Source organism: Myotis yumanensis, unplaced genomic scaffold (assembly GCF_028538775.1).
Source record: "Myotis yumanensis isolate MYYU_CA2020_CCGP unplaced genomic scaffold, mMyoYum1.0.hap1 SCAF_10, whole genome shotgun sequence".
NCBI classification, from domain to species: Eukaryota; Metazoa; Chordata; class Mammalia; order Chiroptera; family Vespertilionidae; genus Myotis; species Myotis yumanensis.
Window position 1 is genome coordinate 19,985,907 of NW_027223761.1, and position 72,089 is coordinate 20,057,995.

Sequence of the window (72,089 nt, forward strand, 5' to 3'; positions counted from 1 at the left end):
AGGAATCCAAAGAGGACCACACCAAGACACATCATAATTAAAATGCCAAGGGCTAAAGACAAAGAGAGAATCTTAAAAGCAGCAAGAGAAAAACAGTTAGTTACCTACCAGGGAGTACCCATACGAATGCCACCTGATTTCTCAACAGAAACCATGCAGGCCAGAAGGGAGTGGCAAGAAATATTCAAAGTGATGAATAGCAAGAACCTACAACCAAGATTACTCTACCCAGCAAAGCTATCATGTAGAATTGAAGATCAGATAAAGAGCTTCACAGACAAGAAAAAGCTAAAGGAGTTCATCAAACCAGGATTATATGAAATGCTAAAGGATATTCTTTAAGAAGAGGAAGAAGAAGAAAATGGTAAAGATAAAAATTATGAACTACAAAGTGACAACAAATAAATATCTATCAACAAGTGAATCTAAAAATTAAGTCAGAATAAACTGGTGAATATAATAGAAGCAGGGGCATAGAAAGGGAGTGGGCTGACAATTCTCGGGGGGAAGGGAGTGTGAGGAGTGTGGGAAGAGATTGGACAAAAATCTTACACCTATAGATGAAGACAGTGGTGGGGGGGGGCGGGGTAAGGGCATGGGGTGGGGTAGGAACCAGGTAGAGGGGAGATATGGGGGGAAAAAAGAGGAACATCTGTAATAATCTGAACAATAAAGATTTATTTTAAAAAAAACAACAAAAAAAATAAAAATAAAAGTGTGTTCCTCACACCATTCCTATCAAGATCTTCTGGGCTGACTTGTTAGAAATACAGGAACTTCTCCAAATCACCTGAATCAGGGTGTTCCAGAATGCTTGGGAATCTGTATTTTACAAAAAGCTACCTAAAAGTATCAGATCTACATTAACATTTTGGAGATGTTATGACAGAGAAAAGAGAAAAGAAGCTATAAAAATTTTACCCACTTTCTAAAATAGTGTAGCGCAACATCACAAATTTTAATCATTCATGAAATTATAAAGCAAGAGTTATTTTCACACAAATAAGAAAAACAATGTTGAAAGAGAATTAGTCTTCCCAGTTTCACAAAACTAGCCAGCAGCAGTCCTTCAATCAAACGCCAAAGACCAGGTTCTTTTAATGACACTATGATTCTTCAGTGAGTGGTCCCCTATCCATGGCCATTATATCTTCTTACAAACCTGCTTCATTCACTTCAAATGACATATTTAAAACCACCTATGATGATGTAGTACTACGTATGTGCTTGTTAGGTAAGGCATTGGGTCTACAATCTTAGTAATTCCATCTTTTTGAACCAAAAATAGTTCACACTGTGGGGAAACATGGGACTTGGTTGGAAAGTCTATAAGGAGGGTTCTCCAAAAGGTCAGGGTCCTCTAGGGAGGCCTCAGCTACAAGTGATGACAGCCCCTGCTTTGACTTTTCCAAACAAGTCTGAGGCCCCCGGGTGTTTACTTAGACATGTCCTTGCTTAAAGGACACTACAGACACATGTGTCTTCTGAAGTATGCTTACCCTGCTGATAGTATCTAATAGTTCATTTTAGCTCAAGCTGTTGCTACAATGAAAGCCTAAGGAGGCAGGCAAATAGGGCTGTTTGCTCCTATAGCCAAGCAGTCCCTTAGCCTCTCTTTCACAGAAACATGTGTCAGAGTAATCCATTCATCCATCACTCAGGGTCTGCCTGTCAGTCCCAGCATCACACAATCTATCAAAGAAATTTTACAGATTGGTAATTTTATGTGATTAATTTGTTCACAAAATTGTATGTAGTTATATTACCTGTTATTTCATCCTCCTTTTTTTAAAAAATGTTGGTCTATTCCTTCCAGTAAGTACATAGTTTTTACACAGTTGAGATCATACTGTGCATAGTTAAGATGATGCAATTTTGTATCCCACAATAAGTATTACATAAGTAATTTCTCAAGCCATCAAAAAATTTTATAAAGACAGTTCATAATGGTTGTACAATTGAGTTGCACATCTCACTCCATGAAATTTGGACTTTCCTAGAAACTCCAGATACCTAGGAGACATAATTACTAAGGTAAGTTTCCTTAACACACCCTCTTACTTCTATAGAACTGTATGAATGATCACATTTTTTTCTAATCACTTATTGCACCAAATATTCCTACCCCCAAGTGAAATCACTTTTATGACTCATGCCTTTATGTAACTTGGACATTTTCCTATTTTCACATGCAAATTGTCAGTCTTTTGTAGAAAAAAAGATTGAAAATAGAAAAAGGAGGGAAGCTGGATGGTAAAGTAGTATCCTAAAAGATCTTGTCTTTGAGACATTGCAAGGACAATTATATTAGTCAGAGTAGATACCGCGACATTTCAGTGACTTAGTACAATAAAACTTTAATCTTGCCTATATCACTCTCCACAGTCCTATCAGGATGCAAGCTTTTCCCATATTGTAGTTCTATCCTCCTCTGAGACCTCAGAGTTCTCTCCAATTCAGCTCATGGTAACAGAGAGCAAGGGCCAGTCACTGAAATGGGGTTATCATTTCACTAAAAATCCACTAGCCACAATTCAGTGGGCCATACTTAACTGCAAATGAGACTGGGCAATGGGGTCTAACTGTGGTCTAAAGAAAAAAAGAGAGAGAATGCATATATTGGTGACCACAAACAGAACCTGCTATAATGAGGGAAAAGGAGGAAATCTGAAAGTGAAGAAGGAAGCCTGATGGAGGTGGCGACCAACATCTTCCAAATCCTAATATCAGAAATGAATTGGTAGAGAGAGACCACCAAGATGGCGGCATAGGTAAACACCGGAGACTGCTGCCGCAAGCAACCACTTCAAAAATACAACTAAAAGACGGAACGGACATCACCAAGAACCACAGGAATGCTGGCTGAGGAGAGACTCTTCAACTAGAAGGAAAGAGAACAGCATTTCGAGGCTCAGAGGAGGCGCAGTGTGGAAAATTTAAAGGTACGGTGGTGCGCGTGCAAAGCGGGCTGGTGGCTGAGGGCGCAGTTGTCATTTTCAATCAGGAGGGAGTCTCAGACTCTGAGCTCCAGATCTGGGCGAGTCTCTAGGGACCCAGACTCAAACGAGAGAAGCAGGACTGTCTGGCTACGGTCCCTCCGAGGTTTGCAGTGGTTGCTGGGACAGAGAGGCAGAGCCCCTGGGGACGGACTGAGAGCAGCCATAACTGCTCCTTCCGCCCGCCCTGTTGATCCCGCCCCGCCCAAGCCCTGCACAGAGCCATTTGCCGGATCGCCTCAGGCAAAGGCTAGATTAGCACCTCTCCAGAGGACAGAAGTTTTCCCACAGCTGATTCTCACAGCCAGTCGGCCTGGTGGTCAAATCCCTCTAGTATTAACTACAACAATCAAGGCTTAACTAGAACAAGACTGCGCACAAAGACCACAAGGGGGTGCACCAAGAAAGCATAAAAAATGCGGAGACAAAAAAACATGACAGAAATGGAGGATATAGAGCTAAAAAATGCAATTTTGAGGGCTTGCAATAATGTGCTAGAAGCTGCCAATAAACTTGATGAGAGCCTCGTGAAAACTAATGAGACCCTCGATGCTATGATAAAGAACCAACTAGAAATTAAGCATACACGGACTGAAATAAAGAATATTATACCCAATAGCAGACCAGAGGAGCACAAGAATCAAGCCAAAGATTTGAAATGCGAAGAAGCAAAAAACACCCAATTGGAAAAGCAAAATGAAAAATGAATCCGAAAGTGTGAAGATAGTGTAAGGAGCCTCTGGGACAGCTTCAAGCGCACTAATATCAGAATTATAGGAGTGCCAGAAGATGAGAGACAGCAAGATATTGAAAACCTATTTGAAAAAATAATGGCAGAAAACTTCCCCCACCTGGTGAAAGAAATGGACTTACAGGTCCAGGAAGCGCAGAGAACCCCAAACAAAAGGAATCCAAAGAGGACCACACCAAGACACATCATCATTAAAATGCCAAGAGCAAAAGACAAAGAGAGAATCTTAAAAGCAGCAAGAGAAAAACAGTCAGTTATCTACAAGGGAGTACCCATATGACTGTCAGCTGATTTCTCAGCAGAAACTTTGCAGGCCAGAAGGGAATAGCAAGAAATATTCAAAGTGATGAATACCAAGAACCTACAACCAAGATTACTTTATCCAGCAAAGCTATCATTCAGAAGTGAAGGTCAGATAAAGAGCTTCACAGATAAGGAAAAGCTAAAGGAGTTCATCACCACTAAACCAGTATTATACGAAATGCTGAAAGGTATCCTTTAAGAAGAGGAAGAAGAAAAAGGTAAAGATACAAATTGTGAACAACAAACATGCATCTATCAACAAGTGAATCTAAGAATCAAGTGAATAAATAATCTGATGTACAGAATGAACTGGTGATTATAATGAGTCAGGGACATAGAAAGGGAATGGACTGACTATTCTTGGGGGGGAAAGGGGAATGGGAGATGCGGGAAGAGACTGGACAAAAATCGTGCACCTATGGATGAGGATAGTGGGTGGGGAGTGAGGGCGGAGGGTGGGGCGGGAACTGGAAGGAGGGGAGTTATGGGGGCGGGGGAAGAGGAACAAATGTAATCTGAACAATAAAGATTTAATAAAAAGAAAAAAAAAGAAGAAATGAATTGGTATATGGATGGAAAACCAAACTCTCTCTCTCTCTCTCTCTCTCTCTCTCTCTCTCTCTCTCACACACACACACACACACACACACACACACACACACACACAACGTGTTCTCTACAACACACTTCAATTAACCTATCTTAGGAAACTGTAAAGAAAAAACTACAATTGACCCTTGAACAACACAGATTCGAATTGCACCGGTCCACTTATATGAAAATTTTTTTCAATATATGGTGACAGAAGATGGTTTGACTTTAAGTGGTAGGCACATGATACAATATACAGATCATATATCATGGAAATGTACACTTGAAAACTATATGATCCTGTTACCTAATGTCACCCCCATAAATTTAATAAAAAATAAACATATTGGAAAATTGGGGGGAGATTTATAACAATTTGAAAAAATGCGCAGATAAACTGTGTAGCCTACAAATATTGAAAAAAATTAAGAAAAAGGTATATCATGAGTGCATAAAATGTATGTAGACACTAGTCTATTTTATCATTTACTACCATAAAATATACACAAATCTATTATAAAAAAGTTAAAATTTATAAAAACATATGAACACACAGACACAGAATGGTGTCATTTGCAGTCACAAGAAATGTAAACAAACATTAAGATGCAGTATAAAAGCATAAAATTAATTGTAGTAAATACTGTTTTTCATTGTGTTTGGTGTGAAACCAAGACCCATGCAAGTGTCGCTGGCGATGCTGGAACTGCCCCCAAGAAGCAAACAAAAACCATGACATTCCAAACAAAGTTGAATTGCTTGATATCAACCAAGCAATTGGAGTCTGCAGCTGTGGTTGCCCACCATTTCAAGATAAACAAATCCAGTGCAGGGACCATTATAAAAAAAGAAAAGGAAAATCATGAAACTTCCACTGCAGCTATGCCAGCAGGCATGAAAACCTTGCACTTTTTGTGAAATACCTTTTTATCTCTTATTGAAAATGCAGCTCTTGTGTGTGTACAAGATTGCTCTAAGAAATGCATACCTGTAAACTCTAATGTGATTCAAGAAAAAGCGAAGCCATCATATAACAACTTAAAGCAAAAGGAAGGCAAAGGATCTAAAACTGGAGAATTTAATGACCAAGAAAGAGGGTTTGATAATTTTAGAAAGAGGTTTTGCTCTAAAAACAAAAACAAAAACCAAAAAAGTCAACAAACGGGAGCAGCTGCTTCTGCAGACCTAGAGGAAGGTGAATTCCCAGAATTCATTGAGAAAATCCTGAAGGAGGAAAAATACCTACCTGAAAAGATATTTAATGCTGACAAAAGTCCCCTTTTGTGGGGGGAGAGGGAGCCATAGAGAACATTATCAGTAAGGAAGAAAAGCAAGCACTGGGATTTAAGGCAGAAAGAGATAGGCTAACTCTACTTTTCTGTGCAAATACAGTCAGGTTTATGATCAGGACCGCCCTTATCTATAAAGCTCTTCACCCCAAGCCTTGACGGGCAAAGATAAACACCAGCTGCCAGTCTTTTGGTTGTATGACAAGAGGGCCTAGACAATGAGAACTCTTTTCCTGTCTTAGTTCTATTGATGTTTTTCCCTTCAGTCAGGAAGTACCTAGCCAGCAAGTGACTGCCTTTTAAAGTTCTTTTTATATTGGACAATCCCCTGGCCACTCAGAACCCCAGGAGTTCAACACCAAAGGCATTGAAGTGGTCTACTCGCCCCTAGACATGATGTCTCTGACTCAACCTCTAGATAAGGAGGTCATAAGGACCTTTAAGAATCATCACTAAACAAGGTAATATGGAACTCTGCGGAGATGATTGTCAATGCTATGGAAGAGATCCCCGATGAAGAGAGCATCATGAAAGTCTGTTACACCATTAAATATGCCACTGTTGTTACAGTAAAAGCCATGAAGAGAGCCATAGATTCCTGCTGGAGAAAATGCTTCTAGATGCATGATTTCCAGGATTATGACAGAAACAATGAAGGACATCATGAAAGAGATTTTAGATATACCGAAAAGTGGGGTGAAGAATGTCAAGATATGGATCATAGAGAAATTCAAGAGCCAATAGACACCACACCAGAGAAATTAACATAAGACAACTTGACAGAGATGAATGCTTCCAAACTAGTGCCAGAGGAAGATGTAGAAGAAACAGTGACAAAAAATAAATTGACATTAGACAGTCTGGCAGAAGGGTTCCAGTTATTCAAGGCTGCTTTTGACTTCTTTTATGACATGTACCCTTCTATGATATGGACACTGAAACTAAAGCAAATGGTGGAAGAATTGGTACCATAGGGAAATATTTTCAGAGGAATGAAAAGGCGAAGGGTCAGACAGAAATTGGGATTTCTTTAACTGAGTGTGTCTGCCTCTCCTGCCTTCCACTTCACCTCCTCCACCTCTGCGGTGGCAAGACCAGCTTCTCCTCCTCTTTTTCCCTCTTTCCCTCCTCTTCCTCCTCGGCCTACTCAACATGGAAAATGATGAGAATGAAGACTTTTATGATGGTCCACTTTTACTTAATGAATAGTAAACAATCATCATGTCATACAGTTAATAAACTTGCCTGCTGGGTTTGTATGGGAGTGTTTTCATGTAAAAATTTTATGGCTGTACACCAAGAATTGGATGAGATGTTTTTGTGTCATCATATTCATCATCATCATCGTCTAAGTGTTCATTGTGTAGAACATCATGTTCAAAACTGGTATTGAAGTGGATAGCCTATCCTTACATAGGTGAGGATAGGCATAGGCATAAGTGAGTGCTAATATAGAATTAATAGTGTGCTAGTTTTCTTACAGTTTTACAACTCTGCTTAAAAGAATTATCTTACCGTACAATATGCCTCTCTCTTTCATAATTGGAGAAACTGCATATCAGCCTATCATCACAGAAAAGTGGTTTCTTTAAAAAATGTAACAATTTCCAGTACTGTGTTATGAATATGACTATATGCCATAAAGATTATATATTTATTTATTCATTAGTGTAGAGGCCAGGCTACTGTGAAGCAATCCTATCATACTGCTGCTTCTTCAATATCAATGCATGAATGCATACCTATAAATAAATATGGTTTTCTTTTTTAGATTACCTTTTCACTTTTGATGTCTAGTATTAGTACTGTATATAATGTCTACAGTGTTTTGTATCACAAAGGACAGTATTAATGAGGTACTGACAGACAGATGATTCATCTTGTAAATAGATGACTTAAACTTATGGTGTTGATACAGTACAGTACTATAGATGTATTTTCTCTTCTTTATGATTTTTTTAACAACATTTTCTCTCTAGTTTACTTTATTGTGAGAATATAGCACATAATACATATAGCAAACAAAATATGTATTACTCAACTGTTTATGTTACTGGTGAGGCTTCTAGTCAACAGTAAGCTATAAGCAGTTCAGTTTTGGGGGAGAGAAAAGGAATATGTGAATTTTCAACTGTGAATTGGTTTGGCACTGCTAACCTCCATGTTCAAGAATCAACTGTATTGATTTTTGTTCAGAGAAAGACAAATAGAAATAATTGCCTAAAGTTCTTTATTGAACATGGCTAGATAAAATAAACCACTTATTTTCCATTCCTTTTTTTATCTAACAAATACTGGTTGAGTGTCCACTCTGTCCGACACTGTCCTAGACTGGAAAATATGATAATTAAGCTAAATCTCCTGGAAGATGAATTAGAGCCAGCCAAATGAAGAAGAATTGAGATGTTAGAGTTGGTTTTGAGGACCATGCTCCCAACAGAGGAACAATGTATGTGACTTCTCAGAGCAAGAGAGAATATAGTACTTTAGAGGATCTAATTGAAGAACTCAAGTATGACTGAAGTATAGATGGGAGGGTGCCAGGTGGGAAGAGATTTACCAGCCTTTTAAGGAGTTTCTAATTTATCTTAAGGATGATGGAAAGCCATTGGAATGTTAGGACTGGAGGAACATGCCCAGGAGGCAGATGTCTGCTGGAAGGATACACACAAGAGATGATGGTCACCTGAGCAAGTGCAGTAGCCACTGTGTGATGGAAAGAGGTGGATGAATCTAAGATTTCAAAGGTACAATTGGCAGAATTTAGTGACTGAGAGAAGTAAAAGATATTATCTTTTAATGTTTTTTCCCTCAACCCTATTCTTTCCATGAGATGATATGTTCTGTTGTTTTGTTTTGTTTAATCCTCATCTGAGGATATTTTTTCCATGATTTTTAGAGAGAGTAGAAGAGAGAGGGAGAGACAGAGAGAAACACTGATGTGAGAGAGATACATCGATTGGTTATCTCCTACATGCACCCAGACCAGGGCCCGGTGAGAGAGGACCCTGTAACCAAGTACGTACCCTTGACCAGAATCTATCCCAAGACCCTTCAGTCTGCAGGCTGATGCTTTATCCACTGAGCCAAACCAGCTAGGGCTGATATATTTTTTAAAACCAGCCCTATCTCCACTCTCCCCTCATACTTCCTGAAGAAGAATTTGCTATTTTCCAGGGAAGCCTTTTAAATCTGCTTATGGGAGAGAACCAAGATGGCGGCATAGGTAAACATAGGAGTTTGCTGCCTCGAACAACCACTTCAAGAATACAACTAAAAGACGGAACGGACATCATCCAGAACCACAGGAAGGCTGGCTGAGTGGAAATCCTACAACTAGAAGGAAAGAGAAAACCATACCAAGTCTCAGAGGAGGCGCAGTGCAGAAGTAAAATACTAAGGTACAGAGGCTCACGCAGAGTGGGCTAGCGGCTGAGGGCGCGGTTGTCGTTTTCAATCGGGAGGGAGTCTCAGGCTCTGAGATCCAGCTTCAGGCGAGTCTCTAGGGACCCAGACTCATACGGGAGATGCGGGACTGTCTGGCATCGGTCGGAACTCGAGGGCAGCTTTCTCTCCGAGGGGCTTGCAGCGATTACCGGGACACTGAGAAGCAAACCTCTGAGGGCAGGACTCAGAGGGGCCATAACTGCTAGCCCCGCCCTGTTGATCCCTTGGGACCCGCCCCGCCCAGGCCCTGCAGGGAGGCTTTTGCTGAATAGCTGCAGGCAAAGGCTAGATTAGCACCTCCCTAGAGATCCAGGAGCCAGGAAGCCCAGAGGTCAGAGTGGGACCATCCAGTTTGCAGCTCTGTGGAAACATAAAGGACACACTCAGGGGGCAGACTCAGTGAGCACCAAAGCCCCATTGAAGCAAGTCTTGCCCCAGAGGGGTGTCTCCAGCACAGAAGTTCTCCCACTGCAGACACAGCTGATTCTCTCAGCCAATTGGCTTGGAGTTCAATTCCTCCTAGTGATAACTACAACAATCAAGGCGTAACTATAACAAGACTGTGCACAAAGCCCACAAGGGGGTGCACCAAGAGTGTCTACCTCAGGTAATTGGAACACTTAGCACAGAAAGGCACTCTATCAACACAGCGAAGCATAAAAAAATGCGGAGACAAAGAAACAGGACAGAAATGAAGGAAAGCAAAATGCTGGATATAGAGTTCAAAACCACACTTTTAAGGTCTTTAAAGAACTGTTTAGAAGCCGCCGATAAATTGAGTAAGGCCCTCGAAAAGACTGGTGAGACCGCCAATAAATGTAGTGAGATCCTCGAAAAGACTGGTAAGACCGCTGATAAATGTAGTGAGAGCCTCAGGAAATCTAGTGAGACCCTTGATGTTGTGATAAAGGACCAACTAGAAATTAAGCATACACTGACTGAAATAAAGAATATTATACAGACTCCCAACAGCAGACCAGAGGAGCCCAAGAATCAAGTCAAAGATTTGAAATATGAAGAAGCAAAAAACACCCAACTGGAAAGGCAAAATGAAAAAAGAATCCAAAAATATGAAGATAGTGTAAGGAGCCTCTGGGACAGCTTCAAGCGTACCAACATCAGAATTATAGGGGTGCCAGAAGAAGAGAGAGAGCAAGATATTGAAAACCTATTTGAAGAAATAATGACAGAAAACTTCCCCTACCTGATGAAAGAAATAGACTTACAAGTCCAGGAAGCGCATAGAACCCCAAACAAAAGGAATCCAAAGAGGACCACACCAAGACACATCATAATTAAAATGCCAAGAGCAAAAGACAAAGAGAGTGTCCTAAAAGCAGCAAGAGAAAGAAAGTCAGTTACCTTCAAGGGAGTACCCATACGACTGTCAGCTGATTTCTCAACAGAAACTTTGCAGGCCAGAAGGGAGTGGCAAGAAATACTCAAAGTGATGAATGCCAAGAACCTACAACCAAGATTACTTTATCCAGCAAAGCTATCATTCAGAAGTGAAGGTCAGATAAAGAGCTTCACAGATAAGAAAAATCTAAAGGAATTCATCGCCACCAAACCAGTATTATATGAAATGCTGAAAGGTATCCTTTAAGAAGAGGAGGAAGAAGAAAAAGGTAAAGATACAAACTATGAACAACAAATACACATCTATCAACAAGTGAATCTAAAAATCAAGTGAATAAATAATCTGATGAACAGTATGAACTGGTGATTGCAATAGAATCAGCGACATAGAAAGGGAATGGACTGACTATTCTTGGGGGGGGGAAGGGGTGTGGGGGGTGCGGGAAGAGATTGGACAATAATCGTGCACCTATGGATGAGGACAGTGGGTGGGGAGTGAGGGCTGAGGGTGGGGTGGGAACTGGGTGGGAGTTATGGTGGGAAAAAAGAGGAACAACTGTAATAATCTGAACAATAAAGATTTAATTTAAATAAATAAATAAATAAATAAATAAATAAAATCTGCTTATGAACATTCAATTAGAGGACAGTGAGAATGTAACTAACAGAAATTCAAAGATGCCCCAAGTTGCCTGACTATAGGTTTTCAATAATAATCACTAGTATTTATTAAGTAGCAATAAACCAGGCACAATCTAACTATTAACATACTGTTTTATTCGATCCTCACAACCACACTGTGAGGTAAACATGACTATATTTACATGTTATATATGAGGAAATTAAGATTCAGCGAGATTAAGTAGCTTGCTCAAGATCACTTAGGATGGAAATAGCTGAGCCAGGACTCAAAACTTATGTAATCTGGTTACATAGGTTTTAAGGCTCCAAAATCTTTGCCTAAAGCCTCCAAGCTAGATAAGAAGACAAACACCATTTGGCTCCAGATGGCCATCAGCTATTTGAGACCATATTATCTGCCAGTTTCCTCATTTATGTGGTGGCCTGAATTTTCAGAAAGACCACCAAAGGTAGAGTCGGGTAAATAAATACTTAGAGATAGTTTGTTCAACTTGTTCCTATTGAAAACAAATTCTGAAAGGTATAAAACACTATTTGATTCAAAAGGTGAGAAAAAATTTTTAAATTGTTTTAAATCAAGCTAGTTTAGAATAAATGTCCACAATGCTCTGGGTTCAGTATCTCTGGGAGATGAGCAAATAAACTGAAAGGAACTTGGACGACAGGCTGCTGCATCCACCCTTCTCCTGCAAGTTTCCTCTGCTTGTCATTGGTAGAAAGACAATAAAATAATTGTTAAAACCGGGAGCATTAGGGGATTGGACCTGGGTTCCAGTCTAGGTTCTGCAACTTAGAATCTATGTATTATTGAATGACCAATTTAACCTCCCATAGCCTCAGTTGACAAAACTACCACATTTAAATAATACTGTCTAACTCATAGAGTTGTTGCCAGCATGAAACAAGATAACATATGAGATGCACCAAGTACACTCTCTGGAGCCTATTGCATGTTTTGAAAGTCTTATTTTTTATGATTCTGTCTCTATTTTGCTTGGTAGTTCAGTTTGTTTATTAAATTCAACATATAAGTGAAATCATATGGTACTTGTCTTTCTCTGACTGGTTTATTTCACTTTGATAGAGAGCAGTAAGACACCTCTAGTGGTAGGGGTGTAGGATGGTAGAGGGATTGAGCAAAAAAAAGAGAGAGAGAGAAAGAGAACTCATGGGACATGGACAATAGTATGGTGATTGCAGGGGGTGTAAGAGAATGAAGAGGGCATAGAGGGGATAAATGGTGATGGAAAAAATAAAATAAGCTTATTGTTCATACCAAAAAGAAAAAGAAAAAGAAAAAGAAAAAAGAAAGTATTATTTCTCTGCCATGATGTCAGTGTTCTGGTACTTATTGTTTTATATGGAGTCCCAGCATCCATCCCCTTTTCCTAATAATGTCACATTCTTATTCAAGAACATGATTTATTCCTCTGAGTCCCTGGTATCAAGGGAAGATCAGCCAACCAGACACTTTCACTGGGGATGTTGAATCCTGAGTGGGTTATGCCAGGCCAATAGGGTGCAGATGATCAAAGGGTTGCTTCTAGGACACTGCTGGTCCACTTTTTGCTGCTTGGACCTCCAGAACTTCCCATAGTCACTCTCTGTTTCCAAAGTTAGTTTTGTCTCTTCCACCACAATGCATTCCTTTTAACTTTAATCAGCCAGGGAGTTGCTTGCAACCAATAATCCTAACCGATACAGTGTCTTTATATGATGGCAGTAGGTTTGATAGTCATTCATTTGTTATTCCTTTTTTTTATTCACGTACCCAAGGATTCCATTCACTTAGTCATTTATTGAAACCCAGTTTTCTGCCTTTTAACTAGCTATATGACTTTAGGAAAAGTAACTTAGGACTCAGCCTCTTTAGCTGTAAAATGTGGACAATTATACCAACCATGCAAAGTTGTTGGCAGGATTTCAGGTCATATAGCTGTATGTAGTTATACTGCTTTGACAAATAGTATTAACCTGGAGCATACACGTGTGGGAGAGATATGGCTTTCATTAGAAAAGTAATGCAATTTTTAAAAAATGAATGATTAGTTTCTGGTTCTCCAAAATAAGACAATAAAGTAAAGTATTTTCCTCCTCTCTATCTTATCAGAAATCAAACCTGGAAAGACTGTCTTCCCTTTTGCTTATGTCATTGAGGCCATGTGAGTTGTTGTTCTAATGAATAAAAGGGGATATGACAAGGAGGACACCCTTCCAGTGGTCTAGTACAGTAAGAGAGAAGAGGGAGAGGAAAGAGTCTAGTTGTAAGATCTGTTTGTTCCCCTAAATGTTTCTGCTTTAGAGAAGGAACAGGAGGTGCGGGAAGGGGAAGGGTGATACTACGGTGAGAGATTCCTGACTCCTCTATTCCACTTGGTAACTTGGAGAAGGTCTCATTGTGGAATTCCTTTTACAGCCTTGGGGTGCAGACCATCAAAATGTACTTGGTGCATCATAATCGGAGGGAGAACTTGAAGTTAATTATATCCGGGCAAAAGAGGCCTCTGACCTCTGACCTGGGCACCATATTTCAGAGGGACCAGTATATGACAAACATTCACAAAAACACATTTATTCAATAACACACAAGCTCCTCCACCACTGGGGATCCAGTTCTCTGTGCTAACATGGTATAACCTATCACCTTAAACAACTGCCCTTGTGACTCACATTGTTCAGGCTTCAGGGAAATGCTGCTCCACATTTTAAAATGAAAGCCTACCATCAAAATACCATGAAGGTTTGTAGGTGGCGCCATCACTGACACATTGTAAGAAAAAAGAGAAATTACCTAACTTGCCAAATCCGCGCAGGTAGCCTGAATGCAATGCATTATTGCATAAGCGTCATGTGTCTATTTTCTTCGTGTTCCAAGTCATAGATCTGGAGGTTCCAATAATAAAGTAAATAAGAACCATTTTACGATATTACATAATTAATATTGCAACAGTCACATACAAGAAATAAGGAACATTTGGTGATGTTTAGTAATTAATATTGCTCTGTAATTGTATCCATGTAGGTGTAGAAAGAACATGCTTAAAATGTGACATCAATTATTTACATCCTTTTAAGGATCTATAGTAGTTGTTACTTTAAAAGATCATAAAATAGCAAGATATGTGATTGTGATTTAAGTACTTTGTAATATCTCTACAATACTAATTTTATCTTACATAACCCACCTTATTACAATGTCTGATATATATATATATATATATATATATATATATATATATATATGGTTTATTTCTAAATTTATATGTTACTTTAAGAAATTTAATATCAGTTGTTACTGTCTCAGCAGAGTGAAGTTTCTCCAAATTTAAATTAATCAAACTCAATCTAAGAACTAAAATGATTCAAGAAAGTCTATTTTATTTATCAATAATGTCAAAAGGATGCAAATTATGTGAAAATTGTTTATAAAAGCATATTTTTTAATTATTATCAAGTGAAAGCAAGGAAAATGAATTTTATTAAATAAATACATTAACAATTTATAAATTACATAGATCTTTATTTTATCATTTTTTAAAATATCACTAGTCCATCACACAGAACACCCAAATATATTCAATATAACTAAATCCAGGCAGTTTTGATACATGGCCAGCTTTTAATCACATTGAAACCCTAGGGTTTCCTTAGTTGTGTGGTTATACAAACATATTTGTCAAGATAAGAGCATAAAAATTACATATAGTTTCATAACTAATTTTAGCCTATAAATATTTAAGTCTGAATCTGTACCCTTGCACTGGTTCCTGCCAATGTGGAGACAGACCTGCTTGAAGCTCTTACCCTCCCCAGCAGTTTTCAGTTTTCATGTGGTGAGGATACTGAGTTGACTGGGACAGGAGTAGTATAGTCTCCTAGGTGAGGGGGGCAAGGAAGGAAACAACAGAAACTACAGGATCTGCCACTAGGGGGGCGGCTTAGGGTACATCATGTCCTTAAAAGGAAGGTAGCCAATATTCCCAAGGAGTATTGGGTGATTCAAATGATAACGCTCCAGTACTCCATCTATTAATGCCAGGAGGGCAAGAAGCTATCAGGTACATGGGGTCTCAAAAAGCCATAGGACTTCCAGCCAAAATAAACTCTGAGTCTCATCTCCTGCCATAAAGTTGAATAAGCTACTCTCTTCCTCTTACACACTCAGAGGATGTCCTGTAAAATTTGAGGAAGAGGTAAAAAAAAATCTTGGAAAGTGAATATCACCTACAGGATCTATTTAAATAGAATAAAGATAAATAGAGCATTTTTAACTCACATAGTGGGTAGTTGTTGGAAGCTACCTATTGTCTTCACTATCAGAAAAGCGTAAACAAGTAGCCCAGAATGCTGATGAACCTTGAGCTCTGTCAAGGGCCAAAGCTATGCACCAATTGTTTAGTCGAGACAATGGTGGTTCAAGCAATTTCTTGACCAAATAGTCTCAAAGTAAATCTTTACTAATATTTACTGACCTTTAAGATAGTCTGTCTGTTACCAGAATTGCCTGCCTGACTAAGGGCAATATGTGTATCCAAAATTGAATAAAAGGTTGGCAGGGCCTGGGCACCAGTGAAATCCCCCTAACATTGGACTCTCTACCTGGCCACCAATTTCCAAATTATTATTTCTTGTCTTGTCTCGTCATTTTCCCCCGGCCCTTCTCCAGATCCCAAACCCTAAGCCACATGGGACATGGCATCTCACAGGTAGTCAAGAAGAAGAAAAGAAAAATCATATAGAAAATAAAGAAGCCACAAAATATTATGTAGGAATCAGAAAAAAAAATACTTGAAAAGGCTATACTACCTGAAGAAAGCCTTTTATTACCATGATATATTCAAAGAGATATTTCAACCTGCATATAAACTATGTCCTCAATCATAACAAAAAAATATAAAAACTCAAAAAAGTCTGGAGGAAACACAAAATTTTTCAGCAGTAACTTAGGGCTTAGAAATTTTGCACATGTATTAAGATTTCTTGGGTTAAGGCAGCCAAAACTTTTTTTTTCCATGTAAAGAAAAGGGAAATATTTTAGAAGGAATCTCTGAGTTTGAAAGGAAATTCAGAACATAAGGACAGCCAGCCCAATCAATTGTGCAATTCCAGCCTGTAAAATCTGCCATGATAAACCCAAGGTATGCTTTCCTTGGATCTCCTCTCAACCTCATCCTCCATGACTTTATTTCCCCTTTCTAGACTCTCTTTCTCTACTAGTCTAGAAACTTCCATCTCCCATCCTCACACAGGTACACCCAGAATGCTACTTTAAATCCCTCAGATCTAGCATCTATTTGGCCTAGCTCAGACTAAGTGTTCATCCTCTGTCCAGGTAATAGCAGCCAGAGTAGCAGGGAAATGTGGTACAAAGCACCGTTGCTACCAGGCTGAGCACAGTTGTGGCTGAAAGTGGTCACTGCAGGAGGAGAGTGTGGAAAGCCCATAAATACCCCAAGTCCCCCAAAAGTTATACCCTATTCTACAATGCATGCTTTCTCCTGCTTTCTGTTTCTATGCTCTTCTGTATAGTTTGGTGACTAAGCCCATGGAATTAGAGCCGGATTTTCAGGTTTCACTTCTGGCTTGTTTACTGATTGGACTGTAATTTTGGGCAAGGAACATAATCCCTTTGTGTCATGATGATCTGATTCACTCTAAGTAAAGAGCCGGCAGCATTAGTAGCCATTTCCTTATTTGTAGGTGATAAAAATACCTACCACATAGGGTTGATTTAGGGACTAAGATTTAAAATATGAAAAACAATTTACAACAGTGTCTGCCATACTGTCAGTGCATGATAAACATTAGCTGTCATTTTTATGGATTATCTCTAATGGGTAAGTATGTCGATTAAATTAATAGCTTAAAATATTACTTTGTCTCTCACCATAGACTGCATCAAGCATGAAGCATAAAGCATTTATTAAACTAAATTCAAGACTGCCCAGATATAGTAAGGTATAGAACATAGCCTAACTATAAAGAAAATTAAAATTTTTAGATAAAAGACTACAGTCTTCTATATTAAATTAAATAAAGTTCATCAGAGACAGATAAGTATCACATGATCTCACTCATATGTGGAATCTAATGAACATAATAAACTGAAGAACAAAATAGATCCAGAGACATAGAAGCATGGAACAGACTGTTGAATCTCAGAGGGAAGGTGAGGATAGGTGGGTGAATGGAAGAGATCAACCAAAGACCTCTCATGGACACAGACAATAGTGTGGTGAAGGCCTGGGGTCGGGGGTGGGAGGCAGGGGCCTGCTAGAAGGGGTCAAGGGGGGGAAAGGGGTGATTTATTTAATATTTCAAACAACAAAGATTTTTTAAAATGAAGTTTAAAAAGTAAAAGTGCTATCTTCCGAAGGCGTTAGCCAACATAAAGACACTTTGAATTCTGTGGGAAGAATAGAACTGGGTGTGAGGGAAAAGAAGATAATGAGTGACCAGTCCTTCCTACAAGGAAGATAACTTTAGAGAAATATGCCTAGGACAAAGTTCAGGGGGCTCTGTGGAAATCAGTCTGGGCTTTGCCTCAAGAAAAGCAATCGATGGGGAGAGTGAATGTTTGAGTAAGAGGATTTATATGTTATGCCACCAATGACATAATTGTAAACATGCAATCACTTCCCTGCTCTATTTCCTCATATCCTTGTGTGTTGGAATCCTTCAATGTTCTAATCCAATCTTACTGTTTTACAGCTGAGCAAGCTAAGGAGAAATGGTGAGAAGGCATCTTACACAAAGGGTCCTGCCAGTGTGAGTCACTGGGCTCATTGCCCATGGCCATGTCACCTGCCAGTGGTTGAGTTCAGAGGCACAGCCAAGAGTGAATGTCTGAAGGTGTGAGCACAGGGTTGTAACCAGGCAGGGGTGGTAGGGCAAAGGAAATGAGTCAGCAGAATTGGCTGGTTGAGAGATCAGCAAATTAAAAAAAAAAAAAAAAGCCACTCTGTCTACCTTTTCTGCATGTGCCAACGCCTTGTTTTCACACCATATTCCCTAATACTTTGATGACATTTCAACATAGTTTTATTACCTGTCAGGGCATCACAAAATTTAAAAATATTGGTAAAACTATAAGCCAATATCCTATGAATATAGATGCAGAAATCCTCAATAAAACACTAGCAAGTTGGTCCAGCAACATATTAAACAAGTTATATATCATAACCAAATGTAAGTTATCCCAGGAACACAGGGGTGTTTTAATGTACAAAAATCAATCAATGTAATACTCCACCTTAACAGAATGAAGAAAAAAATGATCATCTAAATTGATGCAGAAAATGTATTTAACAAATCTAACACTGTTTCATGATTTTTAAAAAAAGCATTCAACAAATTAGAAATAGAAGGGAACTTCTTCAAAACAATAAGAGGCTTTTTTTTAAAAAACCTATAGTTTACAACATACTCAATGGTGAAAAAAAAATGAAAGTTTCCCCCTAAGATCAGTAACAAGATAAAAATGCCTCTTTACACACTGTACTAGAATCCCAGTCAGAGCATTAGGGAAGATAAAAAATAAAAGGCATTTGCCCTGGCTGATTTGGCTCGGTGGATGGAGTGTCGGCCTGCGGACTGAAGGGTCCCAGGTTCAATTCCGGTCAGGGGCATGTACCTTGGTTGTGGGCGCATTCCCAGTGGGGGGTGTGCAGGAGGCAGCTGATCGATGTTTCTCTCTCATCGATGTTTCTAACTATCTCTCTCCCTTCCTCTCTGTAAAAAACCAATGGAATATATTTTAAAAATAAAATAAAAGGCATTTAAATTGGGAAGAAAGAAGTAAAACTATTTCTATTTGCAGGTAACATGATTCTACATACAGAAAATCTCAAAGAATCCACAAAAAAAGATACTAAAGCTATAAAGTAAGTCCAGCAAAGTTGCAGGATATAAGAGTAATGCACACACACACACAATTACAGTTCTATACACTAGCAATGAATTATCCAGAAAGGAAATTAAGAAAACCTTTCATTTACAATAGCATCAAAAGAAATAAAATATTTAGAAATAGATTTAACCAAGTAGATGCAAGTCTTGTACAGTGAAAACTACAAAACATTACTGAAAGAAAATTTAACAAACATATATAAATGAAAAGACAACCTTTTTTTCATGGATTGCAAGACCAATATTGGTAAATGGTGATACTACTCAAAATGATTTATAGATTCAATGTAATCCGTATCAAAAGCTCAATGACAGTTTTTATTAGAAATGGAAAAGCTGATCTTAAAATCCATGTGGAATTGCAACAGTCTCCAAATAGCCAAAACAATATTTAAAAAGAAGAATCAAGTAGGAGGACTTACACTTTTATTTCAAAGTTTATTATAAAGCAGTTTACTATAATCAATATGATATGCTATTGCAGTGATGGCGAACCTTTTGGGCTCGGCGTGTCAGCATTTTGAAAAACCCTAACTTAACTCTGGTGCCGTGTCACATAGAGAAATTTTTTGATATTTGTAACCATAGTAAAACAAAGATTTATATTTTTGATATTTATTTTATATATTTAAATGCCATTTAACAAAGAAAAATCAACCAAAAAAATGAGTTCGCGTGTCACCTCTGACACTCGTGTCATAGATTCGCCATCACTGCTTTTGTCATAATGATGGACATTTAGGTAAAAGAAATAGAATTGAGAATTAAGAAATGAATCCATATATCTATGGTCTACTGATTTTCAACAAGGCTGCCAAAATCATTTAATGGGGGAAAGAATTGTGTTTTCAACAAAGGTTGCTGGGAAACTGGATAGTCATTTTCAAAAGAATGAAGCTGAACCCTTACCTCACACTATATAAGGAAAACTAACTTAGAGATTTTAAATATTCAAACTGCTGTTGCCAATCTTTTTGAGCCAGAGGAACCTGCATGCCTTGCCACCAGCCACACTGGTCAGCTAGAACAGCGTTCTTTGGGCACTAAGATTTACAACCACATTGAAAGCCACCAGAAGTCCACGGTCCTCTGTCTGGCTGAACAGTCCCTCCCTGAGTGTTCAGAGGTGCATAATCTACTCACACCTCCAGGTTCTTGAATTGAGAGTCAGGTTGCTCCATTGCACTGTCAAGGGGAACCTCATTAGGAATTCTGAGACAGAGAAGATATATCAGCAGCCAGCAAAGAAGATCCTGGACCCAGAAAGACTCCGTGAAAAACACCCCCCAGGTTTGACAGTAAAAGGATCACTTGGTGAACGCCAGTTGAACTAAAACCAGGAATTCATTACCAATCAGTAGAGATGTGAAAGTGTCCAGCCAATGTCTCAAGGTAAAATTTAAGACATCAATTTTAACCTAGGTCAAAGATAGAATGACCCCTTGACCTTCAGGTCCATCCAAAGTCCTCCAAAAAATCTTGCAAGATCAGGTTGCCTCAGAATCCCTAAAGATTTAATAGGTGAGTGCTAACTGCCATCAGTTGGGCAGGCTTCTCCCTAAAGCAGCTGTTGTGTCCCAGTTTTCCCGCTAAGGATTAATGAAGAACATTGATATGAAAAGAGCATCCCAGAGACCACTGACACATTGTGAAGGAATGCAGAGGGTGAGGCTGCACTAGCTTCCTGGACTCCCAATCCTGTGATCCCAAAGCTGTAAGAGCCCACGGAGGTTCAGAGGTGGCTGGTTCATAGGCATTCTTTGTGGTACTAGATATATTAAAAAATAAACACAGACCAAACGTGGTTAAAAATCATAGTAGCCTTAATATGTGGTTTTAAAATGTGTATAATTTTATAAAGTTATGCCTATAACAACAAAAATGCCATGTGTTATATCATGAGGAAGGAGGTATAGGGACTGAGCTCCAGAGAGACTCCAGAGGTGACCATAAAGGATTTGCAAAGGAGACTGGTTTGGCCAAGTTGTCAAAAGAACTGGCAAGCTCAGCAGCCCTAAAAATTGGAGGGGAGCCCACAAGGAAACTTCTCTCCTGGCCACGATCCTGAGATGGTGTATGCAAGAAATCTAAGCGGCCTTGAGGCAGATTGAACTAACACTAGAACTGGAATTTGATAAAGTGGTGCATATCTTGTGTCTGCCACTGTCTTAGCTGAATGGCCTTACACAAATCACCTTTTGAATCTTGGTTTCCTCATCTAAACAATGATAATAACTTGAGCTACTGAACATATTACATAAGATACTGTATGTGAAGGTACTAACACATAGCAGTATAAAAGGTCCAAAACAAAATTTTTAAAAACAACTACAAGTTTTGTTAACTTCCTTGCAACTTTGGAGCAGTATCCAGCAAGAATAGAACTAACATTGGGCTAGTCCTGTATCTAATTTGGCCACTTACGAGTTGACCTTGGAAAGGCACAATCTTTCTTGCACTTCAGTTCTCTTGTACAAAAAAATAGGAGGTTCACTCTGCAATGAAGTCAGTGGGATGATCATTTAAGCTACAGGTGTAAAGTCTTACCCAGATATAATGAATAGGATTCTTTGGGGGCAGGGATGTCAACAAAGTTTAAATTTTTTCTTTGTTAACTTTTGATCACCTAGGTAATATATGCTGCTATATAAGTGAAAAAAACCCAATGTTATTTTAAGACGTTAATAATCACTCACTTCCCCTTTCCCACACCTTGCTCATACTAACAAATATAAAGCTATTTGTTATCTGTTCTTTCATAACTTGTTTTAAAGTGGCTTTATTAAGCAATTCATGAATTGGGCAGCATCTTATCTAGTAAGTAGAAGAAAATTCCCTTTCTTTATAACTTTTTAATTTGCCTTTAGCACAGCATAGACATCCCTTTAAGTCAATCAATATAGCACTAATTCATTCTTTTTAATAACAGTATAATACTCCATGGACAGAATGCACTGTAGTTTAGTCAGCCATTCTTTTATTAGATTCAAATTACTCACGGTTCTTTGCCACTACAAACAGTGCTTCAGTAAACATCCTTGTGCACATATGTTTATATCCTGGAACATAACTCAATAGGACTGATTTGTAAAAGTGTATTAGCAAGTCAAAAGGCAAGTGTAGTAGTCACTGCCAGATTACTTTCCCCAAAAATTACCCCAATTTTATTTCTGTTAGCAATAGACAGGCAAACTGTTTCCTCATAGTCTCACTAACTCTGGATATTACCCCGCTTGTTAATTGATGCCAAAATCATGGATGAAAAAAAATGTCATCTTATTATAGACTCCATTCTCATTTCCCTAATGAAATTGAACATATTTTCACATGTTTATCAGTCATTTGGGGCTTACTCCTAATCATCTGTTCATATCCTTTGACCACTTTATACTGGGCTTTTGTGTTATTATTAAAATTCTTTAAGAGCATTTTGACTATTGGGAATAATATGAACACTTAAGGTGGGTTCTAAAATTTTATTTCCCCATTTATAATGATTTTTATTTTTTAGATGTAGCTTTTAAAAAATTTATTTTATTTTTAATTACAGTTGAAATACAATATTATATTGGTTTCAGGTATACAACATAGTATTTGAACATTTATATAACACATGAAGTGGTCACCCTGATAAGTCTAGGATCCCCAGATAGAGATTTTGACATCCAAAAATTTTTAGTTTTCATGTAATCCATTATTTTTTTCACTGGGTCTTCTATGTTTGCTTTTACTAGTTAGGAGGGTTTTACCTACTCCAAGGTTATACAAACATTTTCCTATTATTATTTACAATAGGTTAATTTTTACTTAATTTACAACAAGGGTGCCAAAACATATAATGGGGGAAAGAATCTTGTTTTCAAAAAAAGTTGCTGGGACAACTGGATGGTCATACTCAAAAGAATGAAGCTGAACCCTTACTTCACTCTATATAAAGAAAACTAACCTTAAGATTTTAAATATTCAATCTGGTGTTACCAATCTTTTTGACACAGAGGAGCCTGCATCTCCTTGGGAATGCAGACTGTACAACCACCATGGAAAACAATATGGCATTTCCTCAAAATGTTAAAAATGGAACTGCTGTTTCACCAGCAATCCTACTTCTTGGAATATATCCTAAGAATCCTGAAACACCAATGGGAAAGAATATATGCATCCCTATGTTCATAACAGCATTATTTACAATAGCTAAGATCTGGAAGCAGCCCAAGTGCCCATCAGTAGATGAGTGAATAAAAAATGTGTGGTACATTTGCACAATGGAATACTATGTGGCTAAAAAGAAGGAAGAGGAGGAGGAGGAGGAGGAGAAGGAGGAGGAGGAGGAGGAGGAGGAAGAGGAGGAAGAGGAGGAAGAGGAGGAAGAGGAGGAAGAGGAGGAGGAGAAGCTCTTACCCTTTGTAACAGCATGGCTGGACCTGGAGATTATTATGCTAAGCAAAATGAGCAGTTAGAGAAAGACAAATATCATATGATCTCATTTACATATGGAATCTAATGAACAAAATAATCTGAGGAACAAAATAGGTCCATGGAACAGAATGACAGACCCTAGAGGGGTGGGGGTGGAGGGGATGAGAAGAGATTGACCAAAGAACATATATACATATAGGCATAGCCCATGGACACAGACAATAGTGTGGGGAAGGCCTGGGTGGGGCAGGAGCTATGTGGAATGGGGAAAATGGGGAACATCTATAATACTGTCAACAATAAATTTTTAAAAAGTTAAATCTCCACAGAATTTAATGTTTATATGATTGTAGAGAATTCAATTCTAGCAATTAAGGAATTATATGTTAGTGAGCTTTTCTAAAAAAAAATTCCAATTCCAAAGCTACCACAGTCTTCTAAGATGAATTTCAATTCATCTTAGAAGACTGTGGTAGCTTTGTCATTCACACCTTAATATAAATCAGTCCAATCAGATGATTAAACTCTTAAGATATAGCTGATGTTATATTGACTCAATGAAAATGTGGTCTGAGAAATAAAGGAAAGATATTTTGAATTTTTAAGGGTAGAGAAGTCTTAGCTAAAAAATAAAGTCTGGAGCTTATGGTTATAAGAAAACAACTATATTCTGGCACTCAAAATGCAGGTGCAAATACAGAGGTGAAAAAAAGAGAAAGCAAATAAAATTTGCCTACTTGAAAATGGTGCCTCAGATCCCATATCTAGAAGAGGATATGCATCCAGGGCATGGGGCTCAGGCCACCTTAGCACAGTCTACCTGGCAGCTTCCCATACCTGTCCCTGCATAGCTCCATTAACACAGTGATTCCCAAACTTCATCATGCGCCTGGATTAAAGAAACAACAGGAAAGCATAGGAAATATGAAGATCTTTTAAATATGACTAACGTAAGTACCCAAATCTCAATAATCACAATAAAAGTAAATGAACTTATTTTCCCCATTAAAATACTGGTCTCTCATATATTGACTTAAAAACAAAGTCCAGGAAGCATGCATTAGTCTGCTCAGGCTGCCATAGTAAAATGCCATAGACCAGGTGGTTTAAACAATAGGAATTTATATCTCACTGCTCTGGAGGCTACGAAGTACAAGATCAAGGTGCCAGCAAGGTAGGTGTCATTCTGCAGCTTCTTCTCTTGGCTTGTAGTGGCTGCCATCTCGCCAGGTCCTCACATGTGGACACAGAGAGCTCTGGTCTCTCTTTCTCTGTACAGAGGGACACCAATCCCATTGTAGAAGCCCATCTTCATGAGCTCATCTAACCTTATCACCTTCCAAAGGCCTCACCTCACATTGGAGATTAGAGCTTCAACATGAATTTGGGAGGCACACAAACATTGAATCCATGAAAAGGCTCATCTGCAACAAACAACACAGGAGGATTAAAGATATACTAGACCAGCGATTTTCAACCTTTTTCATCTCATGGAGTGCATATACTAATTACTAAAATTCTGCAGCACACCGAAAGACAAATTTTATTGCCGATCTGACAAAAACAGGCATAATTTTGATTCATCTATAGCCTGTTGGTGGTTGTCATATTTTCATTTGATAATCTAAGGGAAAGAGGTCAGTGCTCCTGACTAAATGTCAGGTTTTGCATGTTTTAAAAATTGTTGCAGCACACCATGGTGCTGTGGCACACTCGTTGAAAAATGGTGTATAATGTTACACTGAAAGCAAGGTAATAACATCACTATGTAACAAAATAAATTTTAATCTGAAAGATCCAAAAGCCTCCCACAAAGTAGATCATGAATCTTCCTAACACAATGTAGCTACAAAATGCGTAGATGTACAAAGAGAGATTAATAAATCCACAATCTTAGTGGGAGAATTTAGGACACTTTCCTAACAAAGTAACTGATCAAGTAGATTTTTTTAAGACCATTTGGATTTACACAATATCATTATAACTTGATGTTTTTCATGATTTTTGTTTATCTGCTTATTTTGTGTTTAAGACTATTCATCTATTAGTCCATCATGACTGACCTACAGGGACTATGGGGGAGGGGAGAGATATGCTGCCACAGGTGAGCGCACGTAACTAGTTTTCAAGTCTAGAAGCTCCTGGTTCCTCCCTGTAATCATTCACTATCTATTGGGCACACTCTGTGTGTCCAGCCCCAGTGCCCACAGTCACGACTTTAGCCTGTGAATAAATGCCATAGCTATCATGTAGCTTAGGTCAAATGAGTATGTGAGGGTGGAAGAAAGACAGGGATGACCAGATGGGCCACAATAAAAGTACACCCTAGGCCACTGGTTGCAAACTCATTAGTCAACAGAGCCAAATATCAACAGTACAACTATTGAAATTTCTTTTGAGAGCCAAATTTTTTAAACTGAAACTATATAGGTAGGTACATTGTTATTAACTTAATTAGGGTACTCCTAAGGCTTAGGAAGAGCCACACTCAAGGGGCCAAAGAGCCGCATGTGGCTCACAAGCCGCAGTTCGCCAACCACTGCCCTAGGCCATCTACCACCCACTTTTTACCCCTCTCATCCCAAACTTGAAGGATTTATAGGGTTCCCATCTCCACAGCAGTCTGGACCCTCAGGTGTTTCTTCTAGGTTTATCCTTCTGCTCAGAATTTCTGGTCCAAAGACATACTGTTTGTTTATTTCCCACTTTGCCATTGCACATTTCTTTTGTTTTTGATTCTTTTTATTTTTTTCCCCATTGCTTCATATCATTGTTGGTGTGAAGAAGGCAGACATGTGTTTGGGTCATGTGTTTGGTTCCCTCATATTTGCCTCATACACTTGCCACTGCAGTCAGAGGAACCTGGGCCAGGTTCCTACTTTACCATCGGCTCCACCTCCCCTAAAGTATTACCTGAGTCTCAGGCTTTACATGTGAATCTTCCCTTGACACCAGACTCTTTTTTTTTTTTTTAGCTTCACTGAAGGCCTCAATTCAGGAATATGGGCAGCACCAAAATGGATCCCAATAGACTGTCTTTGAAGGTGAGCTTGCTGTGCCTTTCTAGGACACAGAGAAGAGACAGTAGGTAAAAGAACCATTTCTTCCTTCCTTACCCTGAAGGAACTCTTGTTTCCATAGGAAAAATTAGGGACAGTTCAACCGAAGTTCTTGGCAGCCACACCTTGCCTTGTCACCATGGGAAGAATACCCAATGTACCCAGAGGTAAGCTTTTTAAAAATTTAACATTGATGCCCAGGAGTGATAATAAAAGTGTTTAAATACCAGTAAGGGCACCAACCTTTCAGAACAGTTTGTCTTCGAAGGGCCTACTGCAGGACTTGGAGATTGGGGCCCCTCATTAGCTGTCCCCTCCACCCAACCCAATACACACACACACACACACACACACACACACACACACACACACTGCTATCCCCTTTGGCCCCTGATGTCATCTAAACTTAATCTAAATCTTTACCTCCCTCTGCCCCCAAACTCAGGTGTTGCAGGCCTTTAGTTCATCCCTGTTTGAGTATGCTCAGTGACCTCCTGGAAACTATTTATGAGAAATATATCTGAGGTAAAACTTTTCATTTGGGGCGAGATCAGCCAATCTCATGCACAAACACTGAACTGCTTAGTTGCTGTGAAAATATACTAAAAAGGAGTTCATGCTTGCATGTTGTTAGTATATGCCGTTATCAAGTCGGCTCCAACTCCGACAAAATGAATGAGTGATGTCCACTCACTCTTGAGTATACAAGATGACTATACAACATGCTTGTAGAGTCATAGATTATCTCTAGAAACTTCAGTTGTCTAGAGAATCCAGTGAAATTAATTTGTTTTCCTTGTGTATGCTGTTAGTTTCTTTTGAAAAGTATACTTTGTCCATTCAAAGCTTAATGTTTCAAAAAGGGATATTGCCTCCACTAAAAATCTTATAAATTTACTTACCTATCATATTCTCTTATTAACTTGTTAGTAAATCAATAAAAATTTTCCAATGCTCAGAGTTGAACTCAAATCTTTCTACTATTACATGAAATAAAGTACTGGCTATTGTCCCTCTGCTTCCCCCTGCATCCCAATAAGATGACATATTTTCAAAAGATTCATTCTTCGCCCTCTTCACAGACAGAAGAGTGAGTGTGGTGGATGAGCCAAAGAGGCATTTGTATAAGGCTCCTCTGCCCTGGTCCCTTGGAGCCCAAACCCTGCCTGTTTTCTTTCAATATCATAGAATTTCCCTTGCAGTGAGTCACTTCTATTTAAAGATCCTTAGCCAATAAACATGAAAAAATGCTTCATGTCACAGATAGTCAGATGTAGGACTGCAAAAGAGCTGGTGGAGCATATGTTTTCTCATCAGGAGGGCTGCAGTGACCTAGGTGAGGTTCAGGCCCAGCCACAGCAAGAAATACACTTGGCTGCTGGGTGTGAGACTGGCTTGGGTGTGCACAGCCTCCATTCAGAGAAGTGAGTGCATGTCTGCACACTCAACTTTACACCCTGCTGGTCAAACTAGCTCTTTAGGGGAGTGTAACGGTTCCCATTCTCACTGCAGCTAAGGCCCATGGGTTATAAATCATAAAATACACAATCTCTGTATTACAGTATAAATCGTATCAAAAATAACTTCTCTGTTTAGGCTTATCAGGATGTTCTCCTTACAGTGCACACAAACTTACAAGTAGGCAAGATTCATCATTTATCATTAGTTCAGGACACAGTTTGGATAAGAAGTTTAGTTCAGGGTCAAGGCGTAGTTTCCACGGCTCCTGTGTATGGGAAGGGAATTGGATGGTGTGGGGACAGGGTGTTTAACTATTCCATTCATTCCTTTCTTTGAAGGCAAACCCAGGTGTGGAGATTAGGTCTTCTGGCTTCTGGCCCAGAGCACTTTCTACAATTCTACGAACGCCTAAGGTGAGAAGATGCTGAGAGAGACAGCTTCCTTCTCTGAACTGTAACTGTGTCTCACTGAATGTCTTTGCATATCGAAACTTTCTCTTTTCTACCTGTGGTGGTGGGGACCGGAAATGTGCTATTCCTCACTAAAAGTCAGAGAGAAGAGGAAGAGAATACAGATAAGGCAGGTAGAGGGAAGGCTCTGAGGATTGCAAGAATGTAGGAACCAGGAGAAACATGACTTGTCATGCTTCTGTTCCCAGCACAGCCTCAGGGGATGTTGGGAGGTGCCAGGCAAAGCTTTCCCCTCCACCCCCAAACCTTTTGGCTTTCTTACTTTCCTCTCACATACACCAGTCTTGAGCACTCCTCCTGCCCCTCTTGAAGCTCACATTCTGATACTAGAAGGCAAAAACAAAACCAATTATCACATTTACTATACATTGAAATATAGAGTATAAAAATGAATTAGGATAAGGGGCCAAAAGATGACAGAGGGGAAGAGGGTAATGTTATAGAAAGTTGTCAGGGCCCAAGCTGGTTTGGCTCAGTAGATAGAGAGTCAGCCTACAGACTGAAAGGTCCCAGGTTCGATTCTGGTCAAGGGCACGTACCTCGGTTCCAGGCTCCTCTCTGCCCAGGCACTGGTCAGCGGGAATGCAGGAGGCAACCAATCAATGTGTTAATCTCACATCAATATTCCACTCGGTCTTTCCCTCTCTCTTCCACTCTCTCTAAAAATTAATGGAAAAATATCCTCAGGAGAGGATTAAAAAAAGAAGAAAAGTTGACAGGGAAGGCCTCTCTGTAAACCTGTTATTTATCAGAGATCTGAATAAAGAAGGGAGAGTCAGCCTTGTTCTAGTGGTGGAGGGTCCCAGACCGAGGAAGCCCTCCAGGAAGTGCTGAAGATGTTCACTGGGGCGAATGAAGAAAATACTTGAAACTCCATTTACATTTTATTCTGAAAAATAAGAAATGAAGTGTGTCTGACATTTAATATATTAATTCTGAACGAAAAAATATTTTTAAATAAGGATAAACAGGGTGAATGCTCAATTTATCAAAAATTGTAGGGGTGGGAAATGAAAAGTCCAGAGATTACTGTTGCCTAAAGCATGATTTTTAGAAAGGGAAGGGTAGGTTTTTATCCATGTCTGTATCTTCAGACGCCATCATATTATCTAGGGGAAAATAGGTATGACTATCCTGTGTGCATATCTTTTTTATCTTCTCTACTTTACAGCAGAAACCTATTCTTTTGTGTTTTTTATAGCAGCTAGCTAGACCCATGCCTTGCAGATTGGTCCCTCATAATGAATAGCTGAATGGATAGACACAATAAAAGTCTTAGAATTTTGGTGGCTGACATGAGTAAAAATCACCCAAGGACTGCTCTTGGGCAGTTTATTTACCTTGTTTCCTAATCTGTGAAACAGGAAATGAGTGAAATAGAAAGTGGATGAAATGAGACAACCCTATGAATTGGCATTTGGTGGACAGTCTCACAAGTAATCTTCCTCTAGTCTCTTCACACCCGCTCCCACGCAGCACTGGAAATTACAAATACCAGGCTGGCCTTTACAAAAACTCCAAGGACACAGATTGACAAACACACAAGTTGTGCCAGAGACACTTGAGTTGGGCCTTAACTGAGAGGAGGATAAATTGGGGGGGATGGGGATGGGTGGGGGTGGGGCTGGGAAGGTTGAGTTAACATAAGCTAGAGCAACTTTGGAATAACGTGTGCACCTTCAGGGAGCACATGACGCAGCATCTCCCATTCCCACCTTTCCATTCCACGCCACAAATGCATTACCCTAAAGTGGTGGGAAGCCTTTGGGCACCAAAGAATCAGAGTGGGCAAACCGACACCGTGCTGCCATTGGCCATCATGAGTGTCAATCCTCATGTCGCTTTTCCCCGCCTCCTTGTAGTGTCCGGTTCCATCAGGCTTATCCTTCTTCGCCATCTGCAGGCCAGAGGCAGAACTCCATCCTTCCTGAACAAGCTTCTGGCCCTGGGGAATGCTGCTGGCCTAGGGCTGGGCGTGGTTCTTAGGGGCTCTATTTGCAAGTGCCAGGGTGGTCCTTGAAGGTGCACATTAGAGAGCCAAGGCGATGGGGGCGTGCCGGGGGTAGGGGGGGAGGGAAGGAGTGTCACAGAGGAATGGATGGGGGCAGCGGGGAGCGGGGCTACAAGAAAGCAGGGCCAAGAAGTAGGCTGGGGTGGTGGAGGCTGATTGGAATAATAGAGGAGAAAGCAATGTCACCATGTCTGGCTGCTTGGGTTTAATCCTGGCTCTGCTAATAGCTGTGTGCCTTGAGGCCAATTGCTTGACGTCTCTATGATCATAGTTTCCTTTGAAATGGGGATAACTGCGGCTGCCTCCTATGACTGCTATGAAGATAAAATGAGTTAATATTTGTAATGTACTTAGAGTAGTTTTTGACTGATGAAATTAACAACTGGCATTAAGGATGGTGACCAGCATCACTGCCATCACCTCTTAAGAAATTCAAGTTACTAGGACACAGTCTCTAGCCCCTCTGAATCAGAGTGGCTGCAAAAGGAGCCTAAGACTGCATTCTAACATCTGGCTAGAGCAGTGGTTCTCAACCTTCTGGCCCTTTAAATACACTTCTTCATTTTGTGACCCAACCATAAAATTATTTTTGTTGCTACTTCATAACTGTAATGTTGCTACTGTTATGAATCATAATGTAAATATCTGATATGCAGGATGGTCTTATGCGACCCCTGTGAAAGGGTCGTTCGACCACCAAAGTGGTCACAACCCACAGGTGAGAACCGCTGGGCTAGAGGATGCTGGTGCCTCGCGAGCTCTGCAAAGCACTGGTCTGTTTCTCAGGCAGGTCTGTTGATGCCTTTGCTCATTAAAAGATGCAGATTAGCCCTAGCCAGTATGGCTCAGTGGATAGAGCAACAGTCTGTGGACCAACGGGTCCCAGGTTCAACTCTGGTCCAGGGTACATACCTTGGTTGCAGGTTCCTCCCTGGCCCATGCCCTGCAGAAGGCAATCAATCAATGTGTTTCTCTCACATCAATGTTTCTCTCTGTCTTTCCCTCTCTCTTCCACTCTCTCTAAAATATCAATGGAAAAATATCCTTGGGTGAAGATTAACCAAAAAAAAATCAATTAAATAAATAAAATTAAAAGATGCATATTACTTGGCCTCACCTCAGACCTATTGAACTTAAATGTATAAGGGTTAATTCCCAGAACCTATCTTTAAAAAAAAACAAACAAAAAAAAACTACCCAAGTAATAAGTTTGAACAAAGTTGAATAGGGAAGAACAAAGAGACAGACTTCCTTAACTTAAAAATAGGGAAGAGAGCCAAAACCGGTTTGGCTCAGTGGATAGAGCGTCGGCCTGCGGACTGAAAGGTTCCAGGTTCGATTCCGGTCAAGGGCATGTACCTGAGTTGCGAGCACATCCCCAATAGGAGATGTGCAGGAGGCAGCTGATCAATGTTTCTCTCTCATCAATGTTTCTAGCTCCCTATCTCTCTCCCTTCCTCTTTGTAAAAAATCAATAAAATATATTTTAAAAAATAGGGAAGAGAGACCCCAAGAAGGGAGAGAATGTGCCCAAGGTCTCCCTGCAGGGACCTAATAAGCTAAGAGATTCTAAGGTCAAACTCCTCCCAGACACCCCTGCCTGCTACCCCAAATAGTCCTGTGGCCATAGGCACACTATCCTGTTTCCCTCTAAGAAGTCCTTGATAAAGTTGGGCACTTTGGAAAAAGGAGAAACCAGGAGAGGGGATTTCGGGAGAGGGTCTGATCTCTGGGCCTCTTGGTTAGGCTGCCCCTAAGTTGGTTGCTGGAAGTTTAGAGACCCCACTCCAGTCCTCTCTCAAAGAAGGGGCAACTTCTAAGCCCAAGTTAGGTGACCTCTCTGAACTCATGGGAGAACAGACCATCTTTTAAGGCTGTTGCATAATGTCTGTGTTACCAATAATTCTACTATGGACATGTAGAACAAGAGATGCTAATCCACTCCAACTGGAAGATGAGGAAGGACACAGAGGGATGCCTAGTCAACACTTAACAGTGAAAGCCCAGGGAGGGTCAAGAAGAGACAGGGACTGAACATGGGAGGGAAGAAAAACCAAGAGAGCGAGAGAGAGAGAGAAGCTTGGGCTCATGATGATAATGATGTTGGCCATTAACTGAGAACTATATTTGAGATAAAGTGAAAATTTTTAAAAGGAAAAAAAGTTCACAGAGAGATATCTTAGCTTAGCAGAACACAAAGAAAAAGACTGCCTCGCCTCCAAGATCCTCTGTTTCTTGGGTGACGTGTATATTTTTAGCTCCTACTAGACCAGTGGTTCTCAACCTTCCTAATGCCGCGATCCTTTAATATAGTTCCTCATGTTGTGGTGACCCCCAACCATAAAATTATTTTCGTTGCTACTTCATAACTGTAATTTTGCTACTGTTATGAATCGTAATGTAAATATCTGATATGCAAGATGTATTTTCATTGTTACAAATTGAACATAATTAAAGCATAGTGATTAATCACAAAAACAATATGTAATTATATATGTGTTTTCCGATGGTCTTAGGCGACTCCTGTGAAAGGGTTGTTCGACCCCCAAAGGGGTCGCAACCCACAGGTTGGTGACCCACAGGTTGAGAACCGCTATGCTAGAACACTTTTGTCCATCTGTAATGACATCCCAACCAGCACACCCTTTCTGCTAATCCCAGAGTTTCTTGGCTCCTTGAGCCTACCTAATAGCTCTTCATTACTCATCACTGTTGCTTGGAATAATTATCGAGATGCCATTTGAAGCAGCCATCTTCCATTTCTGGGTTAAGTGTAAAGCTGACCCTCACAAAGAAACCAACTGCCTGGAGCTGGCTGGGTCTGGACCTGTAGGTACAGAGTAGAGCAGGTGTTGTGGCTATGCTCTCAGAGCTTTGACGTAAACCCATAGCAACTTGGCAGTAGTGGCAGAACAGGCAGGGCTTGAGGAGTCTGAAGAGCCACCAAGGAAACCTCACCTTCAGCTGCTGTTGATGTGGTGCTGTTGAAATTGTTCAACACCCCTGGGGACACAGTGTTTACCCTGAAAAGGCCTTGATTGTACATTCCCTTGAATTTAGGCAACTTGTTGCTTGTATATGGCAAGTAAATTGCATTTTATTATAAATGTGATAAAAATACTTTTGGCCAAGTGGCAGAAGGTGAGGCAAATTTACTGCTGTGTAAAAGTAAATTTACTGTTGAATGTGGTCTTTACCAGCCCATAGACTGGTAAAGAAGACTCACATTGTTGGAAGATGTGGCAATGCATCAAATACTAAAGCCAAGCCTGGCCCTAGCTGGTTTGGCTCAGTGGATAGAGCATCAGCCTGTGGCCTGAAGGGTCCCGGGTTTGATTCCGCTCAAGGGCACATGCTTGGTTTGTGGGCTCGATCTCTAGTAAGGGGCGTGCAAGAGGCGGCCGAACCATGATTCTCTTTCATCATTGATGTTTCTATCTCTCTCTCTTCCTCTCTGAAATCAATAAAAATGTTTTTAAAAATGGGGAAAAAAATAAAGCCAAGCCTGGGCCAGTCAGAGAACAAGCCAGTGCTTTTGGATAGAGACTGCTTCATGAACCCATGGAAGTCAACACTTCGAAAGCAGAATTATTGATATACTCACTCATGTGTGCATGCCTACACACACACACACACACACACACACACACCATTCCTAGCACACACAGCAGCCCCTCCCTCAGATTTGCCCATATTAGCTAAGAGACTTTATCTTTTAGTTGCTCAAGTCGAAAGCACAGAACTTGTTGAGATCCATCTTTTCTCTCATTTCTGGAACAGCACATCCATAAACAAACCATTCCTGGGCAAATTCTGTCCCCAGAGATGTCAGAAAATTTCCACAGCACCATTCTCTACCACCTCTAGCTCCTCCTAACATTTTAACATCTACAGATTCAAAGAGAGAGAGAGACAACCAGAAGTCCCCTCATACAATAATTTGTTCTCCACCTCTGTATCCCTGTTGGTACCAGTCACCTGTACCACTTTTGGATGATTTAAAGAAAAATTGGAATTTGTAAAACTCCATTTTTTAATTTTTTTCTAACTTTTTTATACTACTTTTACAATTATGCTCTTAACGTGTGCTCTCTGCAAACCCCACCCAGCACCCAGAATCAAAGCAGTGATGGCAGTTCTCAGTGTCTACATTACTTTAGGTCAAATTAGGGGAAGCTTCCCCGATTATTCCACCAACACCATCAGCTTTCACATAAACATCTATTTCTCTGTAAGTTGAAAAGAATTGTCACCATCATTGCCTACCCAAAATATTCTCCTCTTTGACCAACTGTTCTAACATAGCACCCAATATTGAAGGCATCTGGCTCTTATTCCGGTTCTTAAAGGGTAAGGTGTTTCCTCAAGCCCCTTGCAAAGCACTCTCTGATCATCTGCTGGGAGATGCCTGACTGTGGAGTCCTCCATGAGGACCCTCTAGTAAGACGTGTCCTGGACACCAGGAGTGCGGTGCTGGCCTCTTCCTTCCTCCTGCTGGGCACTGTCTGCTGTGCATCAGCCCCTCCAACAAGTTGACTAGTTTGCCTGCAGGGAAGTGGGGAAGTGGAGTGGGAGGGCCTAAGTCCCACCAGACCCCACCACAGAAGCGGGCTGTTTGGTGCCTGCTTTGGGGCCATTGGTCCCCTGGGAGCTGGTGAAGCGCAAGGCACAAATGAACAGACGCCCCCATGGGATCTGGACCGTTGCCTCTGTGGAGTCTGGGCGATTTTCCTTAGCGACCCCCGGATCTGGCTGGGGATGCTCTTCCCAAGGCCGCCGCCCACCTCGCAGCATCTGAAGGGCACCAACCACTGCGCAGAAAGCACCTGGGGTGGCTTTGACCGGCTGTTCGCCCAGCAAGTCTGGTTCCCCTGGAACACTGTTCCTGCCCCACGAAGCCACAGCCGCGCCTCTGTGCAATCAGGCTACTCCCATACCCGCCTCGCCACGACAGTGGACCCAGAGCGCCAGGGAAGGGACGGAGGGCACGATTGCTTAAAGTTTGTGCCCAACAAGTGGATGAGTGGGACGCAGTGTGATCTTCAGATCCCCAGGGCGGCTGCGCAAGCATGTCCCGGGACCCTGCCTTGCCACTCGCCAACCCGTCCGCCCTTTCGATGTCCACTTGGCTGCTGCAACTTGGCGGTCTGTTGGCCAGAAGCCCCTCCGGGTCTGGAGCCCGGGCATTCTCATTTCCCTCCAAACAGCAGACATTCCCGCACAGCCTGCTGAGCGCCATCTCCGACTCCTAGTGCCGCGATCACCAGCAGGGTGGGAGAGGATTCTCCGCTGTTAGTAGTTCTTCTGCATCTGAGTGGGACCTGGAGTTATTAGGAGTGATTGGCATGGAGGTTGCGGGGTAGAAGGAGGGAGGGATCAGCAGCTTCCTATGGTGGGAACCCGCTTCCGGCTCTCCACCTTCAAAGGCCAAGAGTTTTACACCTGGAAAGTCATTAGGACACAGTCCAGGCAGCTGTTCCAACGGGGAGCCTTGCGCAGCTGGGGGTGAGGATGGAGAGTATTGAAAGTGCAAATTGCAGAACTGACTCCACAAGTACTGCATAGAGATCTTGGGGGTGGGATCCCCTACCTTTCTTTGTCACAAGTTCACAGGGCGTAGTTCCTGGGCACAAAGTTTAACCTGAGCCAAGCTCCTTAATTTACAGATGAGAAACCGAGATCCCCGGGAGGGATACAGGGAGAGAGTTTGAGGAAAGACGTCCTCTAATTGTGTTGTTGGTGGTGGTGGAGGTGGTGGTGGTGGGTGATTCTTCCCTGTCTTTAGGGCGGAGTGGTGCACAGACTCCCTCGCTGAGCGGGCTGCTTGCTGCCTGCTTTGGGGCCTTTGGGGCCCTGGAAGCTGATGGAGCGCAGGGCATGGACAGCGCCCTCGGGATCCAGACCGCTGCCTCTGTGGGGTCTGGGCGATTTTCCGCAGGGGCCACCAGGCGTGGCCCGGGATGCTAGTCCCTCCCCAGCCGCCCACCTCGCAGTGCAGTGCCTGAAGCGCCTGGGGCGGCGCTGGTGGGCTGTTTGCCCCTCAGCTCAGGTCGCTGGGCTCGCTGTTCCGCTCCTCACATTGCCAGGCAATCAGAGCCCAGGGAAAGCTCAGGGCCCAGGCTCCTCACACACCCTCCCCGCTCTGGCTCAGCTCCTCAAGCCGCAAGAGCGGACTCGGAGGGGTGGGGAAGGGACGGAAGGGCACAATTGCTCAAAGTTTGTCCAGAAAATGGAAGGTGGTGGTGGACCTAGAGTGGGAGCGAGTGGATGGGCAGGACGCAGCGGGATCTTCCTGATGGCTAGGGCGGCTGCGCGGGGCAAGTCCTTGCCCCGCCGGGCCACTTGCCAGCCCTAGGGTCCTTTCGGCCAAGCCACTGGGAGGCCACCTCCTCTCCATCTATTGGCCAGAAGCCTTGCCCCCGTCTATTGCGCGGGCTTTTCCCCTTGCAGGCTGCCTGGCAGAGATTCTTTTGACAGCCCCCTGAGCGCCACCCCTGCAGCTTCTCTGAGTCCCAGTGCAGCGGTCACCAGCACCTTTGGGGCAGATTTTCTGCTTCTGTGAGTAGTTATTTTGTATTTGAGGGGGACCTGGAGTTCTCAAAGGGTGATTGACATGGAAGTATTTTCCAGGTGGGAGGCAGGGGAGGAATGGATAGGCAGCTTCCCATTGTAGCAACCCCATGCCAGCTCCTGGAAGAGTTTTACACCTGGAAAGTCACTTGAGACAGTCCAGGCAGCTGTTTCCACAGACCAGCTGTGAGCAGCTGGGGTGGGGTTGGGTGTATGTTAAAGTGCAAATTGCAGAACTGCACTCCAGAAGTACTGCCTGGTGATCTTGGGGGGATGGGGGAATCCCCTACCTTCCTTTGTCACAGGTCCACAGCTGGGAGTTCACAGGCGACCAGGTGTGGCCCGCGATGCTTGTAGTCCTGTCAATGTTTTTCAGTTTTGTTCTCATGCACAAAGTTTAATCAGCCAAGCTCCTTAATTTACAAATGAGGAAACTGAGATGCCCAGGTGGTGTGTAGAGAGAGGTTTTGTGGACAATACCATCTCATTGTATTTGTTGTTGTTGTTATTAGGGGAGAGGGGTTCTTCCTATCCTCAGGCAGTTTCCACCATTGCTGCCCTGTGCCTTCTCAGCTGAACACATGAGGGGAGTCCTCTGCACTTAACTCTCTGTGTCCTGTGAACAGAGACCACCTTGGTCTGTCAGCTCTATCTCCTCAAAACAGGAATTCCAACCCTCTCTGCCTTGCTGCCCCTCCTTGCAGCCTGGCTGAATGTCTCCAGGCAGTCACCCCTGTAACCATAGGGAGCACTTCATATGTGACTGCCCCTAACTGCATGGTGTCCAGTTCCTTGCCAATCAGGGCTTCATATATTTTGCCCATTTTGCCCTGTTTTGTTTCCAGACAGGAAGGTAAATCCAGCCCCTGTCACTCCATTCGGCCAGAAATCCAAGGTAATACCTGTTTAATGTTCTTGCCTACCAGTCTGCCACAGGTGTCACTTCTGGGACTCTTTCTGTTCATTGATCATTCTCCACATTATTGGCAATATTTTCCTGCTTCTTTTATGCCTGATCATTTTTTATTGGTAAGCAAGCTTGGTTACTTTCATATTTTCGGGGTGTGCTAGAGATGCTTGTATTCCTGTCAATGTTTTTCAGTTTTGTTCTCATGCACAGTTACTGTCCTTGGAAACAGTTGTATCCTTACAAGTCTTGCTTTTCAAATTTGTCAGGTGGCACCATAGCAGCCTTTGGCAGAAGGGCTGGTTCTGTCCAGCTGTGGAGGCAATAGCTTTCTGAATACTCTTCCTCAGTAGCTCATGAATTATAAAGTTTTCTAGTTGGACCTTTGGGCACAGAAACTATTCTCAGCCCTGTCCGTGCCTCAAAATTGTTCTATCTTTTCCCTTTGTGGAGTTCCTCCCCTGGCTTCCAACAGTTTCATCACTGCCATGCACTGACAGAGACTTAGCTGAAATTTCTAGGGGAACACACTACAGGGTCTCCGACTCTCCATCTCTCTGTCTGTATAGCTCCTGATCTCTTCTCTAGCACTCTGACTCACAAACTTGAAACACCTAGGCCTCCCATGACCCTCAACTTGTCTTCTCAATTTGGGAAACAGCCAGCCTGAGTTGTGGCTTGGAAACTGTCCCAGACAAGGAGCAAGACATCTGTGGGGTACCTCAGTTCACTCCCACTCTCAGGGATCAGAGGTCATGGTTCTGAGCTGCCTGCGGCCCAGTATTTGAAAGCTGTCCTTTTGTATATCTTGTGTTGTTTTAGTCCTTTCAAGTGTGAGGATAAGCCCATTCCTGTTTCTTCATCTTGCCGGTAGTGGAAATGTGTTAGATTCTCTTGGAACTCATCATGAACCCCGTAAAACATTAAGAGAACAAGTCACTCAGTGCTACTGAATATGACCAGAGTACCAGACCTGAAGTTTCAGAGGTATGTCTGCACTTTATACCTCTGGGCTGGAACGGCGTTCGACAGCCATGGTGCCACAGTAGAGTCCTTGGAGGGGACTGCTCAAAAAGAATGGCAGTTACGGTCTCTGCTTATGTTGTTCCAGATATGTTTGGGGACATCACTCACATATGTGTTTCTATAGCATGAAAGGATAGTGTATGAATTAACAGTGCCAAAAAATGCCTTGTTAGACAGGTTGGCTAATCAACAGTATAGACACTTAATATTGGAAATATAGGCAGGCCTAAATAGTAACAGCTCATGTTTACTGAGAAATTATTATGTACCTGGAATTATGTTTGTCACTTCCTATGGATTATCTCATTTAACATTAAATTCAACTCTCTGTGGTACATGTTATCACCATCCCTTCTTTACAAATGAAAAACAAAAACCAAAAACAATGAAACCCAGCTTTTGGAAAGTCACAAAAGCAATGGACTTCAGAGCAAGGATATTGAACCCAGGCAATCAATCAGAGCTCAATTTTTGATTAGCACACTTTTTTATTTAAAAATGGGCAAAATGCTAATATTAAACTGAGACAGACGTAAGTAATTTTAGTGTGCAGAGAGAAGAATGCTTATTTATTTGTATATGAATATCTTAATAATAGACAGACATGTAAATTAACTGTCCCTCTGCCACGCTCACCAGCCAATCAGGAGAGTATGCCAATTAACCCAATAATGATGGCAGTTAATTTGCATACGTAGGGGTAAAGTGGCAGAGTGAAGACTGAAGGCTCCAGCTGGAGCGAAGGCCTGGGTCCTGGGTGCTGGTGAAAAAACGGTGCTGGCAGCCAGAGGAAGGGAAGGGCCTATTGCACGAATCTCTTTGTGAAACAGGCCTCTAGTCTATATAATAAAGAGGTAATATGCTAATATGTCCATTACAGTGTCCCAGTCACGACCAGTCTGTTGGCAAGGCCAGAGGCGGGGACTTCTGCACCCAACGCTAACGTCAGGCTGCCTGCATGTGTCCCTGTTCACCACTGGTATGAGGCTGCAGGGGATGGGGGGCCTGGGCTTGATGGGGAACCTAAGGCCAAGCCTCACACCCCAGTTCTGGGCCAGGAGACCTCAGACTGTGCCCCCTGCCCCTGCGCCAGCCGGGAGACCTCAGGATCTTCCCCTCTATTCCCCCCACCTCACGGCCCGACTGGCAGGGTTTGACGGGGGACCTAAGGTCATGCCCCTTGACTGGCGGGGCTTGATGGGGGACGCCTGCCCCAGTGCCGAGCCAGGAGACCTCATACTGCACCCCCTACCCCAGCACCAGGCTGGGAGAACTCAAGCTGTACTCCTGCCCAGTGGGTCTTGACGGGGGACCTCAGGCTGTGCCCCCTGCCCCAGCTCGGGGCCAGGAGACCTCAGACCAAGCTCCCCGCCTGGAGGGGCTTGAAAGGGGTGGGACCAGCCAGGTCTAGGTCTCACCCAGTGGGGGTGGAGCCAGCCGGGTCTGAGTCTCCTGCATTTTCAAAGTGCGTGAGGTTGGTGGGTGCGGACTTGACCCCAGGTCCCACGGCGTGCCCCAGACTCTGACATAGAGAGATTTCGTATACATTATACTAATTTTCTTTCATCTCTGACACTTCTATTATAGAGAAAGGGCAAATAGCAATATTAAAATATTTCTTCTCATTAATTCTCTTTTAATGTGCATGAATTATGTGCACCGGGCTGCTAGTGTGTGTGTGTGTGTGTGTGTGTGTGTGTGTGTGTGTGTGTGTATTTGTATTTGAATATGTATACCTGTCTGTATATCTAGCCAATATTGTGATTTATCAAGCATTTTATTATATTTCTTTAGTGCTATTGATACCATATACACAATAGAAACTCAACAGATGTTTAATGGGAATTTTTGAAAGATGATGTTTCAAATGTCCAATAGATGTATTAAATATGTCCAGCTTTACTTGTCACTAAACAAATGCAGATTTTAAAAACAGTCAAATTAGATGACATTTCATCTACAAATTGGCAAACATTTAAAATGTTAATACTGAAATTATTAATATTAAACCACACAGCTAATCTTGTTGGACAATGGGGGTGAGTTGATGCAACTTTTCTGGAAAACAGTTTGGCAATGGATTTGTTGTGAAATACATTTATAAGCTTAGTCTCAGTATTTCTAATTCCAGGAATCTGGCCTAGGTAAATAATCAGATGGGCAGGCAGAAATGTTTTATGTGAATGCTGCATCCATTTGCAGCGAGGGTTCAAGGCCTGGAGAAGGGGTGGTGCCCAAACGAATACACTAGGCCAGTGGTCAGCAAACTGTGGCTCGTGAGCCACATGCGGCTCTTTGGCCACTTCCACAAAAAAAGTGTGGCTCTTCCACAAAATGCTGACTTCTGCGTATGGGCCACAAAGTTTCAATTGCACTATACATGTGCGCCCGCACATGTTACATTTGGAAGAGCCACACTCAAAGGGCCAAAGAGCCGCATGTAGCTCATGACCCACAGTTTGCTGACCACTGCCCTAGACAAAAAGTATAAATTAAGAAGGCATGGGGGAGCCAGGCAGAGGCTTCACTCTAGAGGAGAAGCTCCCTGATTTCTAGGTCCCCTTTGCTTTTATTTACTAAAAAACACATTTGCCCGTTAGCAAAGCAAACAGGCATATCAAAGGTAAAGTTTGGTAAACAATAAAAGAAACGTCAGTTAAGGGGATTGCCTTCAGCCATTCAGCCAATAGCAATATTTTGCTGATTTTCCGCCCTGCTGAATATCAAAGTCCATTACCCTTCTAAAGAACTTCTTGCATAATTATGACTTGTTTGTCTTAGCCCCCTATTTTTTGTTTTTAGTAAATTTAAAAAGGTGTTTGCCATTTGCAGAGCTTGAATCCTTTTAAGACTTTTAGATTCAAGGAAAAGGATTGAGTTATTTCATGTCCTTTTAAAAATTGTTGCCAGGTATCTAAGGAACTAGTTTGCAGTAAGCTCCTGTCTGGGCCATCAGTTCTTTGAGTCCCCTTGCCAATCACTGTCCCCTTATAACATGACAGCAATGATATTCGAGTTCTGGATGGTGGACAAATGGTGAGCAATGGCAATGCAGGTCCAACCTTCTTTGGCTTTGTATAGGGTAACCTACACCGACACACAGCTAATGACTGCTAGCATGGCAAGGCATCTTTACCATCCCCATCTCTGGACTGTTTCTCCTCTGTCTTGTCAGCGTGTTGCTTGGAGCTACTGCTATCTGTGGTTGGAGTAATCGGTCATCTGCAGCAACAGGTACAGGGTGAGCAATTCCTCTCTCAGATCCATTGTGGAAGTTTGCACACGGGCTGGGAGGAGTTTTCTGGAAATACACAAGCATATCCTCGACCAAAGGTTAATAAAGGGACCCTTCCATAAAGGGACCATTTTCCTTTGGCTTATTCTGACACCAGTGTAATTCCATGGGTGTTTTGCCATCAGCATTACAAGTGAAAAAATTTAAAGTAATTAAGGCTTGATATAGTTTACTTACAGGAGACTTCTTCACTATTCCCCCTTTTTTTTTGTTTTAACATGTAAGGGGGATACATTTTGCTTGCTATACAATATCTTGGCTTTTGAAAATTCTGCAATCCAGCCTAGATAGCTTTTAATTTAATTCTTAGCACAGAAGGATGACTGGTCTGGATGACTTGGTCTGAATTCATTGCATGATAAAAAGCTTTACCATGAGATAAATCATCAGTAAAAAGAGTTTATGCTTCAGGAATAGGTTTCTGTCTAGTATAACTAAGTTTCCCTGAGTATTTATTTATTGCAATTTGCCAATTTAAATCAGTCTGAAATAAGGCTTATTTTCTAACTTTATTTGTCCTTGGGTGTGGACAGTAAATGACATTGATTAGATTTCTCCTATCAGTCTTTGAATATATTGACATAAGCTTTGTTAGGGAGGCAAAATGCAAATTTTTTTTTGAGGCCTAATACATTGATTTTTAATTACAGTTTAACCAGATATCTGAAGGGAATCTCCTTCTGATTTTTCTCCCAGAGTAATTTCTAGGCCACATCTAGGGAGTTTGTTTTTTTTTTTAAAAAACCTTTTTTTTTCTTTTAAACAGAGCAACAAACTTGGTCCTTTTTAGAAGCTTGCCAATATTGTAATGTATACACATCAAGTAAAAGTAACTCTCTTTTTACTTAAGGTGTTTTATTAATGGTGAGATTTAATGCTTGAATAATAACTTTTAGTTTACTTTGTAAATATTAGCAGAAGAGATTTTAACATTTTTCCTTTTTATTAAAATTTACTTTTAAACATTTTTTTTGGCTAGTGCTCATTTGCATATGTATGCAAATTTTTACTTTGGCCTTTATTAGAACCAGGTTGCTTATAAAATATTGCCTTCTCATACATGAGTTTATATGAAACCTTGATTATATTATAAAAAGATAATGTATTAAGTAACTAAAGTAGGCATCTTTATTGAAAAAGCAAAGTAAGCAAACTTATACATTTGACCAATGAAGTATAGAAGCCACCCAAACCCCTAGCCTATTTAAAGAGCAGGCTGCCTGAGAGGTTTTTTTTTTAAATTCCACTGCTGAATAATCTGGTTTTGCTTAAGAAGTATTCAGCAACTTTGTCCTGCCCTCCCTTAGAGGTTGAAACTTTTATAACATTTAAAATATATAAATAGAACACAGTTATTAATTTTTATTTGATAAAGCTTTCCATGTGATTTCAAGCATAGTAGATTGGCCTAATTTAGTTTTAAAATATTTCTTTTAAGAGAGAATCAATCCTTGAATCATTCCAGGGCCCTTGAAATGTCCCAAGGCTATCTCTCAATTAAAGTCTTGAAATTTAACTTGGAAAGACCATCAAATATACATAATCCAAAGCTTATATTATATACTTTTTGTAATTATTCTAAAAGATAGAAATTAAATTTAAACTGATTTTTATATTAAAAATTTTGTTGAGACCATAGAATTAACCTTCTTTTTTAATTAGACCATATAAAATATTATATCCTAGCTTGAAATTTTACCACACATAGCACACATAAGGACTACAATATATTTTGAACTACTAATTTCTCCAGAAAAAATGGAAGAATTATTTTTCTTGAAAATGAATTTCTATACTGTATGCATTTTATTATCACAACCATTTAATTTCTTCCAACTTACTTGGAACTTTAAACTCTTAGAAGCCTCAACTTTTAAGGTGGAAAGTTAAATACTTAGCATTTCTTAGATTAGTATCCTATATAATAAAGAGGTGATATGCAGATTGACCATCATGCCCCCACACACAAGATGGATACCCCATGTGGTCACAAGATGACCACCCCCATGTGGTCACAAGATGGCCACATCAATGTCATCCCAAGATGGCCACACCCATGTCATCACAAGATGGCCACCACAAGATGGCTGGCAGGGGAGGGCAGTTGGGGGCGACCAGGCCAGAAGGGGAGGGCAGTTGGGAGAAATTAGGCCATCAAGGGAGCAGTTATGAGTCAATCAGGCCAGCAGGGGAGCAGTTAGAGGGTGATCAGGCTGGCAGGCAGAAGCAGGGGCAATCAGGAAGGCAGGCAGGCGAGTGGTTAGGAGCCAGCAGTCCTGAATTATGAGAGGGATGTCCAACTGCTGGTTTAAACCAGCAGTCAGACATCCCCCAAGGGGTCCCACATTGGAGAAGGTGCAGACTGGGCTGAGGGACACCCCCCCTCCAGAGCATGAATTTTGTGCACCAGGCCTCTAGTATATTTATATTTTAAGGATATATTTCAAATAAAATACAAGACATATTTAATTAATAGATTCAATTCTGTCCTCTAGATTTTTTATATGAGGCAAACTCAGATTAATATTTCAGAATTTTGTCATTTTAAATTACCTAGATATTCAATAATTTTTATTACTTAATTCAGTAATGCTCTAAAGTTTTAAGTTACCAAAGACTTTGGAAATATTATGTTTAGACGGGGAGGAGGGAAGCAAGCCTCCAGGTTGCTCCACTTGATTTTAAAACTGCCACATTCTTCCTTAGAGATAACATCTAAGGTTACTGCTGCAGGAAATGATTACAGGCCCCCTCCTCCACCAGAGAGTGCAGCCAGCCTCCACACCCTCCCTCCCCATTCCAAGTAACTGGACCTACATTTTTAATATATTTATAATTATTAATTAAAAGCCTTACCATAAATTCTTCATTTTAGCTATATCCGTCCATCTATGTTTCAACAATTTTGAGATTCCATATCCAATTATCACTATCTAAGGCAAAATCTGTAACAGCGATAACTTACTGGCTTCAGTGGCTTTAATGTTAACCTTGGAATGTGGTCTATTATTATTCAAGAACTATCCATTATTATGGAAATACTCATGTTGTTGCCCAAACCCAGCCTGTATATTTTCCTTCTATCATTTTTGCCATTTTTTTAAAGAAAAAAAATAGTCTTGGGTTTATTCTATAGCATCCTTAAAGAGACGGGGCTGTCCAAGAGGCCACCCAAAATCAGGAGGGGTGCACCTTCTCTTAAGCTAGCCTTTTTCTCTTCACAAGTACTAAAATCCCAGACACATCCCCAGATTTTGAGAAATGTTTTATCTATCCAAATTTCAAATGACCGACTGGGAAATAAAAAACATGGCGAATATGAGACTTTTCACAGCACTCTCAAGAGTGGGCATCCATTTTACGGGATCACCAAAAGACCTAGTAATTAATGGGCTGGGACCTTTGTAGTTATCTCTACCTCCCTTTGTCTCCTAGGACATGTACCATCTGCCATGTATCTCCCCACCCCCACATCCTATTTGCGCTGGGGAAATTCAGTAAATGGCCTGGCCACCTAGGTTTCTTTTCTTATTAAATTAAATTAAGGGGATGCTTAATAAACTAACAATAAACAACAAAGACAGATAAAACAATAATCAACAAACAAGCATCCATAACATATAGACAAGACTTAGTATATCGGAGTATTTTTATGAATCTTTTCAGATATTTTACATTTGCCTGAGACTTACAGCCAAATGCTACCTAAATGTTGGTCCATTGTTCACAGGTCTTATTCTATTCTGCTTTTCACAGCATTGACTGGCGTATAAAGTTATTTTAGCTAAAATCTGCCTGTCCCAAGGTATCATTTGGTAATTTTCAGACAAAGCATTAAGGAGTCTTTTTGTAAAAAGACAGATAGCTCCACTTTCTCTAGCTGTTGAGCCTTTCCACATTAGAGGTGGAGGATCCAGGGCCTTAGGTATTACAGTCTGTTGATCCCCAATACGAATTAGGCATAATGCAGTTTGTACAAGAGCCCACATAATTAAAGATAACAAGGGCACTCATTTTCCTTGAGCCTGATTTAAGAGAGTACTTTTGACATTTTAATTTCTTTATCCTTGAGCATACAAACTAAAAATTTACAATGATATTTTTGCCTTTTACTCGAATTCTTCCCCATAATAGCCTGGCTTGAAATAAAAGACATCCCTGCCCACTTATGGCTCCCAACTTCCAAAGCTTGGCACTGGCTTTGTATGCAGTGATTTTTCCCCACCTTTCCGGTGATCCCACCTTTCTGGTGAACTTTCTTCGTTTTTACCCTCCACTCCAGCAAATCTTCTTCTCCAGGTCCCTGTTTCTAGGCACCAGATGTGAATGCTGCATCCATTTGCAGCTAGGGTCCAAGGCCTGGAGAAGGGGCTATGCACAAATGAATCCACTAGACAAGAAATATGAATTTAGAAGGCATGGGGGAGCCAGGCAGAGGATTCACTCTATCAGAGAGGCTCCTTGACTTCTCAGTCTCCTTTGCTTTTATTTACTAGACTAGAATACACATTTGCCCTTTAGCAAAGCAAACAGGCATATCAAAAGTAAAGTTGGGTAAACAATAAAAGGATTGTCAGGTAAGCAGATTGCCTTCAGTCATTCAGCCAACAGCAATATTATGCTGATTTTCAGCCCTGTTGAATATCAAAGTCCATTACCCTTCTAAAGGACTTCTTGCATAATTATGACTTGTTGGTCTTAGCCTCCAGCAGTTTTAAGTGTAGAACTGTTTATCATATCAGAGTAGTAAAACATTGGAAACATTCTAAATATCCAGCAAAGAAGAATGGATTAAAAATTATTGTACACAAAAATATCATATTGTGTTTTCAAAGGTTTTCTACAGCACTGGTTTTCTGAAAGCACTGGTGGATAGCTTAGTGAAAAATAGACTCTTAGACAGCATAATATAATTTAAGTAACATAAAATTTATATCTGCATATTAAATCTTAGGGGAAAAAATACACAACGTTTCTCTCTCGCAGTGGACTAATGATTGACATTTTTCTTCATTCTTCACTATCCATCATATTATCGATTACTTTTCCAATTATAAGAATATGAAACACTATTATTAAGGGTGATTCTGATAGAAAGTTTCATCTTTCCTTTCTTAAGGATACTGGCATGGAGCAGACGTGTGCTGGCACACCTCATGATCATTCTCCACCTGATAATAGAAGACGCAGCAGCATCACTGCACTTAAATGCAAAGTCAGGGGGCATGAAACATCTCTTAAAACTCAGAACCCAAATCGTAGAATCAGTGAAAAATGTTATTTCACTTTTACTTGGGATAAAAGATCCGGAAAATTAGACCGCAGTGTATATACAGCATCTGGTAAACTCAATGAGGATATCTACTCAGCTCTGACAGCTAATGAAAATTTCCGTGAAAGGATGGAGAAGCATTTTAATAAGAACATTATTGCTTATGAAGAGAAAACAATAGAAGGATATGTAAATTTAGGAATGCCTCTCAAGTGCCTCCCTCCACAGTCTCATTTAAAAATATTATTTGGGAACAAGAAAGAAAATGCTACTTCCTCCACTGTGGAAAATGATCAGCTATTACGCCCATATGAAAATCCCAATGTCGAATGCATTCTTTTTCAAGTTGTGGCTATTGGGAAGGCAACTAAGAATATTGTTAAGATCAGGGCATTTCATGAAAAGGCAAGTACACTTTGTGTCTATGCCTTGAAGGGTGAAACTATCCAAGAAGCCCTGTGTAAGGATGGTCGATTTCGGCCTGACCTGGACCAATTAAAGTGGAAACTCATAGAAAATCATAAGAAGGTTTTTGAAAAACACTCCAGAGTGGAGGACATATCTGGGAAAATCTTAGAAATGGATATTCCTAAAGAGTCACTTGTCAAGAAACATACCCATAAGGAAATTGAGCAGAAGAATGGAAGTGCCACTGGTGAAATCAGTCCCCAGGACCTGATGCCATCTCAGGTCCAGGTCCTTGAATCAGAGACAGATGGAGAGACTGAAGATGTAGAATACAGCCAAAAAGAAGTTTTCCCACCTCGAAGTCTAGGACAGGATATCGAAGATAAAAAACGCCGGACAATTTCCAAAATTAAAAATCATTATCAGAAAAATAAGAAAAGGGAATTCAGGAAACAAATCTCACCTTATTGGCAAAGGCCACGTCTGGTTATGCAATCTGTTCTTAATTGGGATATCCAGGAGAAGACAACTGGTCCCTGGCTAAAGAATTGCAAAATGTTGGGAAAAATTACAATTCAGCATTATCCAAATTTTAGTAAATATGCACTTGATATGAAAAAGTTTTTTCAGGAAGAACAGAGGAGAAACAAACTGTCACCAGCTCAACAATTCAACACATATAAAAAGCACTTCGCAAAAGCGACTAAAAATTCTACTACAGTTGCAAACTATGAGCTTCGTACCCAACGTAGTAAGTCAGTTGGTTTCATCTTTTGGAACAATAATGGAAGCGAAGGCAATGCTACTTGTTTTGTCTTCAATGATGGTTACATTTTCACCTCTTTACATGTTATACACATGATGGTGGGAGAAGACACAGATCCAAGTTTGTGGCCAGATATAATAGGCAAATGTGGAAAGGTAACTTTCACTTATAAAAAATTCCACCCTCCTTCTGAAGAATGGCTTTTCATTGAGCCATGGTTTGAAGTGTCTGATAAAGGTCTGGATTATGCCATTTTAAAACTAAGAGCAAATGGAAATGGACTTCCTCCAGGCCTATTTAAACACATTTCCTCTTTGCCATCTAGGGGTTCGCTTTATTTAATTGGTCACCCAGAAGGCCAGGTAAAAGAAATAGATGAGTGTACTGTGATTACTCTAGTGGATCGTGTAGGGAGGTACTCAGACCATGTTCAGCATTCAGAACCCCATGCTTTCTCTATGTTTACCCCAAGAAGTTTCCCACCTGTGGCTTGGAGCGGAGATGCACTTAGTTATGATACTTGTTTTTCAAGTGGGTCCTCTGGCTCCCCAGTGTTTAATGCATCTCACCAAGTTGTTGCTATTCACTCCTTCGGGCAGTTTTATGAACGTGACGGTAAGGAGTATGCCTTTATTGAATATGGCTATTCCATGGAATCCATTCTTCGTGATATTAAACAGAAAAATGAGGCCTTTTATAAACTGTTAACCAAAGAAAACAATGAGAACCTTGATCAAGAGAAAAATAATAAACCAGAGTTGTCACTCCAAAATCATCAGATGGAACCCATGGAACATTAGAAGAAAATATGCCAATAATTTAGAGTATGTGGGGCTGCTTTCTTAAAGTATAATAAATGTGCTTTCTTGATTAAAAAACATTTAGAGAATCATGTGGATGTGCAAAATACATAGTAGAGCTGAAAGAAATACTGACATTCTTTCTCATTGGCTTAAAAAATTTGAAACAATCTCAAGCCTCAGTTAAAATATGCATCTTCCTTATACACATACAAAGAATCTGGTATTTGCCACCCTAAACATCACCCTGGTGAAGTGCTTCTTGTTCTGTGTCTAACAAGTTAAAGGGGAAACACACCTACAAGGAGCTTGGTGAAATGATGCTCCTTAAGTTATGTTCATTCCCAGGGCACATTCTCTCCCCAGAGATGCCAGACAATAGCCACAGCACCATTCTCGAGTCTACTGCCTCTTGCCCTTCCTAACTTTGTCACATCTTCAGATTCTACAAAGACAATCGGCAAGTCCCCTCAGACAATAATTTGCTCTCCACCTTTACATACATGTTGCTACCATCAGTTTTTTTCCTAACTTTTTTCATACTATTTTTACAATTCAGCTCTGAAAGGGTTCTCTCTCTAAACCGCACCCAGCACCCAGAATCAAAGCAGTGATGGCAGTTCTCAGTGTATTCTTTACACTAGGTCAAGTTAGGAAAAGCTTTCCCGATTATCCCACCAACACGACCAACTTTCACATAAAACATCTCTTTTTCTGTAAGTTACCTAAGAGTAGTCACCATCATCACCTACCAATTATATTCTCCCCCTTTTTGACCAACTGTTCTAACATAGCACCCAATACTGAAGGCATCTGCTCTTCTTCAGGTTCTTAAACACTAAGATGCTTCCTTGAGCCCCTTGCAAAGCACTCTTTGATCATCTGTTGGGAGATGCCTGACTCTGGAGTCCTCCATCAGGACCCTCTAGGAAGGCACCTTCCTTCCTCCTGCTGGGCACTGTCAGCTGTGCATGAGAACCTAGCGCAAATTGGCTCATTTGCCTGCGGGAAAGTGGTAGGCCGAGTGGGGGTCCCCAAGTCTCACTAGATCTCAGCTGTCTGCTTTGGGGCCACTTTGTCCCATGGGAATTGGTGACACCCAGCGCATGAATGGACGCCCGCGGGAGCTGGAACTAGTCTACGCGATTTTCCACAGCGGCCCAGGTCTGGCCCGGGATGTTCGTCCCACCACAGCTGCCCACCTCGCTGTGTCTGAAGGCATTGCCCACCCGTACAAAGCACAAGGGGCGGGGCGGGGGAGTGATGACAGGGCGCACAAAGCAATTCTGGTCGCCTGGAGCACTGATCCCGCTCAGTGCAATCAGCGCCCTAGGAAATCACGGGTCCCCTGGCTCCTCTCACACCCTCTCGGCCCTGGCTCAGCTTCTCGGGTGACTACACTGGACCCAGAAGGGCGGGGAAGCTATGGAGGGACAGGGTTGTGAAAGTCTGTCACTGAACGTCGAAGCTGGCTAAGGACCAAGTTGCGAAAGACACAATGGGACGCAGCAGGACCCTCGTGAATGCTAGGGCTGCTGAGCCCCGGTCCCTGGACGCAGCCTCGAAACTCGCCAATCTGCCCGCCCTTTCTCGCAAGCCTTTTGGCTGCAGCAACCTGGCCTTCTATTGGCCACAAGCTGTGTCCGGTGAGAAGCGCGGGCTTTCTAACTTCCTGCAGGGGGCAGTTCAAGGGAGAGCCAACTGAGCGCCATCTGCAAAACTCCAACTCCCACTGCAGCGGTCACTGGCACGGTTGGGGCAGATCCTCTGCTTCTGTGAGTGGTTCTTCTGCATTTGGTGGGGCCTGGAGGTCTCAGGGGGTGATTGGCATGGCGGTATGGAGGGGTGGATGGGCAGCTTTCCATTGTGGGACCCCCTTCCTGCTCCCCACCTGCTGAAGCATGGTAGCAACCATCTCAGGTAGAAACTATAGTTTAACTTTAACCCTGCCGTTTGGCTTCTGTACTTATTTGATTTGTTTAACAGTATAAAAGTTACTTTGATTTTCTGAATTGTATAAATCATCCCATTCGATTGAATGCCTTATTGAATGTAATGTGAATATCCCATTGATTGTAATCTTACTGGTTTTAGAAAGCAAATTCCTCTGTACCTGGGAACCAGGACAGCACAATTATCCCAAGACGTGAGGTTACCAGATAATGTGTTCCTGTCAACTCAGTGGTCCCAGATAATGTGTTCCTATCAACTCAGTGATCCGTAGACCCAAAACTATAATTAACATGCTTAATTCTGCTTCTGTAAACTGCTTTTTTGCAAACCAGGTTCCTCATTCCAAACCCTGAGATGTAATCAATACCTTTGTGATTTTTGCCTATATAAATCTGGTGTTTCGGCCATCTTATCACTGCGAGATTTGGGAGAGCGAAATGCCCCCTCATAGTCCCGGATTGCAATAAATGTGACTCTTTAATTTGACTTCTTGAGGCGTCCTTCTGTGATTCCCGGGGTACATAACAACACTTCCAAGCTGAATACTTTTACACCTGGGAAGTCACTTGGAGACCCGTCTAGGCAGTTATTCCAACTGACGCTGTGAATGAAAGGGCGAGGGCTACGCCCTCCATCTTGCCTCAGGGTAAGGGCTACATCCTTTCTCCTCCCCTTACTCCAACCGCCCCCTATAAAGCCCGTCTCTATGCGGGGGTTCCCTCTCTCAGCCACTTGGTTTGCCATTATGTCGGTGAGTCTGGTGGATGGGGAGCTCAAGCTAGCATGAAATACAGATTCTTATGCTTTTGCATCGGATTGGCTGGCTCCCTGATGTGGTTTCTTGGGGATCTTGAAATCTGGGCATAACAGTGAACAGCTCCAGAAGTACTGCATGGTGATCCTGGAGGGTGGGGCCCCCTACTTTCCTTGGTCACAAGTCCCCAGGGGGAAGGCGATTCACAGGCACAAAGTGTAACCTAAGCCAAGCTCCTTAATTTACAAATGAGGAAACCGAGATGCCCAGCGGGGTGTAGGGAGAGAGTTTGCTGGGAGACACCCTCCAACTGTGTTGTTGTTGTTGGTGGTGGTGGTGGAGGTGGTGGCGGTGGGTGATTCTTCCCTGCTTTTAGGGCTGAGTGGCGGTGGCCAACTCGCACAGACTCCCCGGCTGAGCCGGCTGCTTGTTGCCTGCTTTGAGGCCTTTGAGTCCCTGGAAGCTGATGGAGCGCAGGGCATGGACAGCGCCCTCGGGATCCAGACCGCTGCCTCTGTGGGGTCTGGGCGATTTTCAGCAGAGGCCACCCTGCGTGGCCCGGGATGCTAGTCCCACCACAGCCGCCCACTTCACAGTGCAGTGCCTGAAGCGCCCTGGGGAGGCGCTGGTGGGCTGTTTGCCCCTCAGCTCAGGTCTCTGGCCTCGCAGTTCCGCTCCTCAGATTGCCAGGTAGTCAGAGCCTGGGGAACGCTCAGGGCCCCAGCTCTTTACACAACCTCCCTGCGCTGACTCAGCTCCTCAAGCCACAACAGCGGACTTGGCAGGGGGCGGGGCGGGGTGGGAGGAATTGTTCAAAGTTTGTCCAGAAAATGGAAGGTGGCGGTGGACCTAGAGTGGGAGCGAGTGGATGGGCAGGCGCAGAGGGGTCTTCCTGATGGCTAGGGCGGCTGCGCGGGTGTGTCCCTTCCCCGCCAGGCCACTGGGCGCCCCCTACCTCGCCATGTATTGGCCAGAAGCACGGGCTTTTTGCGCGGGCTTTTCCACTTGCAGGCTTGCCTGGCAGAGATTCTTTTCAAGTCCCGCTGAGCGCCATCTCAGAACCTTCTGTGAGTCCCAGTGCAGCGGTCACCAGCACCTTTGGGGCAGACTCTCTGTTTCTGTGAGTGGTTATTTTGCATTGGAGTGGGATCTGGAGTTCTTAAGGGGTGATTGACATGGAGGCATTTTCCAGGTGGGAGGCAGGGGAGGAATGGATAAGCAGCTTCCCATTGTGGCAACCCCATGCCAGCTCCCTGCCTTCAAGGTCAAGAGTTTTACACCTGGAAAGTCACTTGAGACAGTCCAGGCAGCTGTTTCCACAGACCAGCTGTGAGCAGCTGGGGTGGGGTTGGGTGTATGTTAAAGTGCAAATTGCAGAACTGTACTCCAGAAGTACTGCCTGGTGATCTTGGGGGGATGGGGAAATCCCCTACCTTCCTTTGTCATAGGTCCACAGCAGGGAGTTCACAGGCACAAAGTTTAATCAGCCAAGCTCCTTAATTTACAAATGAGGAAACGGAGATGCCCAGGTGGTGTGTAGAGGGAGGTTTTGTGGAAAATACCACCTAACTGTATTTGTTGTTGTTGTTATTAGGGGAGAGGGGTTCTTCCTATCCTCAGGCAGTTTCCACCATTGCTGCCCTGTGCCTTCTCAGCTGAACACATGAGGGGAGCCCTCTGCACTTAACTCTCTGTGTCCTGTGAACAGAGACCACCTTGGTCTGTCAGCTCTATCTCCTCAAAACAGGAATTCCAGCCCGCTCTGCCTTGCTGCCCCTCCTTGCAGCCTGGCTGAATGTCTCCAGGCAGTCACCCCTGTAACCATAGGGTGCACTTCATATGTGACTGCCCCTAACTGCATGGTGTCCAGTTCCTTGCCAATCAGGGCTTCATATATTTTGCCCATTTTGCCCTGTTTTGTTTTCAGACAGGAAGGTAAATCCAGCCCCTGTCACTCCATTCGGCCAGAAATCCAAGGTAATACCTGTTTAATGTTCTTGCCTACCAGTCTGCCACAGGTGTCACTTCTGGGACTCTTTCTGTTCATTGATCATTCTCCACATTATTGGCAATATTTTCCTGCTTCTTTTATGCCTGATTATTTTTTATTGGTAAGCAAGCTTGGTTACTTTCATATTTGGGGGGGTGCTAGAGATGCTTGTAGTCTTGTCAATGTTTTTCAGTTTTGTTCTCACACACAGTTACTATCCTTGGAAACAGTTGTATCCTTGCAAATCTTACTTTTCAAGTTTCTCAAGTGGCACCATAGCAGCCTTTTGCAGAAGGGCTGGTTTTGACCAGCATGTCTCTGACTCTCCATCTGTCTGTCTGTATAGCTGCTGCTCTCCTCTCTAGCACTCTGACTCACAAACTTGAACCACCTACACCTCCCATGACCCTCAGCTTGTCTTCTCAATTTGGGAAACAGCCAGGCTCCCCACCCTGAGTTGCGGCCTGGAAACTGTCCCAGACAAGGAGCTAGACATCCATGGGGTACCTCAGTTCACTCCCACTCTCAGGGATCATGGCTCTGAGCGGCCTGCTGACCAGTATTTGAAAGCTGTCCTTTTGTATATCTTGTGTTGTTTTAGTCCTTTCAAGTGTGAGGATAAGCCCATTCCTGTTTCTTCATCTTGCCGGTAGTGGAAGTGTGTTAGATTCTCTTGGAACTCATCATGAACCCCGTGAAACATCAAGAGAACACGTCACTCAGTGCTACTGAATATGACCAGAGTACCAGACCTGAAGTTTCAGAGGTATGTCTGCACTTTACACCTCTGGGCTGGAACAGCGTTCTACAGCCATGGTGTCACAGTAGGTCCTTGGAGGGGACTGCTCATAAAGAATGACAGTTATGGTCTCTGCTTGTGTTGTTCCAGATATGTTTGGGGACATCACCCACATATGTGTTTCTATAGCATGAAAGGATAGTGTATGAATTAACAATGCAAAAAAATGCCTTGTTAGACAGGTTGGCTAATCAACATATAGACACTTAATATTGGAGATATAGGCAGGCCTAAATAGTAATAGCTCATGTTTACTGAGAAATTATTATGTACCTGGAATTATGCTTGTCACTTCCTATGGATTATCTCATTTAACATTAAATTCAACTCTCTGTGGTACATGTTATCATCATCCCTTCTTTACAAATGAAAAACAAAAAACAAAAAACAAAAAACAAAAACAATGAAACCCAGCTTTTGGAAAGTCACAAAAGCAATGGACTTCAGAGCAAGGATATTGAACCCAGGCAATCAATCAGAGCTCAATTTTTGATTAGCACACTTTTTTATTTAAAAATGGGCAAAATGCTAATATTAAACTGAGACAGACATAAGTGATTTTAGTGTGCAGAGAGAAGAATGCTTATTTATTTGTATATGAATATCCTATATAACAAAAGGATAATATGCAAATTGACCCTAACAGCAGAATGACTGGGAATGACTGGTCACTATGACACACACATCAGTGTGCTCAACACAAGGGCTGCCCCCTGGTAGTCAGTGCGCTCCCACGGGGGAGCTCTGCTCAGCCACAAGCCAGGCTGATGGCTGCCAGCACAGCGGTGGTGGCAGGAGCCTCTCCTGCCTCCTCAGCAGTGCTAAGGATGTCCGACTGCAGCTTAGGCCTGCTCCCCGCTGGCAAGTGGACATCCCCCAAGGGCTCCCAGGCTGCCAGAAGGATGTCTGACAGCCAACTTAGGCCTGATCCCCCGGGGAGCAGGCCTAAGCCAGCAGGTGGACATCCCCCAAGGGGTCCCAGACTGCGAGAGGGCACAGGCTGGGCTGAGGGACCCTCCCCACCGAGTGCACAAATTTTTGTGCATTGGGCCTCTAGTCTTACCTAATAATAGACAGACATGTAAATTAACTGTCCCTCCACCATGCTCACCAGCCAATCAGGAGATTATGCAAATTAACTCAACAAAAATGGCGGTAAATTTGCATACATAGGGGCGAAGCCGTGGAGCAAAGACTGAAGGCTCCAGCTGGAGCTGTGAAAACTGAAGGCTCTGGCTGGAACGAAGGCCTGGGAACCGGGTGCTGGAGGAAAACCAGTGCTGGCAGCCGGGGAAGGGAAGGCCTATTGCACGAATCTCTTCATGCAATGGGCCTCTAGTCCTATCTAATAAAAGAGTAATATGCAAATTGACCATCACTCCAACACACAAGATGGCCGCCCCTATGTAGTCAAAGATGGCCGCCTCCATGTGGACACAAGATGGCTAGCACAAGATGGCCAGCAGGGGAGGGCAGCTGGGGAAGATCAGGACAGCAGGGGGGGGGCAATTGGGGGCAACCAGGCTTTCATGGGAGGGCAGCAAGAGAAGAACAGGCCAGCAGGGGAGGGCAGTTGGGGGCAACCAGGCCAGCAGGGGGAGAGCAGTTGGGGGTGGACCAGGCCTTCAAGGGAGGAAAGTTGCGGGGGACCAGGCCTGCATGGGAGGACAGCAAGAGAGGAACAGGCCAGCAGGGGAGGGCAGTTGGGGGGGACCAGGCTAGCAGGGGAGGGCAGTTGGGGGTGGGGGGGAGACGAGGCCTGCAGGGGAGGGCAGTTGGGGGCAACCAGGCCTGCAGGGCAAGGCAGTTGGGGGCAACCAGGCCAGCATGGGAGGGCAGCAAAAGAGGAACAGGCCATCAGGGGAGGGCAGTTGGGGGGGACCAGGCCAGCAGGGGAGGGCAGTTGGGGGGAGGACCAGGCCTGCAGGGGAGGGCAGTTGGGAGGGACCAGGCCTGCAGGGGAGGGCAGTTAGGGGTGACCGGGCTGGCAATGGAGGGCAGTTGGTGGAGACCAGCCTGCAGGGAAGGGCAGTTGGGGGTGACCAGGCCTGCAGGGGATGGCAGTTGTGGGTGACTAGGCCAGCAGGGGAGGACAGTTAGAGGCAACCAGGCCTGCAGGGGAGGGCTGTTGGGGGCAATCGGGCCAGCAGGGGAGCAGTTAGGTGTCAATCAGGCTGTCAGGGGAGTGGTTAGGGGGTTATCAGGCTGGCAGGCAGAAGCGGTTAGAGGCAATCAGGCAGGCAGTCAGGCGAGCAGTTGGGAGCCAGCAGTCCTGAATTATGAGAGGGATGTCTGACTGCCTATTTAGGCCCGATTTCACACTGGGCAGTCGGACATCCCTAAATGGGCAGTTGGACATACCTTGAGGGGTCCCAGATTGGAGAGGGTGCAGGCTGGACATACCCTCCCCCCCCCCCCCCATGCACGAGTTTCATGCACCGGGCCTCTAGTCTTATAATAAAGAGGTAATATGCTAATTTGTCCATTACGGTGTCCCAGTAACGACCAGTCTGTGGGCAGGGCCAGGGGCAGGGACTTCTGTCCCCAGCGCTAACATCAGGCTGCCTGTGTGCGTCCCCGTTCAGCACTGGTATGAGACTGCGAGGGAGGGGGGGGCCTGGGCTTGATGGGGGAACCTAAGGTCAACCCTCCCGCTCCAGTTCTGGCCAGGAGACCTCAGACTGTGCCCCCTGCCCCTGCGCCAGCAGCGGGACCTCAGGACGTGCCCCTCCACTTCCCCCATACCCCCCTGCCCACCTGGCAGGGCTTGACTGGGGACCTAAGGCCATGCTCCTTGCCCAGCAGGGCTTGACGGGGACCCCGCCCCAGCTCAGGACCAGGAGGCCTCAGACTGCGCCCCCTGCCCCAGCTCCAGGCCAGGAGACCTCAAGTGGGTCTTGACAGGGGAGCTCAGGCTGTGCCCCCTGCCCCAGTTCTGGGCTGGGAGATATCAGACCGTGTCCCTGACCCCGGCGCCAGGCTGGGAAACCTCAGACTGCACCCCCTGCCCCAGCGCTGGACTGGGGGACCTCAGGCTGTGCCCTCTTCCTGGTGGGGCTTGACAGGGGACCTCAGTCTGCACCCCCCACCCGGTGGGGCTTGATGGGAACCTAAAGCCACGCCCCTCACCCAGCGGGGCTTGATGGGGACCCCTGCCCCAGCTCTGGGACAGGAGATGTCAGAATGCGCCCTCTGCCCCAGCACCAGGCTGAGAGACATCGGCTGTGCCCCCTGCCTGGGGGCGGTGACGGGGGAACTCAGTCCGCACCCCCCACCCGGTGGGGCTTTACGGGGACCTCAGGCCATGCCCCTCACCAGGAGGGGCTTGACAGGGGACCTCCGGCCACAACCCCGCCACGGTGCCACAGTGGGGAACCTGAGGCTGTGCCCCCCGCCCAGAGGGGCTTGACAGGGGTGGGGCCAGCCAGGTCTAGGTCTTACCTAATGGGGGTGGGACCAGCTGGGTCTGAGTCTCCTGCATTTTCAAAGTGTGTGAGGTTGGTGGGTGGGGACTTGACCCCAGGTCCCACGGCGTGCCCCAGACTCTGACATAGAGAGATTTTATATACATTATACTAATTTTCTTTCATCTCTGACACTTCTATTATAGAGAAAGGGCAAATAGTAATATTAAAATATTTCTTCTCATTAATTCTCTTTTAATGTGCATGAATTATGTGCACCGGGCTGCTAGTGTGTGTGTGTGTGTGTGTGTGTGTGTGTGTGTGTGTGTGTGTATTTGTATTTGAATATGTATACCTGTCTGTATATCTAGCCAATATTGTGATTTATCAAGCATTTTATTATATTTCTTTAGTGCTATTGATACCATATACACAATAGAAACTCAACAGATGTTTAATGGGAATTTTTGAAAGATGATGTTTCAAATGTCCAATAGATGTATTAAATATGTCCAGCTTTACTTGTCACTAAACAAATGCAGATTTTAAAAACAGTCAAATTAGATGACATTTCATCTACAAATTGGCAAACATTTAAAATGTTAATACTGAAATTATTAATATTAAACCACACAGCTAATCTTGTTGGACAATGGGGGTGAGTTGATGCAACTTTTCTGGAAAACAGTTTGGCAATGGATTTGTTGTGAAATACATTTATAAGCTTAGTCTCAGTATTTCTAATTCCAGGAATCTGGCCTAGGTAAATAATCAGATGGGCAGGCAGAAATGTTTTATGTGAATGCTGCATCCATTTGCAGCGAGGGTTCAAGGCCTGGAGAAGGGGTGGTGCCCAAACGAATACACTAGGCCAGTGGTCAGCAAACTGTGGCTCGTGAGCCACATGCGGCTCTTTGGCCACTTCCACAAAAAAAGTGTGGCTCTTCCACAAAATGCTGACTTCTGCGTATGGGCCACAAAGTTTCAATTGCACTATACATGTGCACCTGCACGTGTTATTTTGTGGAAGAGCCACACTCAAAGGGCCAAAGAGCCGCATGTAGCTCGTGAGCCACAGTTTGCCGACCACTGCACTAGACAAAAAGTATAAATTAAGAAGGCATGGGGGAGCCAGGCAGAGGCTTCACTCTAGAGGAGAAACTCCCTGACTTCTAGGTCCCCTTTGCTTTTATTTACTAAAAAACACATTTGCCCGTTAGCAAAGCAAACAGGCATATCAAAGGTAAAGTTTGGTAAACAATAAAAGAAACGTCAGTTAAGGGGATTGCCTTCAGCCATTCAGCCAATAGCAATATTTTGCTGATTTTCCGCCCTGCTGAATATCAAAGTCCATTACCCTTCTAAAGAACTTCTTGCATAATTATGACTTGTTGGTCTTAGCCTCCAGCAGTTTTTTTTTTTTAATATATTTTATTGATTTTTTACAGAGAGGAAGGGAGAGAGATAGAGAGTTAGAAACATCGATGAGAGAGAAACATCGATCAGCTGCCTCCTGCACATCTCCCACTGGGGATGTGCCCGCAACTCAGGTACATGCCCTTGACCAGAATCGAACCTGGGACCTTTCAGTCTGCAGGCCGACGCTCTATCCACTGAGCCAAACTGGTTTTGGCCCCAGCAGTTTTAAGTGTAAAACTGTTTATCATATCAGAGTAATAAAACATTGGAAACATTCTAAGTATCCATCAAAGAGGAATGGATTAAAAATTATTGTACATGAAAATATCATATTGTGTTTTCAAAGGTTTTCTACAGCACTGGTTTTCTGAAAGCACTGGTGGATGGCTTAGTGAAAAATAAACTCTTAGCACAATATAATTTAAGTAACATAAGATTTATATCTGCATATTAAATCTTAGTCGAAAAAAATATACAATGTTTCTCTCTCACAATGGACTAATGATTGACATTTTTCTCCATTCTTCACTATCCATCATATTATCGATTACTTTTCCAATTATAAGGACACTAGAGGCCCGGTGCACAAAAATTTGTGCACTGGAGGGGGGGCGGTCCCTCAGCCCAGCTTGCCCCCTATCACATACTGGGAGCCCTAGGGGATGTCCTACTACCTGCTCCCTGCTCCCCTTGGGAGGCGGGCCTAAGCCACAGTTTGGCCTCCCTTTGTGGGAGTCGACCGGGCTGATCAGGGGAAGGCACCAGCCCCATCACCGCACTGTTGCAGCCACTGCCAGTCACCGCAGCCACCAAGGTGTTTTCATCAACACGGACTCCAATCCCTTTACCATGAAAAAATGACAACTTTCTTTAGGCATTTTCAAGAAGTATCTTTCATAGGATATGATCTTTCTTTCTTTCTTTCTTTCTTTCTTTCTTTCTTTCTTTCTTCTTTCTTTCTTTCTTTCTTTCTTTCTTTCTTTCTTTCTTTCTTTCTTTCTTTCTTTCTTTCTTTCTTTCTTTCTCCTCACCTGAGGATATGTTTCCATTGATTTTTAGAGAATATGGAAGAGAAAGGGAAAGACAGAGAGAAACATCAAAGTGAGAGGAACACTTTGATTGGTTGCCTCCTGCATGAGCCCTGACCTGGGCCCGGGCCAGGGAAGAGCCTGCAACCTAGGTACATGCCCTTAGTCAGAACTGAACCCAGAATCTGCATTGGGCAGGCCGAGGCATTATCCACTGAGCCAAACCGGCTAGGGCAGGATATGACATTTCTTAACCCTCAGCAGCAGGGTTAAGAAATTTTTTTCTCCAGGAGTGTGGTAAAAAAACCCTAGATCACCTATCTGGACTCTTATTACCCAAGTTACTAAGAATATTACCAGTGGCATACAGGGAGCTTAACCAATCAGCAGTCAGAAAAGGTGTCTCCTCTGTAGTTCCCACCAATTGCCGGTTTGGCCCCTGCCCTGGCGTAACGCCTCTAGGGAGTCATTAGCCTTGGGCCAGGGCATCCCCAGCTCCCTGCCACTGCCGCCATCAACAATCGCTGGCTGGTTCCTCCCCGGTCCAAGCCTAAAGCCTCAGGCCGAGGTGTTAGGCCTAGGCTGGGGCACCCCCAGCTCCCTGCTGCCGCTGCCATCAAGGATCGCTGGCCGCCACCGCCATCAGCCATCGCTGGCTCAATGATCACTGGCTGGTCCTCCCTGACCCAGGCCTAAAGCCTCAGTCCGTGGCTTGGCGCCTACGAATTCGAATTGACTGCCATCTTGGTTGGCAGTTAATTTGCATATCACCCTGATTAGCCAATGGGAAGTGTGTCGGAGGTATGGTTAATTACCCTATTTGTCTTTTATTAGATTAGATAAAACACTATTATTAAGGGTGATTCTGATAGAAAGTTTCATCTTTTCTTTCTTAAGGATACTGGCATGGAGCAGACGTGTGCTGGCATACCTCGTGATCACTCTCCATCTGACAATAGAGGATGCAGCAGCATCATTGCACTTAAATGCAAAGTCAGGGGGCATGAAACATCTCTTAAAACTCAGAACCCAAATCGTAGAATCAGTGAAAAATGTTATTTCACTTTTACTTGGGATAAAAGATCCGGAAAATTAGACCGCAGTGTATATACAGCATCTGGTGAACTCAATGAGAATATCTACTCAGCTCTGACAGCTAATGAAAATTTCCGTGAAAGGATGGAGAAGCATTTTAATAAGAACATTATTGCTTATGAAGAGAAAACAATAGAAGGATATGTAAATTTAGGAATGCCTCTCAAGTGCCTCCCTCCACAGTCTCATTTAAAAATATTATTTGGGAACAAGAAAGAAAATGCTACTTCCTCCACTGTGGAAAATGATCAGCTATTACGCCCATATGAAAATCCCAATGTCGAATGCATTCTTTTTCAAGTTGTGGCTATTGGGAAGGCAACTAAGAATATTGTTAAGATCAGGGCATTTCATGAAAAGGCAAGTACACTTTGTGTCTATGCCTTGAAGGGTGAGACTATCCAAGAAGCCCTGTGTAAGGATGGTCGATTTCGGCCTGACCTGGACCAATTAAAGTGGAAACTCATAGAAAATCATAAGAAGGTTTTTGAAAAACAGTACAGAGCAGAGGACATATCTGGGGAAATCTTAGAAATGGATATTCCTAAAGAGTCACCTGTCAAGAAACATACCCATAAAGAAATTGAGCAGAAGAATGGAAGTGCCACTGGTGAAATCAGTCCCCAGGACCTGATGCCATCTCAGGTCCAGGTCCTCGAACCAGAGACAGATGGAGAGACTGAAGATGTAGAATACAGCCAAAAAGAAGTTTTACCACCTAGAAGTCTAGGACAGGATATCGAAGATAAAAAACGCCGGACAATTTCCAAAATTAAAAATCATTATCAGAAAAATAAGAAAAGGGAATAAAGGAAACAAATCTCACCTGGTTGGCAAAGGCCACAACTGGTTATGCAATCTGTTCTTAATTGGGATATCCAGGAGAAGACAACTGGTCCCTGGTTAAAGAATTGCAAAATGTTGGGAAAAGTTATAATTCAGCAATATCCAAATTTTAGTAAATATGCACTTGATATGAAAATATTTTTTGGGTAAGAACAGATGAAAAACAAACTGTCACCATCTCAACAATTCAATATATGTGAAAAGCACTTCCCAAAAGCGACTGAAAATTCTACACAGTTGCAAACTATGAGCTTCGTACCCAACCTAGTAAGTCACTTGGGTTCATCTTTTAGAACAATAATGGAAGCAGAGGCAATATTACTTGTTTTGTCTTCAATGATGGTTACATTTTCACCTGTCCACATGTTGTACACATGATAGTGGGAGAAGGCACAGATCCAAGTTTGTGGCCAGATATAATATGCAAATGTGCAAAGGTAACTTTCACTTATAAAAAATTCCACCCTCCTTCTGAAGAATGGCTTTTTTAAAAAATATATATATTTAATTGATTTTTTACAGAGAGGAAGGGAGAGGGATAGAGAGTTTGAAACATCAATGAGAGGGAAACATCGATCAGCTGCCTCCTGCACACCTCCCACTGGGGATGTGTCTGCAACCAAGGTACATGGCCTTGACAGGAATCAAACCCGGGACCCCTCAGTCCGCAGGCCAATGCTCTATCCACTGAGCCAAACCGATCAGGGCATGAAGAATGGCTTTTCATTGAGCCATGGTTTGAAGTATCTGATAAAGGTCTGGATTATGCCATTTTAAAGCTAAGAGCAAATGGAAATGGACTTCCTCCAGGCCTATTTAAACACATTTCCTCTTTGCCATCTAGTGGTTCGCTTTATTTAATTGGTCACCCAGAAGGCCAGGTAAAAGAAATAGATGAGTGTACTGTGATTACTCTAGTGGATCGTGTAGGGAGGTACTCAGACCATGTTCAGCATTCAGAACCCCATGCTTTCTCTATGTTTACCCCAAGAAGTTTCCCACCTGTGGCTTGGCGTGGAGATGCACTTAGTTATGATACTTGCTTTTCAAGTGGGTCCTCTGGCTCCCCAGTGTTTAATGCATCTCACCAAGTTGTTGCTATTCACTCCTTCGGGCAGTTTTATGAACATGAAGGTAAGGAGTATGCCTTTATTGAATATGGCTATTCCATGGAATCCATTCTTCGTGATATTAAACAGAAAAATGAGGCCTTTTATAAACTGTTAACCAAAGAAAACAATGAGAACCTCGATCAAGAGAAAAAATAATAAACCAGAGTTGTCACTCCAAAATCATCAGATGGAACCCATGGAACATTAGAAGAAAATATGCCAATAATTTAAAGTATGTGGGGCTGCTTTCTTAGAGTATAATAACTGGGCTTTCTTGATTAAAAAAACATTTAGAGAATCATGTGGATGTGCAAAATACATAGTAGAGCTGAAAGAAATACTGACATTCTTTCTCATTGGCTTAAAAAATTTGAAACAATCTCAAGCCTCAGTTAAAATATGCATCTTCCTTATACACATACAAAGAATCTGGTATTTGCCACCCTAAACACCACTCTGGTGAAGTGATTCTTGTTCTGTGTGTAACAAGTTAAAGGGGAAACACACCTACAAGGAGCTTAGTGAAATGATGCTCCTTAAGTCAGTGATGGCGAACCTTTTGAGCTCGGCATGTCAGTATTTTGAAAAACCCTAACTTAACTCTGGTGCCGTGTCACATATAGAAATTTTTTGATATTTGCAACCATAGTAAAACAAAGACTTATATTTTTTATATTTATTTTATATATTTAAAAGCCATTTAACAAAAAAAAAAAATCACCAAAATGAGTTCGAGTGTCACCTCTGACAAGCATGTCATAGGTTCACCATCACTGCCTTAAGTTATGTTCATTCCCAGGACACATTCTCTCCCCAGAGATGCCAGACAATAGCCACAGCACCATTCTCGAGTCTACTGCCTCTTGCCCTTCCTAACTTTGTCACATCTTCAGATTCTACAAAGACAATCGGCAAGTCCCCTCAGACAATAATTTGCTCTCCACCTTTACATACATGTTGCTACCATCAGTTTTTCCCCTAACTTTTTTCATACTATTTTTACAATTTGGCTCTGAAAGTGTGCTCTCTGCAAACCCCACCCAGCACCCAGAATCGAAGCAGTGATGGCAGTTCTCAGTGTATTCTTTACACTAGGTCAAGTTAGGAAAAGCTTTCCCGATTATCCTATCAACAAGACCAACTTTCACATAAACATCTATTTTTCTGTAAGTTACATAAGAGTTGTCACCATCATCACCTACCCCTATATTCTCCCCCTTTTTGACCAACTGTTCTAACATAGCACCCAATACTGAAGGCATCTGCTCTTCTTCAGGTTCTTAAACACTAAGATGCTTCCTTGAGCCCCTTGCAAAGCACTCTTTTTTAAAAATATATATTTTATTGATTTTTTACAGAGAGGAAGGGAGAGGGATAATTAGAAACATCGATCAGCCACCTCCTGCACACCTACTCCTACTGGGGATGTGCCTGCAACCAAGGTACATGCCCTTGACTGGAATCGAACCTGGGACCCTTCAGTCTGCAGGCTATCGCTCTATCCACTGAGCCAAACCGGTCAGGGCGCAAAGCACTCTTTGATCATCTGTTGGGAGATGCCTGACTCTGGAGTCCTCCATCAGGACCCTCTAGGAAGGCACCTTCCTTCCTCCTGCTGGGCACTGTCAGCTGTGCATGAGAACCTAGCGCAAATTGGCTCATTTGCCTGCGGGAAAGTGGTAGGCCGAGTGTTGGTCCCCAAGTCTCACTAGATCTCAGCTGTCTGCTTTGGGGCCACTTTGTCCCATGGGAATTGGTGACACCCAGCGCATGAATGGACGCCCGCGGGAGCTGGAACTAGTCTACGCGATTTTCCACAGCGGCCCAGGTCTGGCCCGGGATGTTCGTCCCACCACAGCTGCCCACCTCGCTGTGTCTGAAGGCATCGCCCACCCGTACAAAGCACAAGGGGCGGGGCGGGGGAGTGATGACAGGGCGCACAAAGCAATTCTGGTCGCCTGGAGCACTGATCCCGCTCAGTGCAATCAGCGCCCTAGGAAATCACGGGTCCCCTGGCTCCTCTCACACCCTCTCGGCCCTGGCTCAGCTTCTCGGGTGACTACACTGGACCCAGAAGGGCGGGGAAGCTATGGAGGGACAGGATTGCGAAAGTCTATCACTGAAATAGGGCTGCTGCGGAGGGGGCGGGGGGGGGGGGGCGGGCGGGGAGGGTGTCCCTGGACGCGGCCTGGAAACTCGCCAATCTGCCCGCCCTTTCTGGCAAGCCTTTTCGAGGCAGCAACCTGGCCTTCTATTGGCCACAAGCTGTGCCTGGTGAGAAGCGCGGGCTTTCTAACTTCCTGCAGGGGGCAGTTCACGGGAGAGCCAGCTGCACGCCATTTGCAAAGCTCCACTCCTACTGCAGTGGTCACTGGCACGGTTGGGGCAGATCCTCTGCTTCTGTGAGTGTTTCTTCTGCATTTGGTGGGGCCTGGAGGTCTTAGGGGGTGATTGGCATGGCGGTATGGAGGGGTCGATGGGCAGCTTCCCATTGTGGGACCCCCTTCCTGCTCCCCACCTTCCAAGCTGAATACTTTTACACCTGGGAAGTCACTTGGAGACCGACTAGGCAGCTGTTCCAACTGTCAGGCTGTGAGCAGCTCCAGAAGTCCTGCATGGTGATCCTGGAGGGTGGGGCCCCCTACTTTCCTTGGTCACAAGTCCTCAGGGGGAAGGCAATTCAAGGGAACAAAGTGTAACCTGAGCCAAGCTCCTTAATTTACAAATGAGGAAACTGAGATGCCCAGCGGGGTGTAGGGAAAGGGTTTGGGGAAAATACAATCTAATTGTATTTTTTGTTGTTGGGGGGGTGGGAAGAAGGGGTTCTTTCCTGCTGTTAGGTTGTCTCCACCATTGCTGCCCTGTGCCTTCTCAGCTGGACACCTGAGGGGAGCCCTCTGCATATAACCCAGAGTTCTCTCAGTGTGTCCTGTGAACAGAGACCAGCTCTAGCTACTGGGCAGACAGCCCTGTAACCATAGAGTGCACTTCATTTGTGACTGCCCCAACCTCATGCTGTCCAGTTCCTTGCCAAGATAGGCTCTGGTCCATCTGTCCCGAAGGTTGTTTCAGGCTGGTGGGACTTTCTGAAACCAACATCAAATACTTCACCTGACTACTGCTTCTCTGGTGTCCAAAGAAAGCAAAGATGGCATGGAGCGATGTGGTGGGGAGGGAAGGCTTTGGGGGAAGCTTAGGCAGATATGTGAAAGGGCGAGGGCTATGCCCTCCATCTTGCCTGTATCCTCCATGTTGGGGCCACGTGCAGCCTTCTTCCCGGAAGCCTAGGCCTCTGCTGGCCACGCCCGGGATTTTAAACTAATCAATGACAATCAAGGGAAGTGCGCGCCATAGATATGACCACATCCTGTGTAACAGGACCCGGCTTGCGCCTGGCCAATCGGCAGGGCCCACAATCCCCTTGCGTCACCCCCCTATTAAAGCCGGATTTTCCCATGGGAGGAGACTCTCTTCCTGTCGCCGGGGCCGCCCGGGAGCAGGGCCGGGCCGGCCGGGAACGGGGTCGGTCTAGCTAGCCCAAAAATAAAAGGACCTTCTGCTTTTGCATCGAACTGGCTCCCAGTGTGGAATTTTTGGGGATCTTGGAATCTGGGCATAACAATATGAACGCGAAAATAACCCTGAGGCCAACAGAGTGGCAGTTCTGCGTCTTTTCAAATCTCTTCCCCACCCTCTGCCTGTCCAGCGGGTCCGGGTCCGAGCTAACAGGGCACACTCTCCTGGGCCAGCTAGCTATCTCCGCAGCTCCAACAAGAGCCGACCTCCGGTGTTGGTGGTGCCGAGGTGATCCGTGGAATGGGTGAAGGCGGGGTGCTGGAACGCAGGGGTGCTCTGCTGGGCTCTGCTGGGCCTGCTCCGGAGTCTGCAGGCCTGGAGTGTGGAAGAAGTTGCCTGCCCCCTACCCCAGGTGGGCCTGACAGCGCTGCCCACCTGCGGGGTCCAGCGGGCACAGGTTTTATTTCAGCGGATACTTCTTGTCACGGGCTGTGTTCTGGAGGAGAGTGGCAGTGGGCTTGATGGAGGCCTAGGGTCAGCCGAGACCAGATCCCTGCTCTCTACAGCCAAGCTCAGTTCTAGTGGGCCAGCCCAGCGCCAGAGAGATGAGAAGGGAGAAAAGGAGAGGGAGAGACAGGAGGGGGAGGGGAGAGAGGAGGAACCAGAAAGACCAGAAGAACCAGGTGTAGAGAGAAAGGAGGGGAGGGGTAAGGGAGGAGGGAGAGACAGAGGAGAGAGATGAGAGGGGAGATGAATTTCAAGGGGGAGCCCTTGAGTGGGCTGGAAATGGACCAGCCCACCCAAGTTTACAAACAGAAAACTAAGATTGAGAGAGGCTGAAGCAAATTGTACACCTGAAACCTATATAATTTTATTAGCCAATGTAACCCCAATAAATTCAATAAAAGTAACAAGAAGTTCCTGGCAAATACAGTAATAGGTTCTCAATAAATTTGCTTAACTAATGAATGAATGAAAGTGAAATGGCTTGGTCAAAGAATTAGTAAGGCTTATATTTTGTTATGTATTATTAAATTGCCTTGCAGAAAGGCAATTAATCTATTTTTTTTGTTACTTACATCTTATTTTTTAACTTTGTTATGGTTTAAATATTTCAGAAAGTTTCAAACCTTTTACCTTATGGTTCTGTCTTGGGGTAGTGATGTGTAGGGGTAAGAGCCTAACAGCTTGTAAAAGCCAATTGTCAAATTTTCAGAAACTGAGAAACAGTTGTAAAATGTAGCCGTTATTTAAAAATTATGTAAACTTACAATAAATAAATTATATTTAAAATAAAAGTAATAAATGCTCAAAGCACCCAAAAAAATGAACAAATGGAAAACTAAGGCTGAGAGAGGCTGAAGTGAGTTTCCTGAGAAGCTCATTACCAAAAATTGTTGAAGCCAGGGCTCCCACTGCATAGTGGAATGGCTAAGAGTATGAGCATAGTCTCTATTTATTTTCACCTCAAAATTTAAAAATGGTATTTATTAGTGTAACTAAGAAAGAGCTAAATTAGAGACTACTTATTCATGCTTTTTAATTTATTCTTTTTCAATTATAGTTTGCGTTTAATATTATTTTGTGTTAGTTTCAGGTGTACAGCATAGTGATTAAACAATCTTATACTTTACAAAGTGTTCCCCTGGATAAGTCTAGCACTCACATGGCGCCATTGTTATTACAATACTATTACCTATATTTCTATGCTGTACTTTCCATCCCCATGACTATTTTGTACCTACCAATTGCACTTCTTAATCCCTTCACCTTTTTCACCCAGCCCTCTCCCCACCCAATCTGGCAGCCAGCAGTTTGTTCTCTAATTAGTCTGTTTCTGTTTTATTGTTCATTTATTACATTCTTTAGATTCCGCATATAAGTGAAATCCTATGGTATTTGCCTTTCTCTGTCTGATTTATTTCACTTAGCATAATGCCCTCTAGATCCATTCATGTTCTCACAAATGGTAAGATTTCATTCTTTTTATGGCCGAGTAATATTCCATTGCATATGTACCACAGCTTCTTTAAAATGTGGTCTTTAGATAAGTTCTACTTGACAAGCTCAAGTAGAACTTATCTAAATTGACGCTGCACCACTTAAGAGGAACCAGAGCATAAATTAAGCAACAACATGAAGAAGTAAACCAGGAGGTGAAATTTCTGCAAACAACTTCTCTATTCTCTTCAACAAATCAATGCTTTTTCTAGAATAAAACAAAGTTAAGAGATATAATAATTAAAGACAACTTATGTACTTCAATTGGATCTTGGTCTGAATAAATTAGTATTGTGATTATATAAGAAAAAGTCCTAAATTTTCAGAGATAGAAAGTGATGATTAGGGTTAAAATGTCATGATGTCTCAAACTGTAAAATAATCTAATAAATTTTTTTAAATGATGCAATTTGCCAAAAAAAAAAAAAATGAGCACTTGTTAGCTCTATATGATAAGTAGGTGGAGGCTCATATGATTCTTTCTTTTCTATTTGAAAATGGTTATAAAAAGTCATCAAAAGTATATTCTCTGAGGCTTTGTGACCTTGAGTAAATAGCTTAATCTCTATGGGTGTTCAGGTTCTTTACCAATAAAATGGACTAATCATACCTATATCACAGGGTTGTAAGAATTATATTGGGACCCTAGCCGGTTTTGCTCATTGGGTAGAGCATCCACCAGTCATTGATTCCAGTCAAGGGCAGATACCTTGGTTGCAGGCTCCATCACGGACCCTGGTTGGGTGCATGCAGGAGGCAACCAATCCATGTGTCTCTCTCACATGGATATTTATACATAGCTCTCCCTCTCCCTTTCACTCTTTCTAAAAATCAATGGAATCCTCAAGTAAGGATTAACAAAACAAAACAACAAAAAGGATTTATATTGGGTCTTTTATGAAAAGCACTTAGTAGGGCATAGTGCAGTGGTTCTCAACCTTCTGGCCCTTTAAATACAGTTCCTCATGTTGTGACCCAACCATAAAATTATTTTTGTTGCTACTTCATAACTGTAATGTTGCTACTGTTATGAATCGTAATGTAAATATCTGATTTGCAGGATGGTCTTAGGCGACCCCTGTGAAAGGGTCGTTCGACCATCAAAGGGGTCGTGACCCACAGGTTGAGAACCTCTGGCATAGTGCATCATACGCATACTCCATTCATTCATTGATTGTATCTTTATAAATGTATCTTTACTGAGGGATTGCCATGTGACAGGCATTGTGTTAGATGAAGACAGGCAGCTGCTGCCCTTCCATGGCTTCCATTCTAGTGATATTTATCATGAATAAAGATTTCACTCTTTCATTTACATTGTTCATTCTCCTCTGGGGAGACATCAGAGGAAACAGAGAGGGGAAAATACCTCTTTAAACAAACAAAGTAAAGCAGCAACTAACATTCCTAACTCTCCAGGCAAACTCTCACTGTACATCTATTTTGTCTTTATGGTTCTTTTCCCATCATTTTCCTGAAATTACACCATCCCCCTATGTCATATGCAATTTAAGTGGAGGCCAGATTTTAACATCAGCGTACCTAGAACACACTTTTGAATTCTTCAACTGCAACTCCTTCTCTAGTGTATCTGCTTTTGAATTTTATCTCTGCCATGTAGCTCTGGCCTTGAGGAGGTCACCTATCTTGTCTGAGTTGTACTTTACTCATTTGCAAAAGCAGCTGTACCTACTTGGCATGGTGTCTGTGGACACTGGCAATTAGAGATAATTTTTGTAAAGTATTCAGGATTGTTCTCTATCAAGGAGAGCCTTTATGATTGGGGTGATTATAGTTGGAAGATAAACTGTCTACTTGGTAAGTCAACATCTCTGAGAAGGGGGAAGCTGGAGCTACAGCCAAAGTTCCCTGTTCATCTTATCCTCTGTACAAATAATGGTTGCTATTATGATACTGCTCTAACTTGAACCTTTGTAGTGTTCCAGCTGAACTGCCTATTCATCTTCAAGCCATCATGAGCTCTAAGAAACGCAGGTCACAGAAAATCTCATTCAATGCAAGGGATAATATGAAAATTGAGGACTATTTTCCTCAGGTATGTCTGTAAATACTATTTATAGAATATATCAATATTATACTTAGCCATCCTTGACACTGGGTTTATAGTCTTCCTGCCAAGACATTACCTCATTGAATGTAGGGAATGTTAAATAAGTTAAAATCTTTCTCATTCATTGTATTCTTTCCGTTTGGAGGGGTGGCAGTGAGGAATTTTAACAAAAATCTTATTCTTGCTTGAGTTTGGTGCCCTATCAAAGCAGTCTTCAACAAAAAGCTATTGTAACACTTCCTGAACAACAAAAATCAAATATAATGTATTACAGTAAAATATGGAATAAAAACAAAATTAATGTTATTTCATAGCTTGAGGATATATACCATGCAAATATGGCTGATCTTTTTG

General features: G+C 42.8%; 2 protein-coding genes across 2 annotated transcripts in view; both read left to right on the top strand.

Annotated features, from left to right (window-relative positions):
- The first annotated feature begins 38,980 nt into the window (after positions 1-38,980).
- LOC139017972 (serine protease FAM111B-like) lies at positions 38,981-49,747 on the top strand. The gene is given in 2 exon segments (XM_070426595.1): positions 38,981-39,167; positions 47,621-49,747. Coding segments are annotated over 2 exon segments (2,208 nt in total). The 5' UTR covers positions 38,981-39,086.
- A 21,711-nt stretch (positions 49,748-71,458) lies between these two features.
- LOC139017973 (serine protease FAM111A-like) overlaps positions 71,459-72,089 on the top strand; it is a 4,831-nt gene continuing 4,200 nt past the window's right edge. The window contains 1 exon segment of the mRNA XM_070426596.1: positions 71,459-71,720. Within this exon segment, the coding sequence (XP_070282697.1) occupies positions 71,640-71,720 (81 nt within the window). The 5' untranslated portion in view covers positions 71,459-71,639.